The 72089-nt window shown below is 37.4% G+C and overlaps 2 protein-coding genes across 3 annotated transcripts in view; both read right to left on the reverse strand.

Moving 5' to 3' along the window:
* Positions 1 to 19130, reverse strand: part of zgc:77151 (uncharacterized protein LOC337153 homolog) — a 53542-nt gene extending 34412 nt beyond the window's left edge. The window contains exon 1 of the mRNA XM_055148578.1: positions 18748 to 19130. Coding sequence (XP_055004553.1) covers positions 18748 to 18768 — 21 coding nt within the window. The 5' untranslated portion in view covers positions 18769 to 19130. The remainder of the gene's footprint in view (positions 1 to 18747) is intronic.
* Positions 19131 to 29994: 10864 nt separating this feature from the next.
* gck (glucokinase (hexokinase 4)) lies at positions 29995 to 60065 on the reverse strand. Of its 2 annotated transcripts, none has more exons than XM_020920675.2 (11): positions 59926 to 60065; positions 54210 to 54275; positions 47566 to 47728; positions 46726 to 46874; positions 44918 to 45037; positions 44470 to 44565; positions 44295 to 44394; positions 42326 to 42509; positions 38614 to 38769; positions 34367 to 34600; positions 29995 to 31001 (listed from the first exon to the last, which is right to left on the reverse strand). In XM_020920675.2, the coding sequence occupies exons 2-11, from the start codon at positions 54273 to 54275 to the stop codon at positions 30830 to 30832; spliced, it is 1440 nt and encodes a 479-aa protein (XP_020776334.1). In that variant the 5' UTR covers positions 59926 to 60065; the 3' UTR covers positions 29995 to 30829. The 2 variants fall into 2 exon arrangements, with proteins under 2 accessions (XP_020776334.1, XP_055004330.1); XM_055148355.1 differs by lacking the exon at positions 59926 to 60065 and adding an exon at positions 55964 to 55988.
* Between the last annotated feature and the right edge of the window lie 12024 nt (positions 60066 to 72089).

The raw sequence follows: 72089 nt of genomic DNA on the forward strand, positions 1-72089 counted from the left end.
CGATTCTAGTGAAGGTGTAGGGAGCACCTGTATAACCTGTATTACAACATGACATCACAAGGTGGAACAGAGTGTTTTCTGTCCGAGAGAAAAACATGGTTTGTGTTTTAAAACATGTGTGAATTAAACAAAACACAACTCCAGGTACCCTATTTTTCAGACTTTTAAGTGGCTCTGGAGTATAAATTGCACCAGCCAAAAAATGCCTAATGAAAAAGAAAAAAAAAAACATATATAAGTCACACTTTTGAGGGGAAATTTATTTTATAAAATTAGAGAGCAGGACCCGACATTTCATCATGAAACTCAAGTTACAGTAACAACAATAGAACAGAGAACAACAGACTGTTAACGTTACATATGAACAGTTCTTCAGATAAACTATAACATAAACAACAGAACAGAACAAGTTTACCAAACTCTCCATCTCACTCCAAATCACTAAATCCATTCAATTCTTTATCCTCGGTGTCACTTCTGAGCAACTTCACGACCTCCAGAGGTAAATCATAGATCCATGAGGTAAACGGAGCTCTACTTTCTCCTCTGTGTAGCCGTCATCAGACTCAGCATCAGTTCCAGTTAGAATTATTCCGGCCTTTCTGAATCCCGACAGGATGGTTTCGGTGTCACTGAAGTCCAGGCTTTGTCGATCCATCCAGTGACTTCCAGGAAAGTTTCACGGTGCACCCTCCCAGTTACTGTGAATCTGTGTTCTCCATCTCCGCTTTCCACCAGTCCCTCACAAGTTTCTCTCTGCTGCTCGATTACCATTTTCAGCTGAATATTTCACTACTTGCAGACGGAGAGCTTCTTTTTCTGCAGGAGACATGTGCAGTAGAGTGAAATGACAGTGGTACAGGAGTAACAGGAGCAGCAGATACTGACACAAGACTAGAGCCTCTCGCGGCTTCAGTGTGAAAGTTTTAATATATAAGTCGCACAGGAGTATAAGTCGCAGGAAACACCCAAACCATGAAAAAAAGTGCGACATATAGTCCGAAAAATGATGAGGAAACAACATTATAACAGATCGGAAAACAGTGTAATATGAGCACTTTAAATGTTAAGAGTTAAAAAAATGTAGGTCTGGAATTATTATTGAAATTCTGACCCATTTTATTTTCACAATACATAATGTCAGTGAAATCAAGTTTTGGCATCAAGTAAGATTAATACATTCCTGTCACGAACCAGTTCCACCATTGTTAATTTTGATAACGAAGGCTCCATTGGCTTGTACTGGTGCCCTGTTCTCACCAATGACCGAGTTTCTTCACAGCACATAGGAGCCTGTTGCTAAGCTTTGTGCAAGAAGGATGTAGTTGTAGCTTTAAGTAAATGTTGTAATAATGGGGCTTTGAGAGGCCTTAAATAATCCTTAATCTGAGCAGCAGAGACAGGTCCAGAGTTCAAACGCACATTTTTCTACAAACTGCTGAGAAGAACAGGAAAAACAGACTAAATGTGAGAATAATCCAGAAGAACAGATGGGATTTTGATACAAATGAAATGTGGATATAAAAATCCTCATTTGGACATTAAAGGGCCCACATATACGCTATTTCCTGATCGATGGTATAATGTAGTTTCCTCATCACAAACATGTCATAACAATCTCTACGGAACTAAAGGAAAAATGGTGTCAACTTGAAAACGACCACTACGTTTTCAGGCTGACAGAACCATGCAGGTGCCGGTTCCCTCGTCTAATCTCGAAACGACTGATGTGTTCATGCCAAAAAAAAAAGAGTGTTTGAGAACTGAAAGATTTGTTTTTTCCAAGCAAATTATGACGACACAGTAGATGTCAGCAGGTTCAACCAGGTCGAGCGTGGTAAAATAAACAAACAAAGAAAATGTGTGTGTGGAATAAGGTGGAGAAATCAAGTGACAAGGAGATTGTGCGATGGTCTGCGGAAGAGACCAAATATTTGCCATGTCTGTGTTTGGAGTCACTGCCGCCTTCTCCACAGCAGCTCAGTAAATAATGATTTATTTATAAATAATGATTACAAATTAGGGGTGAAAAGATATCTAAGTCTCAAGATACGATATCCTCACGGTACGATATTTATTGCGATATTGTGGAAAAGCTCACGATATGGTGGGGAGGCTCACGATTAGGGATGTAACAATATCCACATCTCTTAGTAAGATATTTTCACGATGTACATCTCACAGTACAATATTACACGTACAAACACGCACGGAGCAGACAGTGACCGTGCAGCGAAAAACACCCGCAGACACACTCATCACTCCACGCCGACGAGGAACGGAGGGACGAACCGAAAGAGCGAATGCAATGTGCCACTCTTAGACACAACTGAACAACTGAGTCACTGCGAACACGCCGACAATCCAGTGGTCCCAGACAGCACCCTCCCTACACGCCACAACTGAACAAAGCCCAGAGTCACCGTGAACGCCACAAACAAACAAAACCACTCACCCATCCAACTGTTGTGTTTTGTTTAAAGTCCGGTGCGGTTTATTTGTGAAAAAAGTTCAAAAATGGACCATTCAATGACAGTGCGAATTATAATCCAGAGCGCACCTAATAGTGCAGAAAATACGGTACTTGCAGCTGGACAGTTGAGACATGCGCAGTAGAGCCAACTGACAGTGGTACAGGTGGTAAGTTGTCAGAAAATAACAGAGATAGTAACACAAAGAAACTCAGAAGGCAGAATTCAGGGTTTTTACTCGCAGCGAGGGACAGAGGCGCTACTACAGCTCTTAACTGCCGAAGAACACAAATTACAAGAATAAATGGGTGGTTACACTTTTCTATCACAGTAAAAAAACACAGAGAATAAAGATGTGTGTGTGTGTGTGTGTGTGTGTGCCAGCTGATGAGGTGTAAGGGAGGAATGTGCGTAGGGAGGACTGTCCTTGTGGAAGATAACAGTTAATAAGAAGTTGGTGTTCCCATGAGAAATACACTTTGAGAAATACCCTTTAATAAAATAAGACAAAGAATCATCTATACAAAATTTGAAAAACTCTTTAACATAAGTCACACCTGAGTATCAGTTGCAGGAAACGCCCAAACCATGAAAAAAGTGCGATTTATAGTCTGAAAAATACGGTACCAAGAAAAACAGGCATTCCGACTGTGAGCGAGGTTGCCTCTCCACACACCTGACCTGTAACTTGGTCCAGTTTGGTCTCCGTGAACATAGATTTAATGTCATATTGTGAAACATTCCAGGCAAAGCAATAACATGAAGAATGAAGAAAAACATTTGACAGACCTTCCACCAGAAAAGTTACACACACAAAAAAATTTTTTTTAGATGCATTGTCTAAATTGTGTTCACATTTTGGACAGACTCCCAGTGTGGCGCCATCAATATGAAACTGAACTAAAAAATAACTCTGCATTTCCTGTAATTTTCATCATGTTTCACCTTCTCTTCACAAATTGCTTCATGATTGGTTGAAAAAAACTATAATTTATATTTACAACATGCATTATCCCACTAAATTAAGTCATCAAAACTTGCTTAAATGCACATTAAACATTTCTATCTGTGTTTTTGTAAAGGTGCACTACGTAACTTGCCTGGAATGTTCCACAGTATGACTTTAAACAGCTCTACCTTACATTTATTCAATTACAAGTGGTTTTATAACTTAAAAATACCTATTAAAAACTGTGATTTTGACTGTGGCCAGGGGTCGTTTCTCCACAGATCTGACCTGTAGCTTGGTCCGGTTTGGTCTCCGTGAACATAGAAAGATTTAATGCCATAATGTGAAACATTCCAGGCAAAGCAATAACATGAAGAATGAAGAAAAGCATTTGACGGAACAGAAAACTTACACACACAAAAAAAAAAAAAAAAAAAAAAAACACATTATAGGTGCATTATGTAAATTGTGTTGAACTTTCGGACGGACTTCTCCCAGTGTGACGTCCTCAATGTGAAATTGAACAAAAAAAAAAATGCATTTACTGTAATTTTCAAGTGTTTCAACTTTTCTTCACAAATTGTTGAATTCTTAATTGGTGCAAAACTGTAATTTATATTTAAAACACGTATTATTCAATTAAATTAAGTCATCAAAACATGGCATACGCACATTAAACATTTCCATTAGTGCTTTTGTAAAGGTGTGCTACGTAACTTTTCTGGTGGAGGGTTCTTCTCCATGGAGATGTCATTGCTTTGCCTGGAATGTTCCACAGTATGACTTTAAACAGCTTTACCTCACATTTATTCAATTACAAGTGGTTTTATAACTTAAAAATACCTAAAAAAACATTAATTCTGACTGTGAGCGGGGGCGCCTCTCCACAAATCTGACCTATAACTTTGTCTAGAATAATTCACAGTACAGTATTAAACATTTATATCATCATGGAGACTAAACCAGACTGAGTTACAGGTCAGATCTGTGGAGAGGCGACCCCGCTCACAGCCAGAACGATTTTTTTTTTTTTGTATTTTTGCGCTCTAAAACCACTTGTAATTGAATAAATTTAAGGCATAGCTGTTTAAAGTCACACTGTGGAACATTCCGGAGCAATAGCACGAGGGATCCTCCATCAGAAAAGTCACACAAAGCCCCTTTAATCATGTGCAGCATTAAAACATCAATATTATCCTCCTCACATCCTGATTTATTAAAACAGGAAAGTCCCAGTGTAACTCGTTTATGGAGAAGACCCGCCCCCGCTGCAGAATGTGGTGATGTCATCTGAAACCTGCTATTATCCCGATGCCGTCTGTGTACTTTAAAATATAAAACACCCCCTACTTGAAATCAATGGAGATTATCTTGATTTAACGTCGTTCTAATTAAAGAAACATGTTTCAGAGTAAATGCTTGATGTTTGAGGACTTGTTTGAACTCTGAATTGTAGAGAAATTGGGTCAGATGTGATTCACGGACACATAATCCTTTGAGATGTGTCGTTTTGAGCTCAAGGCCAAAAAAAAAAGTTATACATTTACTGAAATATAAACCACAGCTGCAGCTAGTGTTTTATTAAAAGGTGCACTTTTATAACGTTTTGGGTGGAGGGTTTGCCATCTGCTTGTCTCCATGGTGATGTTATAGCTTTGTCTGGGATGTTCCACAGTATGGCATTAAGCAAATATATCTAGTATTTCAATTCAATTACTGGTGTTTTTATTTCTCAAAACTATTACAAAAACATGTATCATTACTGTGAGCAAGTCCACTTCTCCACAGATCTGACTAGTGCCCAATCGATATGGATTTTTAAAAATCTGATATGATACAGATAATAAAACAGGTGGATTTCTATTCAGAGCTCATTTACATATCAATGTGTATCCAGTAATGTGTGAACAGCCACTATAGGCAGTTTATACTAGGCCAATGTCAGAGAAAACAGGCTTAGCAATGAAAAAGAATGAAAAGTAGCTTTAAAACTGATACATTTGCAAAACTCACTGCTCACACAGGCTCCAAATCTCAAGTCTTCACAAATAAGTGTCCTTTTAATCCTGACTCAAAACAATCGTCTGTAAAAAGAATATAATCCAGCAGCTGCGTGTGTCCTATGGTCAGTCTTTTCTCCGTACGTCGCACTTTGATATAAATAAGCTGTAGTTTTGTTGCTGGTCTAAACTGCCCTGAAGTTAACTTTTATTTAGAGTAAGTATTGTGGATCAGACACAAGAGCATTTAAAGCAGTGTTTTGCACTGGTGTAAACAAGTGCACGCGAGTGCCGTGATGCAACTCTGGTGGTGCGTTCAGGTGCAGTACAGCGTCACAGACAAATTAATCTGTATATAAATACTGATGCAGCACTACATATTAGGACATTTATCTGTCTGTAAATTAGATTAAATGGACATAATATAGAGCATACATGTCAAACTCGGGGCCCAGGGGCCAAATTTGGCCCACAATATAATTATATTTGACCCGCAAGATCATATCAAATATGTATTAGAGCTGACCCGCCGGCTACAGATAAGACTATAGACACATTCTTTATTTAAAATTTTGTATATTATGCTTGTTCTGGATTCAGTGTTTAAGAAAAACTATCATTAAAACTTTTCTTATTAGAACAAAAGTTAACATTACATATCTCGAAAGAGAAAACATGCAGAGGTTGTTGAAATTTTTCAATAAATATTTAGTTTGGCCCACGACTTAGTCCCAGTTTTTAATTTTGGCCCTCTGTAAATTTGAGTTTGACATCTCTGATATAGAGCTTCTTGGCTTTAAAACGAGGTATAAAATGCCCAAAACACCTATAACTGAATAAATGTAAGATAGAGCTGTTTATTGTCACACTGCGGAACATTCGAGAGCAATGACATTTATAGAAACTAGCAAAAAGTTACACAGGGCACCTTTAAATATGAATTTCTACTCTATTAAAACGAAAACAAAACAGCCATACAGCACACAACACTGATAGCATCAATAGACAAAATAAACGTCTTGAGTGAAGCAAGTCACAACAGGGTCAAAAGTCTGGTGAAATTTCTCCATTAGTTTTAAGACAAAATGAAAACTGGCAGTGATATCTGAATGGAATATTGACTGAAAAATAAATCAAAACAGCAACAAATAAGCTCAGGACGAATGCCAAAAGCAACGTAGGAGGAGTAGAGCTGAATAATGCGGAAAATTATATTAGAAACATGAAAACAAGAAACTGGAACATGGAAAAAATATTCTCTGGCAAAAGTAAAAGTTTTTTGGGGGATTTGAATTAGAGCTGTTCACAAACAAAAATGAAAAAGGAAAGAAAAAGACAAAAAGAGGTGTATGTATGCGAGTATGCGTGTATGTATGTGTGTGTATGTGTGTAAGTATGTATCCATGCGTGCAAGTATGCATGTGTGTGGGTGTATATATGTGTGTATGTGCACATATGTGTATGTGTATGTATGTGTGTATGCGTGTATGTATGCGTGTATATGTGTGTGTGTATGTGTGTTTGTGTGTTTGCATGTATGTATTCATTTTTTTATGATGAATAAATGTAGGAGAGTTATATTTTATGTAATAATTATTTCTTTTTGGTCATTATTGCTATAATCTTTTTGTATTTTTATTTTATTTTTTTATTGTACGTATATGGTTTGTCTTACTGTTTAGACAATGTTTCTCTTAAAGCTTAAAAATAAAGCACAAAATTAAATTATATAATCACCAAATGTAACCTCTATTTTTATCTGTGCGCAGATCTCTGACGGAGCCTGTACGCTCTATAGCATGACAATATGGTTTGGTAATCACATACGTTAGGTTAAAGGGGGAGAGGAAGTCAAAATGGCTGCCATAGTAACGTCGCTGCAACTGCAAGACAAAAATGTGAAAAATGTCTTGTGCCCACAGGAGTTATATCAGTCACTGTAGCTTTTAAAAGGGCTCATATTACTCCATTTTCTGATTTACAATGCAGTTTCCTCATTAAAAACAAACCTGGAGTTGTGTTTTGTTTCATTTTACACATGTTTTAACACACAAAACCCTGCATATTTAGGCTTCTAGTTCTTATCTCAAAACAGTAAACACTCCAATTTGTGATAACACGTGGTAATACAGGAAGTGCTCCACTGTGATCGCAAAATTTGAAATACAAATATATAAAAACAAATCATAATACTGAAACTAATATATGCTACTGACATAATAACCAAAAAGCAGATTTAAACCACAAAAACGAGGAATGTAACTATATCCAAACCGCTCAGTACGATATTATCACGATACGATATTTATTGCGATATTTTGAAGAGGCTGATATAATTGTAAATAGGAAACTTTTTTGCTTTTAAAATACCTTGACAAGATTTTGGTGTGAATTATTTCTGTCATAATCCCAAGAAGTCAAGTAAAAAAACATGTTTCTTCATGTTGTCTGCGCTGAAATGAATCATGGGATATGTAGTTTCCGATGTTTATAAGATGTTGCTACTATAAAATCATGTATTTAAGCAAAGGAACTTTTACCACATGACATCACAAGGTGGAACGGAGCATTGTGAGCTAACTGAAATATCGTGATATCGTATCGTCAAAAGTCTCACAATAATACCGTGGGCAAGTTCTTTTAATTAAATGCATGGTTTTATATTAGCAGCAGCCTATAAACATCGCAAACTACATATCCCAAGATTAATTTCAGTGCAAAACAACATGAAGAAATGTGTTTTTTTCTTGATTTCTTGGGATTATGATGGAAATAATTCACATCAAAATCTTTTCAAGGTATTTTTAAAAGCAAAAAAGTTTCCTATCTACAACTATATCAGCCTCTCCAAAACATCGCAATAAATATCGTACAGAGAGATTTAGATATCGTTACATCCCTAGATTTAAACAAAAGAACTTGTAACTCGATATATTGTGACACCCCACGATATTATTGTGAGACTTTTGGCGATACGATATCACGATATTTCGGTTAGTGTTGTTACATCCCTAAAAAAAACCTATTCTAAATGTTAAATATTGTGAAAAAATAAGGAGCTGCAATAACTAAACAGCACAATGAGACAGTGCATAGTTTAATGAGTCATAGACCTTCTATCTTCTCAAATCTAACCAGAAAATAAACAGAAATTTCCCAATACTGCAAGGAAAAGTACACATGACAAATACTGACCGCCAAAGATATTGTTCCATCTGTCAGGTATTGAACGATAAGTGGATATAGTATTTGTTGTGACAGGCCTATTCCAAACACCTTCACTAGAAACATTTGCATAATTTCAGATCTGGAATTGCCAATCTCTACTGAACTAAAAAAGGTAAAAGTTGTAGCTGCTAACTTGAAAACTACCACTACATGACATCACAAAGTGGAACGGAGCATTTTGAGCTTTGAAGACGCAGACAGACTAATAGTAAAAGCACAAATCCAAGTATGTTTGCAACGAGGAAACGTTATAACATGACTTAAAGATCACAAAGAGTAGGGTTGCTCGATTATGAAAAAAAAAATCATTATCACGATCATTTTGGTCAGTACTGAAATCACGATTATTCAACCTCTAAAAAAACACTTTGTTATTGATAATTTAACTTTCAAACTGAAAATACAAGCTACAACTATGAACCTTAAAGCAGTTTTGCGATTAATAAAACATAAAATGAATAAAATATTGATTGAACATGAAGTAAGGCATAGAAAAACTATATCCAGCTGTTCTACAATCTCTATTTAAAAAACAAACTAGATATACTTAAAAAAAAATCCCTTAATAAACTTAAGCTTTAAATTGTTTGACACACAAAGCAAAATCGCAATCAAAATTCAAATAATTGTACAGACTTACACAAGAGTCAATGTTGTGTAATATAGGACATTTAAAAAGGAATTGATTATTACATTAGCTTCTTCACATTTATAAATCAGCTTTTTATGTATGAAAACAAAAATACATGCACACAATTCTTCGCCCCATGTTCAGATTACATGTTTCCGCTACTACCAATAATACTATTACCACTACCACGTTTTATAGACCTCCTCTGCAAATATTTATGGCCGTTACTAAAAATGCAAATGACCTGAACTGAATTGAAACTGACTCATCAAGTTACCGACGAGAATAAAAAATTATGAAAGCATTTTGCTGCATTTAGATATTCTTTTTCTCCTCTCCCTCTCGCTCATATCTTGAAAAATTTAAGTTCAACCATGTCACGTTTTCTATAGTGTGAAAGAAACGGTTTATGTAATCAGCAAACGTCAACAAACAAAATGGAGCTTGCACCAGTTATATAATGTCAGGTATGTATATATAAATGGAAAAAAAATTTAAAAGGCAGTACAGAAAACCAGTAGGGATCTTAATAAAATGTAAATAATAATATTTTAATGTTATGGCAATTAAAAGGTTTTATATTGCACAAAATTAACTATTGTGAGCTTTAAGTCGTGTTATAATGTTGTTTACTACGGAAGCCGAGAGGGGTCATAACAAACACAAGCGCTGCAACAAATACAAATGCGACAACACAACAAAAAGCCACAACACACCAAAAAAAACAGCCACAACACACCAAAAAAAAGCCATTAACACACCAAAAAAAGCCACAACGGAAATGACCGCTTGACTCTATTTTAATGCAAACGCCGCAACAAATACAAACACCACAACAAAAACGCAAATGCCGCAACACATTAAAAAGCCACAACGGAAATGACCGCGGGACTCTATTTTCCGACGGACCGATAAAGCGGCAAGTGAAGAAGAAGAACTACAAAGTGAAAAGTAAAGGAACAGAGAAGTTGGAAACGTAAGTAAAAGTAATTTATTGTTTTATTATTATTCGTTTCACGTTGCAGTTCCTCTTCTTCACTTGCCGCTTGATCGGTCCGTCGGAAAATAGAGTCCCGCGGTCACTTCCGTTGTGGCTTTTTGATGTGTTGTGGCATTTGCGTTTGTGTTGTGGCATTTGTATTTGTTAGGGCATTTGCATTAAAATAGAGTCCTGCCGTCATTTCCGTTGTGGCTTTTTTGGTGTGTTGTGGCTTTTTTTTGGTGTGTTGTTGCTTTTTTTGGTGTGTTGTGGCTTTTTTTGGTGTGTGTGGCTTTTTTTGGTGTGTTGTTGCATTTGCGTTTGTGTTGTGGCATTTGTATTTGTTGCGACATTTGCATTAAAATAGAGTCCCGCGGTAATTTCCGTTGTGGCTTTTTTTGTTTTGTTGTGGCTTTTTGTTTTGTTGTCACATTTGTATTTGTTGCGGCGTTTGCGTTTGTTGTGACCCCTTTCGGCTTCCGTAGTTTATTCCTCAAAAAACAGACCTTGAGTTGTGTTTTGTTTCATTCACACATGTTTATTATTTGTCGGTCTACATTTCCAAATCTCAAAATGCTCTGCTCCACCTTGTGATGTCATGGAGTGGTAGTTTTTAAGTTATCTAAAAGCTATTTTATCTTTAATTCAGCAAAAGTAGAAGTTAAATTATCCATTATCACGATTCTAGTGAAGGTGCATGGAGTTTAAAAACACAGTGGAGCACTTCCTGTCTTACCACATGACATCACAAGGTGGAACAGTGTGTTTTCTGTTTGAGGGTGCAGGGTTTGTGAGTTAAAAACGTGTGAATAAAACAAAAAAACAACTCCAGGTCTGTTTGTGATGAAAAAAATAAAGTAAAATGAGCCCTTTAATGTATTTTTCTCCTTTAATAATAGAAAAAATGTGCGTGTTTCAAAAATCGCTGTGATAATCTGAGGTTTTATTAATATTTTTTGATTATTGCTACCTCAATATTTTAGTCACTGCACAAAATGCGGCGAAGAAGAAATGCTCCAACGCTTCTGCCCATGAGGAGAAAGACATAAATGATTCATGATGCTAAAAATATACTCTGCTTTGATACAAATAAACGAAGACAATCGATTCGATAATGCAATAAAGGAATCTGTAAAAGAAAAAACATGTTGAAGGGATTTAGAAAAACGGTTTTAAAAATATTCAGATTTATTGCAGTTTGTAAGTAGCAATGTTGTGATAAAGCAGCTGGTATTCTGGACCATCAGGACTAAACCAGGACTGACTGAACCAGGACCAGGACCAAACCAGGACCAAACCAGGACCAAACCAGGACCGAACCAGGACCGAACCAGGACCGAACCAGGACCGAACCAGGACTAAGCCAAGACTAATCCAAGACTAATCCAAGACTAAACCAAGACTAAACCAAGACTAAACCAAGACTAAGTCAGGATCAAAACAAGAACAAACCAGGACTAAACCAGGACTAAACCAGGACTAAGCCAGGACTAAGCCAAGACTAAGCCAAGACTAAGCCAAGACTAAACCAGGACTAAGCCAAAACTAAGCCAAGACTAATCCAAGACTAAACCAAGACTAAACCAAGACTAAGTCAGGATCAAAACAAGAATAAACCAGGACTAAACCAGGACTAAACCAGGACTAAACCAGGATCAAAACAAGAATAAACCAGGCCTAAACCAGAACAACTGGATCTAAAATAGAACTAAAAGAGGAGAAGCCCAAATACACTGGCCTACAAATTTGAGAACCACCAGAATAAATAAACTGAAAGGTGCACAAACTTTCCACAGTACGGCATTAAACATAATATCTATGGTATTTAAAAACATTCACTTTAATCCAAGGAGTCTTGTGAAAGTCCTAGTGTATTAAAAATTAGAAGCAAACAATTCAATTCACTGTTTACATTTGATTTCATTCAGACACTATTTTGGTCTTGGATTTTATTATTGCACTGTATTAATTTGTATACAATAATCTGTAAAAAACTAGAATTGTCTTAATTTAATTCCAGGTTTATGTTATAATTTTTTTAGGAACAATACATGCTTTGTTGCTGAAAGTGGGCTCACATTTCCACAGATCTGACTTGTAACTTGGTGGAGTCACTTGCCGTTCAGAGCCACACTATGGAACATTCTAGGAAAAACAACGTCGCCATGGAGACAAGCATATGGCACTCCAAATAACAAAAGCCTCTTTTCCATTGGCACGTTCAGCGGGTCCGTTTGGTGTGGCTCCCTCCAACAGAGTTCTCTTTCCATAGTCCAGATCCAGGTCCGGGTTCAGGTTCAGGTAGAGTCCAGGTCCCAGTCCAGGTTTTCCAGTGCCCGTTGCATTATTCACTGTAAATGTATTTTTGATCTTGCCTAGGAATGTAACAATAACCGAAATATCATGATATCGTATCGTCAAAGTTCTCACAATAATATAGTGGACCATCACAATATATCGAATTACAAGTGTCTTTGTTTAAATTAAGAGTTATGGTGCAGCAATAGGTAAAAAGAGACAGAGAACTACATAGACCATGATCCTTTGCTCCATTTCAGTGCAGACTACAAGAAGAGATAACAGTTCTAATCACTTTTAAGTTTTAGTTCTTTGGATTAGGTCTTGTTAAAAAGGAAAAAGTAGCATATTAACAATTTTCGAGTACTAGCCTCCACAAAATATCACAATAAATATGGTATCGTGAGATGTATATTGTGAAAATATCGTACCGAGAGATTTGGATATTGTTACATCCCTAATTGTGAGCTTTCCCATGATATCGCAATAAATATCGTACTGTGAGGTCCATACCGTGACAATACCGTATCGTGAGACTTGGATATCGTTACACCCCTAATCTTGACGCAAGTGCCGCGCATCGATAAACAGGAACCTTTGTTTTGTGAAGGATCACCTCGACACAGAAGTCACATCGGCGGAAACTTTTATTCATCATGGCGATACAGCGCGTTCAGCCGCATGTGTTGGACCCGGAATCACACGAGGACTTTGAGGTGCACGAAGCTCAAGCACCGCGTCGACATCAGCTGAACATTACTGATTGGTAAAGTATTAATAAACGCTGGTAGATAAACTTATTATATCGTGTGCACTGCAGTGTAGAATAATGAGCTTATGCTGTTACTTTTGTTTAGGTGTTCATGTGGGAATTGTGAGTCGATGAGGGTTGGAGGGGGGGGGCGGAGGAGGTGGAGTGGGGGACGGGGTCGGGTGAAAAGCGTTTTCTGCTACGTCAAATGCGTCATAGGTGTAGCTGGCCGTGTCATCTTTGTAGCAGCTTTAGTTCGTTGTCACGTGGGAGGGTGACAGAAATACGCTGCAATTTGTTAAAAAAACGCCAAATCAATCTAAAAAAACACTTCGGCGATATATACAAGGCCCACACATCACTCTTAGAAGGTAGAAAGCTCTGAAAAGCTGATTTTGCATGAGATGGGGCCTTTAAGAAAGTTTTATTTTTGACGTCTTAATGATGATTGTTTATCTGAGAAACATCCCTGGCGCTGCTACCGGCGTCACTGTGATCCTTCAAGTACTGCGCGGAGTTTTTAGCGTGTTTAGCCCCACCCCCTGCGAGCCGGCCCCAGGTCCTAACCCTGTCAGACCAACTCGAAGAAACGACCCCTCAGATTCTAGAAAGTGACGAGGGCAGACTCACAGACGGGGGGGCAAGTGACAGTTTCCCTATCGATTACATTACACCTTAAAAAAAAAAAAAAAAGTAAAAAAATGTTGAACCTGGTCATTTCTGTTATTAATGAGACCCAACAACTCACTGTATTACCAGGAATTTTTTGCACTTTTTACCTCTGTATGAAATAATATTGACTTATAGAATGCTGCGATGTCATCTGAAACCCAAATAAAGACTAAAATAAATAAATAAATAAATAAACAGAGGTTGTTTAATTACAAATCCTTGCTAAAACATCGACTATTCCAGTAGTAAAGTCATTGCAGTTGCAGAATACAGAGTGGTTTTACAGCCATCTATAATTTATTATGTTTGAAAGGCAAGAGTCCAGGTTGCAAAAATCTCGACAGTTTCACCTCGTGTATAAAATATATCTGAGTACAATACAATACAGCGTCGAATACTGTATTAAACATATCCATAACTTAACATTAACAGGCTATAAAGGAAACACTGAGCAGGTTTAAGTTACTCCCAAAATACCCAGGGCCATCTCTACTGTCTGTCAAGTATTTATAATGTATAGTTTGAGGGGCGGGGACTTCCAAAAATAAGACTTTTCTAAACCCGTCCCAAGATATGAATGGAGCTGCGCTATTCTCACAGACCAATACAGTTTAATGAGCAACAACATGGAGCCAAAAGGAGCAGCCATTTTGCAAAACTTATGAAAGAAACAAATCAGCAGCTGCGTTTATTTGAGGAGAAATTGTACTTTTAAACATGTACTTAAAAGGTCAATACTTAGTAGTAGTTTTTCTTATGTAGAAAAAAGAAAAAAAAAAAAGAAAAAAAAACCCACACACACTTAATTATACTTTGCTGAATGAGAACCATAGGGAAGCCATTACCAAGGACAAACTCGATTTTATTAGAGAAATGTCTTTGGCCGAGAGCCACGTGGGAAACAACCGAGCATGGCTATTCAAGTACTACCACTAACTATTACTACTACAATTAATACTACTGCTAATCACTACTACTATTTCAATGCTACTACTAACCAGTACTACTATCTACTACTAATACTACTTTGGATGAGAGCCATGTGGAAATAACTGACTAGCTATTCAACTACTACTAACCATTACTACTACTACCAACAACAACTACTAACTACTACTACTGATGAGAGCCACGTGGAAACAACTAAACATGGCTATTCAAGAACTACTACTAACTATTACTACTGCTACTACAACTACTATTAATACTAGTACTATTATTAGTATTAATACCTATTATTAGTATTAAAACTACTAACAACTACTAACTACCCTTACTATTAATATTACTATTAATTACTATTACTACTAACACTACTACTATTAATACTACTAATAACTACTACTAACTACTTACTACTACCACTGCAACCTACTAACTACTACTACTTCGAAAGAATCATGTGGAAACAACTGACCTTGGCTATTCAAGTACTACTACTAACCATTACTACCACTACTACTATTACTAATATTACTACTACTACCACTATTACAACTAACTACTACTACTACTACTACTACTAACTACCCACTGCTAACTACTACTAATACTAACTACTAACACTACAACTATTAATACTACATCATATTATTACTTTTATTACTAGTAATACTATTACTACTTACTACTACCTACGGCTAGCACTACCACCCACTAACAACTACAACTGCTACAACAACTACTACTACCACCACCTAATACTACCTAATACTACTTCAAATGAGAGTCATGTGTAAACAATTGAGCTTGGCTATTTAAGTACTACTACTACTATTATTACTATTAATACTACTACTAAACACTACTAATATTAACTACAACTAACTACTTACTACAACTACCACCCACTAACTACTACTACAAACTTTTAATACTACTTTGTACTACTAGTAATTACTACCACCACCAACTACTTAATATTCCTAAGTCCTAATACTACTTCAGATGAGTCATGTGGAAAAAAACTGACCTACCTAACTAACAGCAACAACTACCACTACCATTTTCACTTTAGTCCTGGTTTAGTCTGTATTTAGTCTTGTTCTAGCCCTGGTGTTTTCATAATAATAATAATATTTTTGAAACCTGCCCTACTGCATCTACACTGAAACATAAATCACTTTTTTACGCTTGATATAATTCATTTATGTAACTAGTTCCACAACAAGTTACAAGGAAGTCATATAAAAAAAAAAAAAGTGTAATTTACCTTTAATTTAACTGTCAAAAATGTGACTCAAAACATTACTTATAGTGACAAAAGCAGTCATTTCAAAGCACAACAATAACAGCCACTTAAAGCCAGTATTTGCCTCACCGAGAGTAAAGGAATGTAGGAATCTATGTGAAATAACTGGAGCAGGATTTGGACAATGATTGTGATTGTTTGTAAAGCAGTCCTGTATAAGATTAAATGAATCATATTTGGTTGTGGAAAAAAACTATAAATAACACGATTAAGTTGCTGTTTTCACTCTCTCAGTACAGATTTTGGTGCGCAAATGATCATTTTAAGAGCTCTTTTTTTACACAATATCGTAATTTAACACAAAATAATACACAATTTGGGATTATATTTCATTTGTTTTGATCAAACTCAAAGTGAAAGTGCTTAGAAAGGTCACACTTGATCCGGTTTTGCTTTTTTAAGTACTGAGATCTGCTTAAATTAGTTTCAAGTTTCTATAGCAGTTTTAGTATCAGCTCTTATCTGATTTTCAATACTTTTCACAACCCTAAAACTTTATACTACCCAATAATAACTATATAAGACGACGTTGAGGAAACCAAAAAGATATAATACGTAGATCAGATTAGATCACAACATGTTACAAAACGAGCCATCTTTTCCATTTTGTGTTTTATTTTCAAAAACGGAGGAAAAAAAATAATTGAAAAGCAGCTCGCATACTGAAGACATTTGCAGCACAAAGCAGTAATTAAGTCAAAAGAATATGTTTAATACACTTCACGTGGTTCAGATTTAATCGTCTCATATTGACAGCTCTTTCGCAATCAGATGAAAAAATGTGTTACAAATTCGCATTCATTTCATTCAAAAATCAGATGTGTTAATTTTTTTATGTTATTATTTCCGGCTTATTTTGACATTTGACATAGATTTTTATTCCTGTTTGTAGCAACCCACTTTAAATAAGGAACCGACATTTTGAAAAGAATGCATTATTTTGGCCTGTATTGAATAACTGCAGGGGAAAGCCAAAAATAGCACAATATCAGGGGTCTAGAGATATTACTGTCATGGCAAAAAAAAAGCGCTACTTTCACGTAAACGCGTTGCCCGAATTGAGCAAAAAGCACCCACAACAGCGGAATGACGTTGTTAATGCGCAAAACGAGGAGTGAAATGTGAAAGATTAATCTAAAATGCTTTTGTAGCTTTGGAGAGAGGAGGGCCACATGTAGCAGGGCTCAGCCTAGCGGTGGAAACCAGGTACTGCACTTAAAGAAAAAAAAAAAAGAAAAAAGAAAAAGACACAGAATATAATATGAGCCTTGAGACAGCCCTCTGAGTCTAAAATGAACGTACACGGGTTTTTTTTAAAGATGGAAACCAGTAATTTTGAAGCGCACCACGTCGAGATTAATGCGTAAAAGATTTGTTTCGTAATTTTTTTTTTTTTTTATCTCGCTATCGAATTCTATAGGGAGGAGGAAGAGGGAGGGCTGAGGGGGAAGCGACGAATATTAATAATAAAATGTCCCCAGCTTGCACAATAAATAAATAAATTAACTCTAAACAGCCAGATTGACCTTGGCTGTATCCTGTTATTCAGATACTTTGAGCGAGGGAAATATAATGTTGCAAAAAAAAACTCGATATTGCGTAAATATACTTGGTGCATTTTTGATAAAAGCAGTTCCTACGCCTGATCAGGAAAAATGGCTGGTCAAATTAATAGTTGATTGGATTGATATGGAGTCCTCTGCCCTCGCTTGCGTCCTTACAATATTTCCAAACCACAAACTCTGCTATGCTGTCCAAAAATATTCAGCATTAAAATTACATTCTTGCTCAAATTGGTGCAATTACGCTGGAGACGAAATGGCGAGGTGGTGGGTAAAATAACAATATGTTTCTTATTAAAAATCCGCCGCTAATGTTGCTCCACCTCGTCCTTGTCGACAATTATTGCAATCTAAAATATGTGGCGTAAATACAAGACAATTTTGTGACTTTATCGTGTAGCAAGGCAAGCTAACCCCAGCCCTATTTTTGTCCAAATCCGTGTACGCGCTAAAGAAAAGTTTGCGGATATTTTAAAGCAGGCACGACGCCAGAAATGTAATTTTATTTGGCTAATGTTTTCACTCAGGGTGGGGGTTGGTAACCAAAGCTGGAGCGGAGAGACTGGCGACACGACACACAAAGAAATTAATCATTAACACTGCGAAAATATCCCCAATATTAAAGTGGATTTTAGCGTGGGACCGTGGGTTAGCCGAGCCACCGATCACACGAAGCTAAAGGCTGAATTTCGCCCATTAAAATCCCGATATGAGCCGCCTCTTTCCAGCAATGGGGGAGGAAAAGTTGCCTGAATAAAGTTGTAATTGCAGTGAGCTCAACTCTCTCTCGGCAAAACAATCAATACGACATGGGCAAAGTGAATGAAACCAAAGCACGAAACAGCTCCAAATTTAAGCGACAAGAGGCAGAAAATATTCACACATCGCTACGTTTAAAAATCCCCAAGAACCAGCTCAGAAAATGACATTTATTAGCCCGATATTATGGCTTTACCTGTATTGCATTGTGCTCCATTGCAGTCCTGCATTCCCTCTGTATAGGCCCTCTCCGGTTTCTCCACCGCCGGGACTCGCCGACACACAAACAAACGCACCACCGGGCGAAAAAACTGCTTTTTCACAGAATATAGGACAGGATCTAGGTGTGGCCAAAGTTTGCCACACAGCGAAACTTAACCTTAATATTGAAAAATGATTTCCTTTTTATGCAGCGAACGAGCGACGCATTCGGCACAAATCCATATCAAATAAGTCCAAATAAATTAGCCAAATCAGTGCGAGGGGTAAACGCCGTGGTCTCGAGGAAAAAGCGCTCGGACAAGTCAAAATTTGGCGTTGCATTCACAAATCAAAATAGTTGAGCTGATCCCGGAGCGGTGTGTGTTATAGATGTGTACGTAAACGGCGCATGCGCGAACACAGACGCATGGCGATAGAAAGCAAAGAAAAGCCTCATGAGCCGGATCAAATCCCAAATTTGAGTCCGTGCGGGCTAAAAAATGATATTAACATGAGATAATGCGGTATACGGGGCATCTGGTTTAAATCGGGCGCGCATCCATGCATTCTGCCCATTTATCATCACTATTTTATTCTATATATTGAAGCTTAAATATTTGGGAGGTGCTTTAGTCTGCACAGCTTGGGTTAAAAATACAGGGGAGAGCCACATCAGCCTGTAATGACAGCGTTCAAACACTAGGACTAAAAATATGTGCTTTTAATATATTCTATAGCAGCCATATTGAGAACAAAGACGTGTACCATTTTAATGTCTTTACTCTGCCGCAGAAAAGCAGATCTAGTTTCAGATGCGCACACAGGCAGCCTTATCTGCAACATGCAGTGAAAAAGTAAACAGTTTCATTATTTCACAAACATTTTAATGTATTCACACAGAAAACAAAAGAAAATTAGAACATGAATCATAATGAATTCTATATTACAGTGTCGTGTATCTGCCTCAGAACAATCACTGAGCTGTTCATCTCTCACATTTAATTGGTGTATTTTATGTAAAAGCCTCTGTTTGTGGTGAGGTCTGCACAGACAACAATGAGCACACGGGGCAGACAGAGACTTCTCTAAGCAGTCAAGGCTCTTCTCACATTTTGAGCATTATTCACCCCTCTTTTATTCTCAGTCATTGAGAGTTTTGTTGCCGTAGTTGACACAGGGCAGAGTGACAGAAGCATGACTGACAATCTGACAAGCACAGTCACTGAAACTCACACAAAACACGTTTAAGTGTCTTACCAAAGAGCGTCATGACATAGCACAGTGAGTGTTGGAACTGATCCAACAACTGTAAAAACATTCAAACAGAACCTGCCGAACTTTGAACTCAAAGGTCTAAAATATTTGAAAGCATTTGAAGTATTTTAGTTATCATTTAATTTTAAAAAGTCATGTACAAAATGCAAAAAATGTGTTTTATTTGTCTGCCTGATGCATCTCAATGAGCCTCTGATTATGATCATTATTAAGACTGAACATTCTGAACCCAAGAAATTAATCTACCAAAGAAGACAAAATGAACGATTTTGGATTATTCTTATTTGGGCACATGGTGGTTTAAAACTGCAGATGCCATTTTGAGAAGCCCATGATCATCATTAACCATTATTCAGAACACAGACTTAAATGTGACCATAATGTTCAGATTTACACCTGATGCTCCTCCCTACAGTTTGCCTTGATCATCTTGTATAATCTGCATAATTTCTCTCTTCTAAATGAGCCTGTCACTGAAGGCAACAGAGGCTCCAGCTGCGCAGACAGAGAAGTGATACATCTGCACAGACAGAGGAGTGATACATCTGCGCAGACAGAGGAGTGTTACATCTGCGCAGACAGAGGAGTGTTACATCTGCGCAGACAGAGGAGTGATACATCTGCGCAGACAGAGAAGTGATACATCTGCACAGACAGAGAAGTGATACATCTGCACAGACAGAGGAGTGTTACATCTGCGCAGACAGAGGAGTGTTACATCTGCGCAGACAGAGGAGTGATACATCTGCGCAGACAGAGGAGCGATACATCTGCGCAGACAGAGGAGTGATACATCTGCGCAGACAGAGGAGCGATACATCTGCGCAGACAGAGGAGCGATACATCTGCGCAGACAGAGTTGTGATACAGCTGCGCAGACAGAGGAGTGATACATCTGCGCAGACAGAGTTGTGATACAGCTGCGCAGACAGAAGAGTGATATGGCTGCACTGACAGAGGACTGACTTAGACAAACTTTATTGATCCATAAGGGAAATTATTTGGACAGTGCAACTCACCCATCACAATAATAACAAAGAGAAAAAATATAAATGGTAATAATAAATTCTAAATATGTGTACAAGTAAAAGGCAAAAGGAGAAATTCTAATTTGTCAGCTGGACAAAGGTTTACTCAATGCACTCAGTTTAAGTTCAATAGGCAGAAACCGTAAACAAGAAGATGTGTTAGTTTCAGAGTAGTTTCATTGTAGTTAGCTCATCCCTTCAGGCAGATACAAGGCAGTGTCCAGCAGCATTTTGTCCAGAATTGAAGAAGCAGCTTGGATGAACTGCAAAATATATTTGACCAAATTAAACCGTTGTCCAGCTGACAAATTAAATTTGTCCTTCTGCCACAGATTCTACGTGGACGACTGAGGGATTTTTCACACATCTTGTGAACAAGTAAAAATTAATTAAAATAAAACTAAGAAATAAAAATATCACAGTTATATACAAGAGGTCGTAAGAAAAACAAGTGCAAAAATGATAGATAGATTGATTGACAGGACATAGGGTTAGGGTGCAGCTGTAGAAAGGGTGAGTTGGTGTACAGTTGTAGGGAGTATTATGTTACATATGGGTGAGTTGTACAGTTGTAGGGAGTATTATCTGTTACATAAGAGTGAGTTGTTATACAGTTGTAGGGAGTATTATCTGCAACATAAGGGTAAGTTGTCGTGCAGTTGTAGGGAGTATTATCTGTTACATAAGGGTGAGTTGTTGTACAGTTGTAGGGAGTATTATCTGTTACATGCGAGTGAGTTGTTGTACAGTTGTAGGGAGTATTATCTGTTACATGAGAGTGAGTTGTTGTACAGTTGTAGGGAGTATTATCTGTTACATGAGAGTGAGTTGTTGTGCAGTTGTAGGGAGTATTATCTCTTACATAAGAGTGAGTTGTTGTGCAGTTGTAGGGAGTATTATCTCTTACATAAGAGTGAGTTGTTGTACAGTTGTAGGGAGTATTATCTGTTACATGAGAGTGAGTTGTTGTGCAGTTGTAGGGAGTATTATCTCTTACATAAGAGTGAGTTGTTGTACAGTTGTAGGGAGTATTATCTGTTACATGAGAGTGAGTTGTTGTGCAGTTGTAGGGAGTATTATCTCTTACATAAGAGTGAGTTGTTGTGCAGTTGTAGGGAGTATTATCTCTTACATAAGAGTGAGTTGTTGTGCAGTTGTATGAAGTATGCTGTGAATGTAGTCCTGCTGAACTCACAAATCGGGGGAAGAGCCGCCAGTGTTCCTGTGTCAAAAGTCCTAACAGGAAATACACAAATATTCAACCTGATAATGAAAATCTCGTCCACCCAAACACTTTAACACAAGAAATTAGGTTGAAACATCTACAGCGTTTAGTGACAGCAACACAAAATTTGATTATTTACAATACAGTCATCTTGATGTAACATTTTATTTCCTATAGTTTCTACACCATTTTCTTTTTACAGTTTACACAGATGGATGAAATGTTCCAAATCCAATATTTTGCCTGTGGACATCTGCATCTTTAAGGGCTGTGGTGGTCGCATGAATAAATGATGAGTTGCTGATTATTTTTATTCTGTGGCTCAAGGAAACCCCAAAGTATGGCTGCAGAGATCGCAAAAACAAGCTACAATTAGGCTTTTTTATATAATACTCAAAGGTCCTATATTATGCAAAATTGACTCTTGTGAGCTTTATATATGTAATAAACTCCTTAAAAACATACCTTTGGTGCACATAATAGTATACCAGTATCAAAAAATGGGTCAGATGCAAAGAAAATGTTTTAAGGACAAAAATGAAGGCTATAACTTACCTCGAAACGTACATAAAATTGTGTTCTTACAAGGTTTTTTATTACGCAAAATTGACCCTTGTGAGAGTTAAGTCATCTTAAAATGTTGTTTCCTCTTCAAAAACAAACCTAGATTTCTGTTTTTTTTCATTCACACATGTTTGAGCAACACTTTTATTATTATTCTGCCTATATCTCCAAAGCTCAAAATGATTGATTGATTGATTGATTGCATTTATATAGCGCCTTTCAAGATACCCAAAGCACTTTACAGTTCATTATTCAGTCACTCCACATTCAGTGGTGGTAAACTACTATTGTAGCCACAGCTGCCCTGGAGCAGACTGACGGAAGCGAGGCTGCCAATCTGCGCCATCGGCCCTTCCGACCACCACCATCACACCTCTTTCATACTAGGCAATGTGGGTGCAGTGTCTTGCCTAAGGACATAACAACAGTTTTTTTTGCCACTGGTGCCCCACTGTTGCTCTGTTCCACCTTGTGATGTCACGTAGTGGTCGCTTTCAAGTTAACAGCTACAACTTTTAACTTTAGTTCAGTAGAGATTGGCAATTCCAGGTCTGAAATTAAGGTGTATGGAGTTTAAAAACACAATGGAGCACATTCTGTATCACCACATGACATCACAAGGTGGAACAGAGTGTTTCTTGTGAGAAGAACTCAGCCTAAATACACAGGGTTTTGTGTGAATGAAACAAAATACAGCTCTAAAAAATAAAACATAATAAAACACACACACACACAAAATATATTATTATTATTATTATTGTTGTTATTATTATATATAAAATAATAATAATCATTATTATTATTATATTAAATAATAAATAAATAAATAAATAAATAAATAAATAATGGGACTATGTTTTTAATGTTTTTTTTTGTTTGTTTTTTTAATAGCGTATTTAGCATTTTCCCCCCTCCCTTCAGGTCACGCTGCTTATTCGATTACATTATTGATTTCCTATTGGTCATCAGGGTGTTTTAGTGCAGACCAGTGTAACAAAAGCGTCCAAACAACAGGGCTTAATGTGTATACCATAACATTATCATTCATATATATATACATAAATACTAATTACCCTTGATTTTATTGTATTTTTATTGATGAATAATTGTAATAAAATTATCTGCAGGGGAGTCAGATGAGTCGCAATGACAAATTTCGACCACTAGGGCCAGAAATATCAGATAATGTATTCTATGTGAGCATTATCAAGAACAAAGGCACGGATTAGAGTATTTATTTTAGCCCTCTATACAATATTATAGCAAGTTATGAAAATACACACACATAACAATGCTGCTGCTTCATAAAATTAAAATAAATATGGCTCAAAATAAAGCTGTATTTATTCACAATTTTATTTCAAGCTAAAAAATATAAATAAAAGATGTGGTTCAAAAGAAAGCAAATTATTCATGCAATTATTTCAACACATCTAAAATTATATATTCATTATTTATCCCATGTGTTTTAAGATTGCGAGTGGATTTCCCATTTTAGTTGATATTCCAGGTTTACTCCGGATTACGTTTTGTTTCTTGTTTTATCGATGCACGGACGGACGCACGGATGGACGCACGGATGGAGCAGGTCTATCACCATGACAACACTGTCTTTCTCTCAGATCAGCTTAAAAGAACAAAACACTATTGTGGTTAAATAATGTGACATAATAAAGCTTTATGAGACCAGACGCAGCCACACTTTGTAATGATACCTCCTCATACTGTATTGATTGATTGGCTATATTTATAAAACAATATTGACTGGTAAAATTGACATAAAAATGCAATTGTTTTTATATTACGGATACAAGATTTGACATTTGGGGATTTTATTTTTACATCAGGTACTCTTCAAGACAACTCATTCGGTTTATTTGAGTGTTTTTCAGATAATGTGATGACATCAGAAGAGCACAGAAGACAGTTTTCTCGACCGAATACACTGAACCTTTGTAAGAAATACTCTGTATAAAAGGAAAAGTACACAAATGTTTACTGCGTTGATGGTAAATAGTCAAATTTTTAGACAGCGCTTTCCACCGTCAAGGCTCACAAAGCGCTTTACATCAAGGAACCACTCGGCCATTCATATAAATTCATACACTAGTGTACGCAGACACTGAGGGCGAGGTAGGTTAAGTGTCTTGCTCAAGGACACGACAACATTATTCATCTGTTGGTCAGTCGACAAATGGTTTATCAAGTGCGCTACTGTCATTAAGGATTTGCCAATACGATACATACCTCGATACATAGGCCTCGATACGATACATACCTTGATGCAAAAGTCACGATATGATATATATCTTGATACACAGGCCACGATACGATACATAGGCCACGATACGATACATACCTTGATACAGTGATCTTTCGATTCTATACGAAATATTTCAAGTCGATTCGGTATGGTTCAATAAAAAATAAAGGTTAAATCGTGGCTGTGATGCTAAAAGTCTTTGTTAAACCACGCCTTGTGCAAAGTTCATATGAAACACACCAATTTTAATCCTCAAAACAAAGAAAATGTCAAAAGCGTTGCATAAACAAATTTCCAAGCAGCAAAACTGTAGCTCTCAACAAAATAATTTTGTCAAATATACCAAAAAATACTCTTGGTGATATATAAATTCAGCAACCCACGATATCGATACTGTACCATCACATGAAATGATACGATATATTGATATTTTGATATTTTTGCACACCTCTAACTGTCATCATATTAGTGACTAGACTAGGGGTGGGCAAACTACATTTCAATAAATAGTAAATGCTGAGGGAGTTGAAAGACAGATATTTTGTTGTAATGCTTTGTTATGATTTTCACTTATGGGATATTTCAATAACATGGGAGATGTTTTCTACATATCCCATGTTATTTTTTCTCTTATGAGGTGGATTACCAAAAAACTCTGCTCCCGTTCCAGCCCTTGCCTCAAATTTTAGAACCCTTTGTGGCCCACAAGTCAAAAAGTTTGCCCACCCTTGGACTGGACCTTGTATTTTACTGCAACTATTTACATTTTAAGTATATTAATTTTAGGTTTCTGCTGTTTGTATTAAATATTATTGGTTTAAGATCAGGTAAATGAAATGTAAAACAAAAAATGCAAGTGATTTTTTAATGGTTTCCATTTTATGCAAAATTGTTGTTATAATGTTGTTACCTTCTCAAAAACAGACCTGGAGACACTTTATTATTAGTCTGTCTACATCTCCAAAGCTCAAAATGCTCTACTCCACCTTGTGATGTCATGAAGCGGTAGTTTTTGAGTTAACAGCTCTTTTTACTTTAACATAGATCAGAAAATAATGTAATATGGGCTCTTTAAATACTCTTATAACTCTAAAAAGTTTGATATTAATCTGATTTTGAGTGCACAGTTCTCATAAGATGTTTCCAAACTTTGATGATGATTCACCCGTTTGTGTTTGAGATCCACAAATTACAAATGTTGAACCTGGTTCCTCTAACTTTCCAGATTAATCTTGTTTTTATTTTCTATTTTTTCAGCTGACAGCCGTTGTGTTTTGAGTAATGTGATGAACAATGGCCCCACTTGAAGCTGCAGTGATCAGCAGTGATGGAAGAAGTAACTTTTCTCCTGGAGGGTCCATCAAATGCTTTTCTTCATGGAGATGTTGGAATGTTTCACAGTATGGCATTAAATTTAAACCTTTCCATCTTCACAGAGACCAAACCAGACCAAGTTACAGGTCAGATCTGTGTAGATGTGACCCCAATCACAGTCAGAATGTCTGTTTTTCTAGGTATTTTTGAGCCATAAAACCACCTGTAACTGAATAAATGTAAGGTAGAGCTGTTTAAAGTCATACTGTGGAACATTCCAGGCAGAGCAATTACATCTCCACAGAAAAAAACAGGTAACGGACCCTCCACCAGAAAGCTTTGTGTACCTTTAAGTAAAAGTACAGATGTAAGAGCAAAAGAATAGTCAGGTAAAAATAAAAGTATCACATGAACAAAACTGCTTAAGTATAAGTATTAAAGTACCTGTTTAAAAATGTACTTAAAGAGTAAAAAGTAAAAGTATTTTGAGCTAATAAAGCTTCAAATGCAGTGATTTTGATAAAACATAGTGCTGATTTGACAGAAACTATTCATTTTTCTTTTTTTTTCTAGCTATTTTTCTTTGTATATTAGGCTGCGTCATTCGCCCCAATGTCAGAAATTCAACTTGTACCCAATTTTAAAATGCGACAAACCTAAATAAAAAAAAAAATCTGTGGAATATTTGCTCCATTGAGTAATATCTACTGGGTCCACCGAGCCTCTTAAGTTCCATCCTAACGGCGTCCATAAGGCTCTGGCAGAAAAATCATCTAACAAACTTACAACTATCAAATAACTTCAAAAATAATCCATTTAGGGTCATGGTGGCAATGAAAGTTGAATATAAATGTTGCTGTTGTGCATCTTTTGGTACCAATTTTATATCTCTATCTTCATAACTTTCTAAGATATAACAACTTTGTCAAGATTTTGAGTGTTTTTTTCATAATTATCCAAAATCCACAAAGTCCAAAGATAAAACGAGAGACTTAAAGTTTGTTCTTTCTGTAGTGATCATAGAGTGTATAAAAAAAAAAAGTGGAGTAAGCGAGTGTGACGTCACCCAGAGCGTTACCAGCCAGAGAGTTTCCAGAAAGGATAAGGATTCTTGTTTGGTTAAACTATGGTCTCAAACAATAATAAAAACACTTTTACTTTTCAGTTCTGTTCTCAAAAATGTAGTGGAGTAGAAAGTAAAGATACCTGCTCTCAAATGTAAAGTAAAAGTAAAAAGTATCCACTGTAAAATTGTACTAAAGTAAAGTACAGATACCTGAGATTTATATTTCAGTACACTACTTTACTACTTTTATTTTGTTACGTTCCACCATCGTAATCAGTATTTCAGTATAAAGTGAAAAAAAAAAGTATTTATTTCTTCTAAAATTTAAGCGTTTTTGTTTCATGTGGACAGACGCAAAAAATTACAGAGACATTGACCACGAATCAGGTCATTTAGATCAACAATCTGACGGTTAAACAGAAAATTCCACCATAAAATTCAGACTTCCAGCTCAGTTTTATAGAAATTCCGTTGTGAAGTCACTCGAACGCAACACAACAATAGTTTTGGTCGAAAGTGCATTGTGCAACTTTTCTGGTCAAACGGTTTTCTCCATGGAAATGTCATCGCTTTGTCTGGAATGTTTCACAGTGCAGCATTAAACCTTTTTATTTATTATGAAGACCAAATCAGACCAAGCAAAGTTACAGGTCAGATCTGTGGAAAGGCGACGCTGCTTACAGTCACAATGCTGTTTTTTTTTTAAAGCTATTAAAAAAAAAAATAGTAAAAAAAATTAAAAACATGTAATTGAATAAATGTAAAGTAGAGCTATTTAATGTCACACTGCGGAACATTCCAGGCAGAGCAATGACGTATCCATAGAAACAAGCACAAAAATTTGCGCAGAGCATCTTTAAATATTTTTCTAAACAAATATTTCTACTTCCAAACTCTCCCTCGTGGAATTGTAGCGTGTTTAATGAGTGTTGCAGTTGCGGCGTGTGTCCAGCAGAGGGCGTGTGCACGTGCCTCCTCCTCGCGCTCACAGCCCGGGGCACGCGGTTCATGTGGAGACAGGCCTCGCGCACCTCCTCTCTTTGTTTTCTTTCTTTGGGCTCAGTTCTTCCGTTCAGCACGAAACACGGATTTATTTCGTTGGCAGAGAGAAAAGAGTTCAGGATTCTTATTTTTGTTTTGTTTAAAAATGTGGAAAAATTAGAAAAATATTGTTTGGTTTGAATTAAAATATTGTTAAAAAGAATAAATACGATCATGTTGATGTGCAATTATAAAACTTGTTAGTCCTGCTCCGTCATAATAGTAGTAGTAGTAGTAGTAGGCTAGTACTAGAAGTAAGATAGTAGTTGTAATAGAAGTATTGTTTGGTCTTGTAGTAGTAGTAGTGGTGGTGCCAGTAGTTGTAGTCGTAGTAGTAGTAGAAGTGATAGTAGTAGTTGAAGTAGTAGGCTATATAGGCCTCGTACCTGTAGTAATATAATGGTAATAGTAGTTACAGTACTAAGTTTCAGTACTACTAGTAGCAGTAATAGTAATAGGCCTTGTTTGTAGTAGTAGTAGTAGTAGTAGTAGTAGCAGTGGTGGTGGTGGTAGTAGTTATAGTAGAAGTTGTAGTAGTAGTAGTAGTGGCCTTGTATTAGTAGGTAGTAGTAGTAGTAGTACTTGTAGCAGCAGCAGTAGTAGTAGTAGTAATAGTAGTATCAGGAGTAGTAGTTGTAGTAGTACTAATAGTAGTGGTAGCACTAAAAGTAATAGTAGTAGCAGTAGTAGAAATAGTACTAGTAGTAGCAGCAGCAGTAGTAGTAGTAGTAGTAGTAATAGTAGCAGCAGTTGTAGTTGTAGTAGTAGTAGTAATAATAGTAGCAGTACTGGTAGTAGTAGTAATAGCAGTAGTAGTAGTAGTAGGAGGAGTAGTAGTATCAGTAGTAGTACTAGTAGTAATAGTAGTATCAGTAGCAGTAGTAATAGTAGTAGTATCAGTAGCAGTAGTAATAGTAGTAGTATCCGTAGTAGTAGTAATAGTAGTAGTAGTTGTAGTAGTACTAGTAGTAATCGTAGTAGTAGTAGTAGTAGTAGTATAGTAGTATCAGTAGTAGTAATAGTAATAGTAGTATCAGTAGTAGTAGTAATAGTAGTATCAGTAGTAGTAGTAGTATAATAGTAGTATCAGTAGTAGTAGTTGTAGTAGTACTAGCAGTAATAGTAGTAGAAGTAGTAGTAGCAGTAATAGTAGTAATAGACCTAGGAGTGGCTGTAGACAAAGATATTTCAAGTATTTTATAAAATACAAATAACATGCCCTTAAATGTAGTGTGACTAAACCAGGTCTAAACCAGATCTAAACCAGGACTAAACCAGATCTAAACCAGGACTAAACCAGGTCTAACCCAAACCAAGAGTTAACAGAAGTCAGCACAAAAACAAGGACCACGTGCTCGTATCAGCTCAGACTCTCACCTTGGGCTCAGTGAAATCTTACGCCAGTGTTGAGCGCCATCTTGTGGATTACGAGTGAAATGACTTAAGGGAAAATGAACCGCACGTGGTCACAGAAGGAAGAATTTTTGTTTTATTTCCTGTTTTTCTCACCGCACCGTTTGAGCTGAAGACAGAACAGCCACGGCCACAAGGTTTATAAACTGAATTAAACATGTAATTAAATGAGATGTAATTATTATTTGTTTAAGAGGCCAGTTTATTACAATTTTACATTTTTGCAATAAAACATAGTCATTATAAACAATTTAAAACTAAATATATTCTGAATATACTGAATATATGATAAAAACGCACATATTTCCTTTAGTGGATACATAAATCTTATTTCTTTTTTATTTACAAATATTTAACAATATTCTGACAGAATATTTCAACATTTGCATAACATTTTTTTTTTTCTTCAATAAATTAGGAAAAAAACTCCAGGACAAGTTTTGTTTAAACCCAAACTAAATAAATAAGTAACATGTCAATGAGAACTAGAGACAAGTCAAGACTAAACCAGGACTAAAAGGGGACTAAACCAAGACTAAACTAGAACTAAACCAGGACTAGACCAGAACTAAAATAGGACTAAACCAGGACTAAACCTGAACTTAAACCAGGACTAAAAATCAGGGCTAAAACTGGACTAAATCAGGATTAAAATATGACTAAACAAAGACTAAACCAGAACTAAACCAGGACTAAAATAGGACTAAACCAGGACTTAACATTATATAAATTTGGACTTTATAACACCTGGACTAAACAGTAACACAAAATAATAAAATAAAGTTTATTTTCCTCCACTTCCACTGGAAACTCTCACTTTTACAGTTACATCCGTGAGAGAAAAAGCCGGTGAAGTGTCTTGCCTAAGGACACAAAACCCACGTTTGATCAGTCGTCTTCTTCGTCACTGTCGTCGATCAGGTGCGACTGGGCGGCGATTCTCTGGGCCACCGCCGTTACCATGGCAGCACCTTTACCGCTGCCGTCCTCCGAAACCACGAACTTGAGCGAGCACTGAGGGGCGAGCTCTTTGACCACGGACTGGAGCTTAGCGCTGAAGCTACAGAAAAACACAAGACGAAGAAATTACACACACCGACGTAATAACTCATAACTCTGTCACTGTTGCCTAGCAACCGCAATGTTAAAGGTAAATTAAAAAAGAAATTGAAATACTGGGCCCGGTCAAGCAGAAGTAAACAGCAAGGCCAAAAATTCAAGTTAATGCATCTGATATAAAAATGTATTCAACAGATACATATGTACTCTAGTTTATGAAACTGTTCACCTTTTTTCTGTACCATTTTTGGTTCTAAAGTTACATACGTTTTAACCAGACCATGTATGAAACATGGAACAAAAATTATTTCCCAAATTTCAAAGACCTGCAAATCATGTAAATAAATGGATGTATTTCATCATATCTTATGTTAGTCGATCTTTGAACTGTTGATGAAGGTATATGATTTTTCAACAAAAAAATATATTTAAAATGATAAAAATTTGCTTGGAAGGACTGACATATTTATAGAAAGAGTTTCCTTTCATTTTGAAGTAATATTAAAGTATTTGGAAGAAAAAAGTTGACAAATGATGTAAAATCACACACCTTCTACTTGCACAATTTTCCCTCCGTTACTTTTCCCTCCGTTACCATGACCTTTTTTAATAAAAAATCTCATTACTCAAAAAGTAAGAGGTTTTTCAACCTAATCTTGTACCATATGGTAGAAAACTATATGAAGCAAATATTCAAACCAGTTTGTTAAGGATATGTAAGTGAGAACCAAGAGTTATCACTGTTTGTATTTATTGTCCAAAAAGTGCTGCATATTTCATTCCCTCCGTTACCGACATGAGTTTTTAAATTTTTTGTCAACAACTTGAAAGAATATCACAGGTTTAACTTTACCTTGTTGGAGTGTTAACTCTTTCCTACATTCTGATACTTTACTTATTTCAATAGTCCCTTTGGTTTCTGAATAAGAGACATTTGAATGTCAAAAATCTGAGAACTGTAAACCCAAATCTTTTACTTTTCGTACGTCCTCAAATAACAACTGTAATGATGAAGGGATCATTTGTTTTATTTTATTTAGTGATCATAATCTTTTGGCTCATATTTATTGTTTATTGATACTCTGCAGTGACATCACGCTGGGGGAGGTCTACATGTATGTGTATTGATGAAATATTCAATGCACACACATTCACAAACACTGGCAAAAAAAAAAGTTAGGTGTTTGAATTTCAACAGAAAGATTTAATTCTGATTAAAAAATAGTTCCGCTTTAAAAAGACCATGTAAACGCTTCCTAATAAAAATGATTATTCAGAATTAAACTTTATTCTGAAGTAAGTGGGTGATTTATTCCGATTTCAAAGCCCATTTAATTTATTCCTCGATCATGTAAACCAGACATGTCAAACTCAGGCCAAATTTTGCCTGCGAGATCATATCAAATATATTTTAGAGTTGACCTGCATTATTATTCAATATTTTATTATTATTTTCTATTTTGCTTGTTCTGGATTCAGTGTTTAAGCAAAACTATGATTAAACATTTATTTAAATAAGAAAAGGTTTAACATTACATATCTCGAAAGAAGAGAAAACATGCAAACATTTTTCAGTAAATATTTAGTTTGGCCCATGACTTAGTCCCAGTTTTTACATTTTGGCCCTCTGTGAATTTGAGTTTGACACCCCTGATGTAAGCGTTTATTGTTTTTAATAATAAATAAATAATTCCGGTTGTTCACATGCTCGTTGGGTTGCGATTCTGACCTGATCCAGCTCCACCAGTCCTGGCTTCGGACTTTCATCCACGTCTCTTTGGATTTGCGAGCGGGATGCGGGAGTGGACTGAGGTAGAGTTTGTCTTCTTCCTCCTTTCTCCGACACTCTTCTCTTCTCGGATTCGTATTCATAATTCGAAATTAATTCAGATCGATTGCGGAAAAAGCTTGGATCATGTTTGTGTCCACGGCGTAACGACAAGACCGAGATGACAAAAAATCCGTTAGCAGCTGAAGTGTGTGTTTTCTTCTGGTCGATGTAAATAAGTTTGTGTCCCTGTCCAATCAGAACCCCTCCAGATGTTGAGTGGAATTAAACAAAGGCGATTTAATGTGTTTTCTACGATGGAGTATAAAATAAAATAAAAAAGCTGGTGCTACTAGAATAAAGTCGTAACATTTCGACATTAAAGTCATAATATTATGAGAATAAAGTCAAAGCCAGAAAATGTCTTAATTTTACGAGAATAAAGTCGTAATTTTACGAGAATAAAGTCGTAATTTTACGAGAATAAAGTCGAAGTTAAAATAAAGTCGTAATATTATGAGAATAAAGTTATAATATTACGAGAATGAAGTCATAATAAAATCAAAGTCAAAGTGAAAAATGCGGCAGAAGAAGAACCTTGTTTTTCAATATAAAACTAAAAATAAGAAAACAAACAACAATTTTCTTCATTATTTGCACCTCCGAACTGAACCAGGACTGAACTAGGACTGAACCAGGACTAAACCAGGACTAAACCAGGACTAAATGAGGTCCGAGACCAGACCAGGACTGAGACCAGAACTTAGACAAGAACTGAGTCAGGGACCAAGACTGAGACCGGGATCAGACAAGAACTGAAAACGGTTTAGTCCTGGTTCAGTCTTGGTTCAGTCTGTATGTGGCGCAATATTCCCGCATCGCATTTTAAAGTCACGTAAATGCCATTTCCCATTTCTGTGACTTAAACCAGGACTAAACTAGGACTAAACTGTTTTCAGTCCTGGTCTGGTCCCGGTCTCAATCCTGGTCTTTCTGGTTTGGTTCCAGACTTGATTTAGTCCTGATTCAGTCCTTGTTCAGTCGAATGAACGAATGATACACGGATTTTCTCCTTTAGAAAATGCTCCAAATTCTCCATTCTCCACTCTTCATACTTTCCGAGCAGTATTTTACTACTTTACTTTATTCTCATAAAATTACTACTTTATTCTTGTAAGTTTACGACTTTATTCTCGTAAAATTACGACTTTTTCTGGCTTCGACTTTATTCTCATAATATTACGACTTTAATGTCAAAATGTTACGACTTTATTCTCGTAGCGCCAGCATGTTTTTTTTTTTATCTGACCCTTATACTCCGTCGTAGTTTTCCATGTAAATCTCAATTCAGAATTATTATTTCTATGTAAACTCAAAGCACAATATTTTAATTCCAAACAATATAATTCAGAACAATTAATTCTGAATTAAAAAAACATCATGTAAACGTGGCGAGTGACCAGACTTGTTTATAGATAAATCAGTTCTTTCTGGTCGGATTGTGGTAAATTAAAATTTAAGATTAAATTCTAACAAAGCCTCAGACGGAGCAGTGCTTACAGTTAGCGCCACCCCGCAGAAATGAGTCGTTTCCTTACGCTGGATGTTTCCTGTAGACTGTCCCGTCCACGCCCACTGTGACGTCGAGATGGTCCAGGCCTCGGTTGGTGCGGATCTGGTTCGCGATGGCCGCTAACGCCGCCGCGCAGAGCCGAGCCGAACGGGACGAGACGGTGTCGCAAACCAAACGCACGGCTCTGAGGTCGGCGGCGCTCCACTGCAGACCCAGGTCAGACAGGATACGCTTGGTGTTGTCCTCGCCGCTGCCCTCCCTGAAAGAGACGGCCGGAGTTAGATCAAAGATGGAAATGGATTCAAGAGTCAATTCAAGAATCAAGATTTTATTGTCATTGTCACAGAAAACAACTAAGTCATGTTATAATTTACCATTTGCATTTTTTCCCCCCAATATATTAAGACAAAACTCTAGGACAAGTTTAATTTAAACCCAAAATAAATAAATAAACCATTTCTATAACAGAACTTCACAGGGACTAAATGAGAAAAACTAAACTATCTCAGTGAGAATCAGGACTAAACCAGGACTAAACCAGGACTAAACCAAGACTAAACCAGGACTAAACCAGGACTAAACCAGGACTAAACCAGGACTAAACCAAGACTAAACCAGGACTAAACCAGGACTAAACCAGGACTAAACCAAGACTAAACCAAGACTAAACCAGGACTGAACCAGAGCTAAACCAGGACTAAACCAGGACTGAACCAGAGCTAAACCAGAGCTAAACCAGGACTAAACCAGGTCTAAACCAAGACTAAACCAGGGCTAAACCAGGACTAAACCAGGGCTAAACCAAGACTAAACCAGGACTGAACCAGAGCTAAACCAGGACTAAACCAAGGACTAAAACCAGGACTAAACCAGGACTAAACCAGGAAGACTAAACCAAGACTAAACCAGGACTGAAAACCAGACTAAACCAGGACTAAACCAGAGACTAAACCAGACTAAACCAATAAACCAGACTAAACCAGGACTAAACAAGCTAAACAGGACTAAACCAAGACTAAACCAGGACTAAACCAGGACTAAACCAGGACTAAACCAGGACTAAACCAGGACTAAACCAGGACTAAACCAGGACTAAACCAAGACTAAACCAGGACTAAACCAGGACTAAACCAGGACTAAACCAAGACTAAACCAGGACTAAACCAGGACTAAACCAGACTAAACCAGGACTAAACCAGGACTAAACCAAGACTAAACCAAGGACTAAACCAGGACTAAACCAGGACTAAACCAGAGCTAAACCAGGACTAAACCAAGACTAAACCAGGACTAAACCAGGACTAAACCTAAACCAGGACTAAACCAAGACTGAACCAGGACTAAACCAGGACTAAACCAGAGCTAAACCAGGACTAAACCAAGACTAAACCAGGACTAAACCAGGTCTAAACCAAGACTAAACCAGGGCTAAACCATGACTAAACCAGGACTAAACCAGGACTAAACCAAGACTAAACCAAGACTAAACCAGGACTAAACCAGGACTAAACCAGGACTAAACCAGAGCTAAACCAGGACTAAACCAAGACTAAACCAGGACTAAACCAGGACTAAACCAGAGCTAAACCAGGACTAAACCAGACTAAACCAGACTAAACAGACTAAACCAGAGCTAAACCAGGACTAAACCAGGACTAAACCAGGTCTAAAAAGGACAGGACAGGATGTTTGGTGTTGTTCTCTCCCTCCCTGAGAGAGACGGATGGCAATGGAATCACAAGGAAGATTAAAGGTTCAGTTCAAGATTCATGAATTTATTTTTGTAGAAAACAACAAAATTATCTTTAGAGCATCAAAAACTACATGGGATTTAAACCGGGGGCAATAATATGGGATTACTTTTGTCTCATTAATATTCACAAATGCACAGAGGGTGATCTACAAGTAATCACTGGTTTGTACATGTGTTTTGATGCCCACAAACCCAAATTTCATATTTATAACTTGTATTTTGGTCTTTTGGTTCTGTAAAATTAGATTAGTGATTTCCATTTGTGGAACACCATTTACACAAATTCACAAATTTCCTCCGTATTTTTGAGACACTCTTTTTGAGAAATCCACAAACACATACACAGACATCCACTAGAGGGCAGTGTTGTTATAGGTGTTAAGTTAAGTTAGTAAGAGACTATAAGGTGTAGTTTAATAACAACACATCATAATTAATAATCAATAAGCAACTGACCTTGTAGATAATTCATTAAAGTTACATATCCTCATATACCATACATACACGTCTGTGTAATATTAATGAATTGTGAACAAGGTCAGTTCCTTTTTGATTATTAATTATGATGTGTTGTTATTAAATGATTATATTTGTTATCCAACCTCACAGTGTCTTGCTAATTTAACTTTATGTCTATAATAACACTGCCCTCTAGTGGATGTTTGTGTTTGTGAATCGGCTGTTTGTTTCCTCGGTTTGTGGATTTCTCGAGAAAAGAATCTCAAAAATATGTCATAGAGGAAATCTGTGAATTCATGTAATTGGTCCACAAATCCAAAAAATTTGCAAATCACATTTTACAAACAGAATTTTCAGTTTTACAAATGTATATATATAGATTTTTTTTGGCAAAAGAAAAAAGATACACTTATAAATACACGTCTCTTTGCAAAAACTAAAATACAAGTTACAAATATTCAGTTTGAATTTGGTCACATGTACAAACCAATGACACACTCTGCATTTGTCAGTAGTACCGTATTTTCTGCACTATTAGGCGCCCTGGATTATAAGGCGCACTGTCATTAAATGGTCTATTTGAGAACTTTTTTCACAAATAAACCGCACCGGACTTTAAACGAAACACAACAGTTGAATGGGTCAGTGGGACTTTGTTTGTTTGTTCACGGTGACTCTGGGCTTTGTTCAGTTGTGGCGTGTAGGGAGGGTGCTGTCTGGGACCGCTGGATTGTCGGCGTGTTCGCAGTGACTCAGTTATTCAGTTGTGTCTAGAAGTGGCACATTGCACTCGCTTTTTTTGGTTCGTTCCTCCGTTCTGTTCCTCGTCGGCGTGGAGTGATGAGTGTGGCTGTGGGTGTTTTTCGCTGTCTGCTCCGTGTGTGTTTGCGTGCTCTGTGGGTGGTGCGGCTTTGCAGTTTACTGAAGTTGCGCTGGGACACCCGAGTGGATACGTCTTTAGGGCATTCTGGATTGTTGGGCGTGCAGTTGTTTTTTGATGGTGTTGGAGGCTTAAGAGCGCGTCTAATAGCCCGGAAAACACGGTAATGAGACAAATTAACCCCACGGGCCACTATTCCTAGTTTTTGCTGTCTTAATTCATGAGTTAAAACAAGTATAGTAGTTCATTTAAAGTGTTTTAAAGTAATTCACCGCAATGAGTTTTTTAGTTTGGTTAAGATCAGAGCAGACGACTAGAATGACCGCTTCCCTTTAAACGTTTTGTGATGGGACAGTCGACTTTCATACACAACAACAAAAAACTAGAACACACTTCGAGTTGACCTTATCACTTGCTCTAACTCCCACACTTTCTCTCACGGGCTAAACCAGCAGCTTCTGAGCAGCAGGTGTGTCAACATCAGGCTTCTTCAACCGTGTAAACATTCAGACCGATTGTACTACAGATGTATTGTGTAGATGTAAACGTGTTTGACTCATGACATTTGTCCTCGATGGTCACGTTTTTCATGAATTGGATTTTAGAGATGAATAACTCTTATGAATTTTGTAAATGTACTTTAGAGGTTTTTGAGTATTTTTAGAAGATAATGAATTTGAAATCTTGTGTTTATGGGAATTAGAATGAATTAATTGATTGTTTTAAATGTTTAATGATTAATTGGATTGTTTTTTGTTTTTTTTAAGGAGACACTGAAATCTAGAAACCCTCAAAACCTGCTTTTACAATATATCTGTACTGTGGCAAGAAAAACAGGTACAGGCTTTTTAAACCCAGAACTAAGTCTGGACTAGACCAGGACTAATCTAGGATGTAAAACAGGACCAAAACAAGTCTAGATTAGAATTACCCCAAGAATAAATAAGTTTCAACATCCCCCTACAGATTCAACTTGGGCCAAAAAAGAAAAACTACACCAAAACTAAACTAGGACAGTGTCAAAATCCAGGATTAAATGAGAACTAAACCAGAACTAACCAGAGCCTCTTGGTAGATTTTAAAGGTTCTTCATCTACTGTCTTATATTTAGAAAAAAACGGTCTAAACCAGTATTGTATGAGAACTAAACCAGGACTAAACCAGGTCTCTGAGTACTCACTCTTCAATCTCGGAGATGAACTTTGTGAGAAAGGTGTCCGAGGTCTGCAGCTTTTCTGAGACTTTTCCATTGAACAGAATTTTGTCCTTAGTCATTTTCACCAGCAGGAGGCGCACTATCTCACCCAGGTACATGCCGCTGATCATCTTCTCAAATCTGAAAATGAAGATTTGCACTTTTTAGGACAAATCAGCGGAATAGAAAAATTACAGAAATATTACATAATTACATAAAGACACAGTGGACTTCCCCAAACCTAATTCCCTTATTCAGTGGTTCCCAAAGGACATTCTCACGCTACCACAAGTGAGTCACATGTTTGATTAATCATTTATTAGTTTGTCTACATCTCCAAAAGCTCAAAATGCTCTGTTCCACCTTGTGATGTCATGAAGCGGTAGTTTTTCATCTCCTTTTACTTTTTGTTCTGGAGAGATTTGGCAGTTCCAGGGCTGAAATTATCCAAATGATTCTAGTAAATGGGGTTTTGGAGGTTTTTTTTTCTGAAACTCAAACCTAAATATGCAGGTTTGTGTGTTAAACATGTGTGAATAAAAAAAAAAACAACACAATTCCAGGTCAGAAAATGGTGTAAAATGGGCCCTTTAAGTCATGTATAACCAAAGTGTTTCTGAGATTGACAAACAGGGACCTCACAAATCACTCATTCACACTTGTCTTGCCTTTGGACACAACAACAGCATCACTGTTGGGCGAGTTATTTCAAAACTGTAATGTGTTATTTATGACGTGTTACTGTCAATTCAAAGTGATTTGTTGCATTGCTGAATTTAAAATGTAAGGCATTACACGATTATTGCAGCACTTCAAGTTATTCTCACCAAAATAACTGTTTCTGATTTTCAAATAACAATCAGCGAGCGAAGATGCTGAACTTTTGTGCCATATACAGACTGAACCAGGACCAAACAAGGACTAATCTTGGACTAGGATTTTCAGCCTACGCGGGCACACCTGCGGGCCCGTCCCGACATTTAGAACTGTAACTTTGGCGTTCCACCGCTGCTGACATCGCGGTGATTTTAGCAAATTTGTATGAATTAAAACAAAAATCCACCACTTCAATCCAGGTTAAAAAAGCATTGTAACGTGTGTTATTGACATTTGTACCGAGTAAAATATTACCATTTTTTACCGTGTAATGCCATAACATTACTTCGTTACAGCAAAAAGCAACACATTACAGTAATTTGCTACTTTTATAACACGTTAATCCCAACACTGAACAGCATGCACTGGTCAGAGGTGAGACTGAACTAGCAACCTGAGCCATTCCTTCACTTTTGCCTTTACAGAATACTGAATACGTGCATTAAAATATATTTTGTAAAGTATTCTGATATATGGTTCAATCAGAGCACTGTTACTGAATACTTAGAACACTCTTACACGTCTTGCATTTAAATTATACCCTAAAAACACTACGCTGCACTGTTGGGCTGAACGATTTTAAGAAAAAAATGAAGTGCCATTTTTCTGGCAGATATTGTGATTTCGATTTCATCCACGCTTTTTTTTTTTCCAAATCAAGTTTCAGTGCACATGAACACAAACATCACAGAAACTTACTAGAGCCCGACCGATATGGATTTTGCTGTGGCCGATATGAAACCGATATAATGGCAGTTGGAGCTGCCGATAGCCGATATAATTGCCGATATATTTAGTGATGTAAAAATTCACTGTAAATGTTGAATTGTTTAAAAAACTTAGGTTTGGCTCTGGTGGATTTTAAATTGGGTTTATTTAGGCAACATTTATTGTTATTCTGCCTCTTTACATCATATTTACAGACAGTAGGTTGGCTTAATGGCATTTTTGCATCACATTCTAGACACTCGTGATGGGTATTCCAGTTCTTTTTAGAGAACCGGCTCTTTTGGCTCGGCTCACTAAAAGCTGCTGGTTCTTTTGGCTCCCAAGCAGCTCTTCAGATTGTTTTGTTGCAAGCAGGATTAAAGCACGTCTAAAGCAGGACTGAATCAGGACTGAACCAGGTCTAAACTAGGACTGAAAAAGGACTAAACCGGGACTTATTTATTTTATGCTAAACTACAGTCAAAAATGCTCGTTTTTTTTTTTATTTTTATTTTTTTTAATCCTACGTACACGCAAATTTCTCAAAGTTTCGTTTTCAGCCGCTGCCGCTGTCAAACCACGAATCTGCACGCGGCGTGAAGAGAAAAAAAGTGAGAGAAAGAGAAAACACGGCTCCCAATAAGGATCAGGCTCCCGTCGTTCCCTTCAAAGAGCCGGTTCTAAGAGTCATTTCGTTCGCGACGGACCCATAACTAGTAAAGAAAGTAGCGCTATTAGCCTTTAGCCGTAAATACGTGCGCGCCGCGGTAATTAATTATATGCGCAAATGTCATAATTCACACGTCTATTCACAGCTCATTTACATATCAGTGCAGGTCCAGTAGCAAATATACGGCCAATATAGTCACTTTAGAACAGACCAATAGAAAACAGTCTGTTTATGTGCGGGAGCTACAGCAGCTAACCCATAACAAATGACAAAAACTAGCTTCAGAGTCGACATATTTCCAACACTCACCGCTCACACAGGCTCCTCCTCACATCACAAATCTGCACTAATAAATGTCCTTTTAATCCAGACTCAAACCGATTGTCCGTAAAAAGAATATAATCTCAGTGTTTGGATCTGTGTCTGCAGGTGTAAACAAACACACGTGATTGACGCGACTCTGTGGTGTGTTCAGGGACAGTACGGACACACACAGACAAATGACTCCGTAGATAAATACTGATGTGGAGCCGCATATTAGGACATTTATCTGTCTGTAAATTGGATTAAATTAACAGAATGTAGAGAGTCTAAGCTTTATAACGAGGTATAACATGCCCACGTGAAATATCGGCCCCCTAGCCGATATGCCTAAAGTTGCCCATATCAGCCGATAATATCGGCCAACCGATATATCGGTCGGGCTCTAAAACTTACATCACACCAGAGTCCTGCACTGACGATTTGACGATGAACCGTGAAGTCCAATATACATAGACAATGAAGGCTCTACATCCGCTCTACAGACATTTCTTGTGCTCCGCTTTCCTTTCTTTCAGTATACATTGAGTAATAATGTGTTTAATGCAGCTTTGCCACATTTGTTTACGTTTTACAGAAACAAAACTAAATAAAAAACGACGACAAGGCAACAGCGGCAGTGTGTGCTGAGTCGACGCAAATCTATACTTCGTCCTTAAATTGGGCTTTAGGAGCACTGCAAAAAAATGCAGCTTTGACGCTCCCAAAATCGTGTTGTTTAAGATTGCGATTTTCAATCCAAAACAATAAATCATTCAGCCCTACGACATTGAATTGAAAAAGAGCTTCTTTTGTTGTTTCATTCTTTGTTCTGCAATTTTTTATCACTGATTAGAGAAATGGAAAATAAAAAAGGAGAAGGAAAAATCACACATGCCTCACCACAAGAGCTGTTTCAGATTGTTTCAAATTGTCTCACTCATTTTGTGCAGTTTGAAGTATAAATTGAGTGATCAAGCATCGCCGTGTATGCTTTGATTTTAGATAAGTAACTCTGAAAACCTCCAGATTAAAGAGCAACTGCACCAGAATACAGGTACTCTAAATTCTGAGCATCCTGAATATGTATTCTTGGTACATATATTCAGTTCCTTCCCAACACTGACTTTGTGTTTTTCTTACATGTGGACTCCGGGGTTGATGGACGAGCGATCCACTTCCCGGTCAAACTCGGTCTGAATGTCTTTCAGCGAACCGTCGTCCCCGAAGCCGCCCCACTCTGTGTTTATGCACATCCTGCCCGCCTCGCCCTCCACACGCTTCACATTACACATCTCCTCCATGTAACAGGCGTTTGTGCCCGTCCCTGCATAAAACATACACACATGTACAGGTGAAAAACACACACGCAAAACACAGACGTACAGGTGAAACATCTGTAAATGTCCACACCACAGACTGTATAAACAAGTGGAGTCATTGAGCGGTGATAGGGGCATATTTGAAGCTGAGGTCCATATTTGGATTTCCGAGTATCATTAAAAACACCAGGATCATGTACAGCACATTAATTTGAACATTTTAAGACATTAATGACTAACAGGTTAGCTCTGCTCATTTATGCAGTCTATGGTCCACACACATTACTCTCAATGTTCACAGATGCATATGTTTTGTTTGCAGTATCCATACTAGTGCAGGTATTACTGTATTTTTCGGACAATAAAGTGCACTGGATTATAAGGCGCATTAAGCAAAACAAACGGACGACACTTGAGACTGATCCTTAGCCCAGACGTCCACAATCCATTGGCAGATCATGGTGTAATTCACCTGGTGTTGCCTCCATGTCTTGGTGAATGTGTATTATAAATGTGAATGTGGGTGGATCATTTAAGTTTGTTTTTTAATTTTCTATGAGGAATTCTCCAATATACAGTTAGTAATAATGTGTTCAATGCAGCTTTGCACATTTGTTTACGTTTTACAGAAACTAAACATAAAACTACATGGCTAATTTGCATAAACTATAAGCTCTGAAAAAACAGCTCACTCCTTGTGCGCTGATGCGTCAGCTTCTGTTGGACTAAAGGACATGACTTACTTCACGAGGCTCCTGACTACGGTAGCCGTAATCCTCCAAAAATCCATTAAGTGGTGTGGCTTCATAGCTTATCAAAGTCATGCTAAAGCATTTTGACAGTTTTCTGAGCGCCGTGTACCACATAAAATCGGTTTGAGGTCAGTAAACACAGAACTAAGCACCAGAATTAAAACATGAGGTGCACCGGATTACAAGGTGCACTGTTGATTTTTGAGAAAATTTAAAATTGAATATGATTTTAAGTGTGCCTTATAGTCTGAAAAATTCGGTATGTTGATTTCTGTTAAAAACTCCTCACTGGTTTTAACAGACAAATTTTTAACACATTTTCTCTGTTTTACTTCCCTTTACTGACTGCCTGTGTGTTTTAGAATTGATTTGAAGATTTTACTGATCACTTTTAAAGCTCATTTAGGTCTTGAAGCAAGTTACATTTCAGAACTTTTAACCCTGTAAGAGCCTCCCGCAGCCGCAGAACCTCAGGCAGATCCCTGTGGCTGTTCCAAAGTCCAGGCTCCGGACGAAGGCGATTGAGCCTTTTCAGTCCGGGTGTCTCAGCTTTGGAACGACCTGCCTGAGGAGATAAGGCTCACACCATCAGTATCATCTTTTAAATCACTTCTTAAATTTGTAATCTTAATGTTTATTGGTTGGCCTTCCTTTAGCTGGTTTTAGCTTGATTTTATTCCTTAATTTTATTCTATTTTATTCATTTATTTTTTAAAGAATGAGAATATCGCACATCAGTTACTTGAGACGGTGTGTTGGAGGAGAGCGAGCAGCCCAAGAACATAGAGAAAAATCCCGCACACTGTCCTACTTGCAAAATGTGAGATTTATTAGGACATACAGTACAACATTTCGACACTAGGCCTTTCATTATTATTTTTTTATTATAATTGACTGAATTGTGTGTTTTTGTATGCTTTGTCTATGCTGTTTTTATGCTTTTTGTATTGTCCTTTGCTGTTTGTACAACGCTTTGTAAACCTCATGCTTTACAAATAAAGATTTACTATTAATATTTATTATAGTAGAGTATTTTACCTATAATCAGGCCGATTTCACAGCTTTGGTGTTTGTATCCGCAGCTCATCATCGTTCCCACGGTGTCGTTCACCATGGCGACAGAGCCAATCTCATAATCCTGACAGGACAGATTCATTTATTCAAACTCGATGTAGATCTGTTTATGACGTGAGCTCACAGACGGCACACTCACCCCTCGCCTTTTTACGGCATCTTTCAGCAGCTGCACCACGTCTTTGCCCTCCACCCCGGAGCAGTTAAAGCCTTTGGTCCAGCGGATCAGGATACTCTGCACACACAAACACCACCATATTTAACCACACATTTTAGATTCACATATTATGATCACTGTAAATGGAAAAAAATACTGGAAATATGGAGAATGTACAAATCATAAACTGTACAAAGAGGTGGACTAAGCGAGTGTGACGTCCAAAATGAGGAGCCTGGAAACGTTGTCTGTATTGAGACAACGTTTTCTCAATACAGAAGTGCCCCATGGTTTTTGTGCATTGTTCCAGATTTAATTCAGGCTCAGAGCTGGATTGTGGATGCTCCTTGTATGATGAGTGATCTGATTCTCGTGCGTATGATTCGTTAGTTACTGAGCAGATGTACGTGGTGTGTGCGTGTGTTCGTACCTTGTCGATCTCCTTCTGCTCACAGGGGAAGGAGAAGGTGAAGCCCACAGGCAGCACCTGATCTTTGAGGCCCTGATTCTCCAGGAAAGTCCCCAGACACGCCGCGATGTGGTCGAACAACTGCAACAGGTTTGAGGAGCAGAAGCTTACAATGCGAGTGAGGAACAGGACAGCGGGAGTAGTCATAGAAGTGGTACTGGTTAAGCCAAACTTATTTTAAAATAAAAATAGAGACAACGCAGACTGGTTAATTCTGAGATGAATTAAAATCCACTGGACCTTTATTCATCCTTAGATCCTCCAAAAGGACACACTACACAACCAGTCAAAAGTTTGGACACACCCACTCATTCAATATTTTTTTCTATGTTTACTACTTTCTACATTTCACACAGAAAGCATCAAATATCAAATCCTCAAACTACCTACTTTTGCTTTGTTAGAAAACATTTAGAGTTAACTTTTTTCCTTTACTAAATAATTCCATATATCTTGCTTCATATGTTTTCTGTGTATATAAAATGTAGAACGTGGTAAGAAAGAAAAAAAAACAAAAACAGTCAAGCACAAAAACGTTTGACTGGTAGTGTATATTTTATTGTGGCTTTATCAAGGTTGATTTTCCAAAACTTGCAGTAAAATGTGTTTATGGAAATATAGGCTAATTCATCTGGAAGCCTGAGGGTCACGACAAATTGGTATGAGGGCTGCATTTGGCCCCTGAGCCACAGTTTGGACAGGTCTGGGTTAAGTGTTTGTGATATCGACTGAAAACAGTGAGAGAGGTCTGTCACTAAAACAGCTCTGCAGAGGGTCTGTTGTGTTGGGGGAAGTTACTAAGCAGCAGAGGTGGGACCAAGTCGTTGTTTTGTTTTGTTTTCAAGTAAGTCTCAAGTCTTTGACCTCAAGTCCGAGTCAAGTCCCAAGTCAAATACAGGCAAGTCCAAGTCGAGTCTTGCGTCACTGACCCATAAGTCCAAGTCAAGTCCAAGTCGTCTGCTTTCATATTAAAGTCATTTCAAGTCTTTAAACCAAAGCTTAGATTTTATTTTTTAGTATTTATATAAGAGTTGTAGAAATGCAGCTTTTTCCTTTTTAAATGTTTTGACAAGATCTTAGTGTGAATCATTACGGTCAAAATAGAAAGAATTAAGATTTAAAAATGCAGTTATTTTGTCGTGTCGTCTGCACTGAATTGGAAGGATCATGTTCTATGTAGGTCCCTCTGTTTTACTGTATTGTACTGTATATTACTGTAGTACAATTGAGGATACTATATCACAGTACTTCAGTTACGCCCAAAGTAACAGAGAAGTGGAACTGAAAGTTTATTCCTGTAAAATTAAGCAATGCATGTATCAACTGTAAAGAGAAAAGTATTTTCTAAAAACATTTTTTTAGCGGAAGCATCAAGTTTCTCAAGTCACAGACCTCAAGTCCAAGTCAAGTCATGAGTCACTGAGCTTCAAGTCCAAGTCGAGTCATGAGTCACTGAGCTTCAAGTCCAAGTCGAGTCCCAGGTCTTAGTCTATTTTATCCAGTCTCTTTAATAAGTCAAGTCTCATGTCCTAAAATAGTGATTTAAGTCTGACTTGAGTCCAAGTCACGACCTGCAAATCCACACCTCTGATAGGTAGTATAAGTAGTATAAGTAGTATAAGTAGTAGTAGCAGCATTAGCAGTAACATTAGCAGTAACATTAGCAGTAGCAGTAGTAGTAGTAGTAGTAGTAGTAGTAGTAGTAGTAGTAGTAGTAGTAGTAGAATTAACATTAGTACTGGCATTAGCATTAGTGTCAGTGGTGTTACCTGTTCTCCAGTCCCTCTCATGATGTCCTGGGGGATGGCGCAGATCTCACTGTCCATCTTCAGCACGGCCTTTTCATCCTGCTTCACTCGAACATGAAGCACTCGGAAGTTTGTCCCGCCCAAGTCCAGGGCCAGGAAGTCGCCTTTTTCTGTTCGGGGTCAAAAAAAGAAGAATCGGGTTTGTACTACACTCAGGGTTCCCACTCTTTTTCACTGACAAAACTTCAAACATTTTCCATGACTTTTTCATGACCTTAAGTGAATTTTCCATGTGTAGAATTGATCAGACTTTTAGGACTAAATATAAAATGTTAACCCTTTCCACTCACCTTATGGTTTGGTATTATAGTTTTTTAACATTCAAAATACTGTCAGTGCATTTATTGTCGTCTCTTTTACACAAAAAGCCGCAGACGTTCAGAAATAATCAGAAGAGTCTAACGAGAACTTAACAGAACGATGCAGTTGCGTGAAAGAGACACTTTTCCAGGATTTCCATGACTATGGGAACCCTGTGCACTTCACAAACTTCTCAAAGCACTTTAGATTTCATAATTTCTCATTCATTCCTCATTCTCACTCTGGGGCGTTGATAAAGCTGCTTCTGTAGTTCTAGACCGGGATCATGTTCAACACTGATACAAGGCTGAAGGCGTCAAAAACAAACAAAACAATGGCCACTTGCATAAAAAAAGGGTAAAAACAACACAGAGGACTGAGGAACAGAGCAGATTTTCACAGAATCAACAATCGACGCACTAAACTATGACTTATCTCAGGTAAAATAAGTTATATATTTTGTTCTCGATGTTGAGAGACTTTTGTAGAGGAGAGTGTTACCTGTCCCGTCGGGCGTGGCTCTGACAAACGTGGGCAGCATCTTGACTGGGGCCCGGTGATGTGAGCGTCTGTCCAAACCCCTGATCATGTCCCGGGTCAAACGAGACGAAATGTCAGTCAGTGTGTCCGAAGACAGACGGAAGGACTCCAGGAAACGCTCCACCTGGACCAGAGGAAAGTTACACAGTGCACCTTTAAAGTCTGAACAGTTTGTGGATTTGAATTTCAATACATTTGTTTTTAAAAATGAATTGTCTAACTTTTCTGGTGAAGGATATGTCAAACTATTTTCTCCATGGAGATCTTTTATCTTTTTGCTTTGTCTGGAATGTTTCGCAGTATGGCATTAAACCTTTCTAACTTCATGGAGACCAAACCGGACCAAGTTACAGGTCAGACCTGTGGAGAGGCGACCCCGCTCACAGTCACAATGCCTGTTTTTCTAGAAATTTTTGAGCAATAAAACCACTTGTAACTGAATAAATTTAAGGTAGAGCTGTTTAAAGTCATATTGTAGAACATTCCAGACAGGGCAATGACGTAACCATAGAAACAAGCAGGTGACGGACCCCCAACCAAACCAAAAAGTTACACAGTGCAGCTTTGATTCAATGGATCTGAATATTAATTTAAGAGCACATAACTTATTAAAGTTTTCACAAACAGACCTGGAGTTGAGTTTTGTTTCACTCACACATGTAACTGAAAACACGCTTTTCCACCTTGTGATGTCATGTGGTGATACAGGAAGTGCTCCACTGTGTTTTTAAGATTATTATTATTTTAAATTTTTCGATTTTGTGTTTAAATCAATTATGGAAAAAATGGATAATGACCGTTTCCTGTTTTCGTGACTGTGATGTCAGACTTTTGTGCTGCATACGGACTGAAGTAGGACTGAACCAGGACTGAACCAGGACTAAAACAGGACTAAACCAGCTGTAAACCAGAATTGAACCAGGACTAAAACAGGACCGAACCTGGACTAAAACAGGCCTAAAACAGCTCTAAACCAGAATTGAACCAGGACTAAAACAGGACTAAAACAGGACTGAACCAGGACTAAAACAGGACTAAAACAAGACTGAACCAGGACTAAAACAGGACTAAACCAGGACTAAACCAGCTCTAAACCAGAATTGAACCAGGACTAAACCAGGTCTCAGTCCTGGTCTCGGTATGGTCCCAGTGTGGGCGCACGTCCGGGTCAGTCCGGACACTTTAGTCCTGGTTTAGTCCTGGTGTAGGACTGAGACACACCTTCCTTCACTAGAATCATTTGGATCATTTCAGCCCTGGATCATTTCCGATCTTTACTAAATCTTTACTAAACCAAAAGTAAAATGCATCTGTTAACTTGAAAACTACCACTTCATGACATCACAAGGTGGACCAGAGCATTTTGAGCTTTGGAAATGTAGACAAACTAATAATAAAGTGTTACTCAAGCACATGTGAATGAAACAAAACCCAACTCCAGGTCTATTTTTAAGGAGATCACATTTTACACATATCACATGTCAAAAATCTCACAAGATTCAACACATTTTATGTCAGTTACATAACGACGTATCGAGAGGAGAATAAATGTTGGTATTTATGAATGGCATGTATAAAGCATGTGGAGACAGGAGACAACAGACAGGCGTGACCAAGGACACAGGTCTGAACCCAGCCGGAGTCAAACAATCCCACTGGAAAACTACTGGGAATCAAGTACTACAAAAACCAAACCCACATATGACGCAGAATACTGTCAGAATTGAGCTTTTTTTATCGCACTATTACACGCGATGTTACTCAAGTTAGACTTTAATCTGCGCTTTATTTTTTTTTAAACACAGTTTGGAACTACAGGTGAGATGATTTGTGTTGTTACTAGAGTGACCAGACGTCCGTATTTACCCGGGACAGTCCCAGTTTTGAGCCCTGTGTCCCTTGTCCCAACATATTTATCCAAAACCAGTGATTTGTCCCGGTTTTATACAAGAAATGTGCCAGGTGTCCCTATTTTTGACCAATTTGACACCTGCCAACAGTAAAGAGGGGAATATATTGTCATTTGTTTAGGTAAACTATAGAAACCATGCTTAAAAAAAGGTCCCTCACATTATCACCCACAAGTGAGTCGAGAACGGACAATGTTACACACTTTTTTCACCATCAGAAAATCCGTGTATCATTCGTTCATTTGTTTTTCAATATAAAACCGAAAATAAGAAAATGAAAAAAACTACTATTTTCTTAATTATTTGTCTCCAAAACCAAAATTAAAAAATGATAAAAATAATTTTTCCATTTTGTGTTTAAATGAATAATGGGAAAAAAAGGATAACGTCCGTTTTCTGTTTTCATGACATAAACTGCGATGCCGGACTTTTGCGCCGCATACAGACTGAAACAGGACTAAACCAGGACTAAACCAGGACTAAAACAGGATTAAACCAGGACTAAAACAGGACTAAACCAGCTCTAAACCAGAATTGAACCAGGACTAAACAAGATCTCAGTCCTGGTCTCAGTCCCGGTCTGGTCCCGGTCTCAGTCACGGTCTCACTCCTGATCTCAGTCCTGGTCTGGTCCTGGTCTCAGTCCCGGTCTGGTCCCAATCTGGTCCCAGTTTCCTAATCACCCGACAGTCTACTAGGGTGCACGTCCGGGCCAGTCGTGTCACTCCTGAGACCGAGACCAGACCAGGACTGGGACTGAGCCCGGGACTGAAACTAGGACTGAGACTGGTTTAGACTTGGTTTAGACCTGGTTTAGTCCTATTTCAGTCCAGGTTCAGTCCAGTATCACAGTTTAAGTCACGGAAACAGGAAACAGGCGTTATCTGTTTTTTCCATTATTTATTTAAACACAAAATCGAAAAATGAAAAAACTGAATCATTATCTGTTTTTTCATTTTGGTTTTGGAGACAAAAAAAAATTTTTTTTTTTTCGTTTTCTTATTTTTGGTTTTATTTTGAAAAACGAATGAACGAATGACACATGGATTATCACAAACCCAGCGTGTCCCAGTTTTCGAATTCTGAAAATCTGGTCACCCGTGCTGTTAAACAAGACACTCTCAAATAAAATTACAGTCACAAGCAAATAAGCATTAGCCAGTAGTTTTTCAGTTACACAAACATCACAACATCACGCTGCATATGGATAGCTGCATCATAACAGCAAGTAGCAGATTTTTTTTTTTTCATTTAGATTGAATTTCATTTGGACGATTTCAACTCTGGAAATACCAGCCTCTCCTGAACTAAAGGTAAAAGGAGCTGAAGGTGGAACAGAGCATTTTGAGCTTTGGAGATGTCAACAGACTAATAATAAAGTGTTACTCAAACATGTGAATGAAACAAAAAACACAACTCCAGGTCTGATTTTGAGGAGGTAACAACAATAAAACACGACTTAAATGGGGCCGGTCAAGTGGTAACAGAGGGAAATGGGCAGATTTTTTACATTCAAATGTCTCTTATTCAGAAACTAGAGGGACTATTGAAATAAGTAAAGTATCAGAATGTAGGAAAGAGTTACACTCCAACAGGGTCAAGTTAAACCTGTGATATTCTTTCAAGTTGTTGACAAAAAATTAAAAACTCATGTCCGTAACGGAGGGAATGAAATATGCAGCACTTTTTGGACAATAAATCCAAACAGTGATAATTAGCGGTTCTCACTTACATATCCTTAACAAACTGGTTTGAATATTTGCTTCATATAGTTTTCTACCATATGGTACAAGATTAGGTTGAAAAACCTCTTACTTTTTGAGTAATGACATTTTTTATTAATAAAGGTCATGGTAACGGAGGGAAAAGTAACAGAGGGAAAAGTAACGGAGGGAAAATTGTGCAACAAGTAGAAGGTGCATGATTTTACATAATTTGTCAGCTTTTTTCTTCTGAATACTTTAATATTACTTCAAAATGAAAGGAAAATATTTCTATAAAATATGTCAGTCCTTCCAAGCAAATTTTTATCATTTAAAATAAAAAAATAAAAAATAAATAAATCATGTACCTTCATCAACAGTTCAAAGATGGAATAACACAAGATATGATGAAATACATCCATTTATTTACATGATTTGCAGGTCTTTGAAATTTGGGAAATAATTTTTGTTCCATGTTTCATACATGGTCTGTTTAAAATGTATGTAACTTTAGAACCAAAAATGATACAGAAAAAAGGTAAACAGTTTCATAAACTAGAGTACATATGTATCTGTTCAATACATTTTTATATCAGATGCATTAACTTGAATTTTTGGCCTTGCTCTTTACTTCTGCTTGATCGGGCCCAAATGCACGATTAAAACTCACAGTGTGTTGAAATGTGTCACTAAACTGCTGTAAACTTTGCAATGAACTTTATGCAATCAAGAGATCAGAAGAAACTGAGTAGAACATTAAGCAAGGATTAAGCAATAAACCCTCAACCAAAAAGGATTAAACTGTACATATTACACTATTTTCTGATCTGTTATAATGTTGTTTCTTCATCACAAACAGACCTGGAGTTTTGTTTTGTTTCATTCACACATGTTTAACACACAAATCCTGCTTAACTAACCAAAAACCTCGAAACTACAGCTTCGTGACATGATTTTTAGGGATGCAGTCTGATAATTAAAGGTTATGTTAACTCAAACATGTGTGAATGAAACAAAATATAACTCCAAATCTGTTTTTGAGGAGGTAACAGCATTCTAACAAGACTTAAAGCTCACAAGAGTCAATGTTGCGTAATATCAGACCTTTAAGCAAGAATGTAGCAACAAATCCTTGACCAAAAAGGATTTAATGGTCTGTGGTAGAGAGCTGTACTAAGAAGTCTACAGCGCACTCATTGGTATCGAATAGGGACAAACTGGGCACTGCTGCTGTAGGAGAAGTATACACGTCTTAAAGAACGTGTATTGTGCTTGTGTCTGCTCTGTAGTCAGTGTTGGGAAGGTTACTTTTAAAGAGTATTGCCCTACAGTTTACAGATTACATACCCCAAAATGTAATCCATTAAATTACTTAAAGTGAGTAACGTAATCTGAATACTTTGGATTACTTGATGTTGCTGTAGAGAAGCAAATACTAGGATGTCATAACATAAGATGTTTTGTCTGATAAAAGACAATAAAAAAGCCCAGACTTTACTAAACCATATTAAAAATATTATTGATAAAAGAGGAGGAGACACGGTCCGTGCAGCATGGTTTAGTCCTGTTAAATCCTGTTTTAGACATGGTTTAGACCTGGTTTTGACCTGGTTTTAGACCTGGTTTAGACCTTATTTAGACCTGGTTTTAGACCTGGTTTAGACCTGGTTTAGTGTCCGGCAATGAGTGGAATTATGGAAAAAGGAAAAGAAAAGGGGGATTTAGCCCAACATGTGAAAATAGGAAAATACCGTAGTGTAATCCACTTATTTCAACAAAGTAACTGTAATCCAATTACCACTCACTGAATCAGTAACTGTAACTGAATACAGTTACTCATAATTTGTACTCTGATTACATAACTCCGGTACATGTAATCTGTTACTCCCAACACTGTCTGTAGTTATAATCTATGACACCTGTGGAGCCATTTTAATACACAATAGTCATCTAAAACATCTTAATAAAATAAACACACCTGACACAGACCAGAAAGAGGTGACTTAGTTGGAACTACAGGTGAGCTGATTTGTGCTGTTAATAGAGTGATCAGACTTCCCTATTTACCCGGGACAGTCCCAGTTTTGAGTCCTGTGTTCCCTGTCCCAGCAGATTTATCCAAAACCAGTGATTTGTCCCAGTTTTATACAAGAAATGTCCCAGGTGTCCTGATTTGTGACCAATTTGATACCCACTAACAGTAAAGAGGGGAATATATTGTTAATTGTTTAGCTAAACTATAGAAATCATGCTTAAAAATGACCATGAGACAAAAAAACAGTCCCTCAGATTATGACTGACCCACAAGTGAGTCGAGAATGGACAATGTTACACGCTCTTTTAACAATTTTATTTATACCAACTATCGCAAAATCCTTGTATCATTCGTTCATTCGTTTTTCAATATAAAACCAAAAATAAGAAAATGAAAAATAACAGTTTTCTTCATTATTTGTCTCCAAAAGCAAAATGAAAAAAAAAAAAAAACGGATAAAGATTTGTTTTTTCATTTTTCGATTATGTCTTTAAATGAACGATTATGTCTTCAAATATCAGTTGGGTGGAAAAACTAGATCGCTAGAGAATATTTTTACCACAATACAGAATTTCAGTCTCGAGCTCAGGAGGGAAACAATTTTCTTATATCCACTGACTTTTGGGTTAAAAAACTCAAAAACTGCGGCGCCCAGTGGGAGCTGACGTCGCCGTAAACGTCATCACAACAAAAAGTCCTCCTCCTCCTGCACATCTTTTTTTTTTTTCGTTTGTGTTGCACCAAAATGACTACGTGACGCTCCCAACGTTGCCGGTGAAAACTTGAGATGAATGACAAATGACGTCTTTAAAGTAAATGCTTAAACATGACTCAGTGACTCAGATATGAATGAGTCTGTCAATTATGGGCCTGAGGCAGGTTGTGTTCTACTACAAAACTGACAAAAATGTATATTTTAAAAATAATTTCAAATAATTTCTGTGTGTTTGATTTTACCTTTGCCAGAGTCTCGTCTTCAGTCATTCTGTGATTCTGACCGTTCGTCTGCAGATCTGAGTTCATCTGAAACAAAAACACACGTTATGTCAAAGTGGAGAAATATTTAAACTACTACTACAACTACTACAACTACTACTACAACTACTACAGCTACTACTACAGCTACTGCTACTGCTACTGCTACTACTACTACTACTACTACTGCTACTACTACTACTACTACTACTATTATTACTACTACTGCTACTACTACTACTACTACTACTACAGCTACTCCTACTGCTACTGCTACTATTACTACTGCTACTACTACAACTACAGCTACTACTACTACTACTACTACTACTACTACTACTACTACTACTACTACTACTACTACTACTACTACTACTACTACTACTACTACTACTACTACTACTACTACTACTACTACTGCTACTACTGCTACTACTACTACTACTACTACTACTACTACTACTACTACTACTACTACTACTACTACTACAACTACTACTTCTACTCCTACTACTGCTACTTCTGCTGCTACTACTACTGCTACTACTACTACTACTATTACTACTACTACTGCTGCTGCTGCTGCTGCTGCTGCTACTGCTGCTGCTACTACTACAAGTACTACAACAACAACAACTACTACTACTACTACTACTACTACTACTACTATTACTACTACTACTACTCGTACTACTACTACTACAACAACTACAACAGCAATTACTACTACTGCTGTTACTACTACTACTTGCTGTTACTACTACTGATAATACAACTACTACTACTACTACTGCTTCTACTACTATTACTCCTGCTGCGACCACTATTACTACTACTACTACTATTACTACTACTACTACTACTATTACTACTACTACTACTACTACTCGTACTACTCCTACTACTACAATTACTACTACTACTACTCGTACTACTGCTACTACAACTACTACAAAAACAATTACTACTACTGCTGCTACCATTATTACTACTACTACTGTTACTACTACTAATATTACTACAAAACACATTATGTCACCGTAGTGCAATATTAAACTACTACTACTACAACTACTACTTACTGTTACTACTGCTGTTACTACTACCTTAGTCCTAGACCTGGTTAAATCCTGGTTTACTTCTCTGGTCTTTCATATAATGTGACCTGAAGTGGGCGGAGTTACAGGCACAGGTTTTTCAAGTATAAACTGACCCTGAAATATTAGTCCAGTGTCTTAAAAGGTTTTCCCTGTGGAGCTCAACAGTGACGCTCCAGCTCCAGAAGTAAAATAAATAAAAAATATTAAAAGTACAAAGACATGGCAGAGGCCAACCAGCTAAATTACATCTATAACGTGGTTGTTTTAAGTCCAAAATTTAGGTTTTAAATGCAAGATTTGGCTTCATAAACAGATTTGAAATGAAATGATTGATTGATGATTAGATTCGTTTTCAAATTTTTTATATTCTTCTTTTGAAGGTTTAAAGGAAAAAATAAAGAGAAATTTTGTCCCAGAATAATTTTAAGGATTTTAAAGGTGCACTGCGCAACTTTTCTGGCGTAGGATCCATCGCCTGCTTGTTTCCATGGAGATGTCATTGCTTTGCCTGGAATGTCCCATGATATGACATCAAACACATTTATTTACAACAGCGTTTATTCATCACGGGCGTTTCTGTTGCTCAAAATGCAATAATTCTCTCTGTGTATAGGGTTGCCTCTCCACAGATCTGACCTGTAATGCAGGCTATAGTTGTCTCCCTTGAGATGGACGGGTTTAATTTCTGCCATGGAACGTTCTAGACAAAAAAAATAACACGTCCATGATTATAGATATGACGGGATCAGCTCTATGTTCCCTCATTTCTAAGATTTTTCTCAAAATGAAACTCAAATTCAAGTCATTTTTATTTTTATACCACATTTAAAGGGATGATTCAGAGTCATTTCAACCTAAGATCCTTCAACCTGGGAACCTTAACGTCTACATAACTGCTGCTGGATAATAGGTTGGGTGTAATTGACGGCCACATTGGGAGAAAAGGGGATAAAATCTGAAATGTGGGTCAAATTTTGGGAAAAAACAAACCAACCAACAAACAAAAACTTAAAAATAAGGCTGAGGGAACATAGGCACGCTCCCACAGATGACGAAACCCTTAACCAGAGTTACATGTTTTTCTTTTTTATTCTGACTTGTTTTGATGAGCTTGTACCTGCGGTCAATATTTATCACAGTTTTACATCATGTGGAGAAGAAAGAGTTGAGAAGAAAAGTATTAAAACACAGGAAGTCTTAAAATGTTCCTGCTGTTTTTATGTCGCTGTTTTGTCCATAAATAAATTCCTATTCATAAAACTCACTCCAATTTCGCTTTTATACTGTTACTGCAAGCCTCGATGAGCTTCATTTGACTGGAACCGAGCGATGTGGGCGACGTGACTCTCCCTTAGATCACGGTTCCCAAAGAGTCGCAAGAGATTTTTTTGGGTCGCCTAAAAATGTTGAAACGTTGACATCTAAACTTTTTGTAATTATTTTATTGACTATTTTGTTCCAATATTGCTGGATCAATTGAATGTTGAAAAGAAAAAGAAATGGGCTACGTTTCATGTCCAAATAGGCGACTTGTGAATCCTTTTATTGCTGCTTCAATTACTGTTTTTCATTGTTTAAAACTTGAGTAAAACTAACTGTTCAAAGAGACACGATCACTCAATCAACAATACAATATATTAATGTTCAATAATGGTCAAATCCACCTTTATTTTGTGATTTACGAAGTAACGTCTGTTGACTTGGATTGCGACTTTAAAAATATGGGTCCCCAGACAAAAGGTTTGGGAAACACTCTTTATACAGTCTGATCTAGTCCTAACTTTGGCCAAACTGGGTCACGACCTCGGTCAATATCTCATGACTTAAAATGGTTAATTCCTCATTTTAGAAAAAAAAACATCCTCATTCAGAAAAAAAACAATGATACAGCAACTCTTCTCTTTTAATCTTAAAGCTGCATTGTGTAATTTTCTGGTGAAGTGTCTTTCAAAAGCTTTTCTCCATGGATGCTTCACAGTGTGGCATTAAACCTTTCTGTCTTCATGGATTCCAAACTAGACCAAGTTACAGGTCAAATCTGTGGAGAGGCGACCCCGCTCACAGTCAGAAGTTTTTCAAGTTTTTTTTTTTTAGCTATAAAACCAAAATTGCGCTATTTATTGTCATACTGTGGAACATTCCAGACAGAGCAATGGCGTATCCATAGAAAGAAGCAGAAAAGTTACACAACACACCTTTAATTTTATGAAGATTTTTTATGTTTTGGTTTGTTTGTTGTGATTTGCCTGTAAAGCCATTTGTATTACTTTGTGTACACATTCTTCTATACAAATAATCTTGCCTTGTGTAATAGTAGAGCTGGGTATCATTCAGAAGTTGCTGATACGATACATATCTCGATACATAGACCACGATACGATACATACTTTGATACATAGACCACGATATGATACATATCTTGATACATAGGCCATGATATGATACATAGGCCACGGTACGATACATATCTCGATACATAGGCCACGATACGATACATATCTTGATACATAAGCCACGATACGATACATATCTCGACACATAGGCCACGATACGATACATACTTCGATACATAGGCCACAAAACGATACATATCTTGATACATAGGCCACAATACGATACATATCTCGATACAATGAGCTTACAATTCGATACAATTCAATACGATATATTTCAAATTGATTCGATATGGTTCAGTTAAAAAAAAATAAAATAAATTTAATCATCAAAACAGTGAAAATATCAAATGTGTCATATAAATAAGTCGCCTTCCACTAAACAAGCAACAAAACTGTAGTGCTGTAACAAAATAATTTACTAAAATATACCGAAAAATACTCCTGGTGATAAATCGATACAGCAGCCCAAGATATTAATACTGTATCATCACATTAAATGATACGATATATCGATATTTCAATATTTTTGCACACCCCTAGGTAATAGTAGGTGCCTTATTAACCCTATTACAAATGTATGTTACAAGTGTGAAATTCCTAAATGTCTGTAGTAGTATTTGTAGTTGTGGTGTAATTAAAATTGTTGGGTGAATAGTCAAACCGTGGAATCTATAAACTATGAAAAGGGAATTTAATGAGGTACAGTTAATGTGGTAATGAAGTACAATAGTAGAAGTTCCTTGTGAACTCACATCATGCATTTCAAAATACCAGATTGTTTAGTCATTGCGTATATAAAAATTGCCCCATAGCACTTGTCACATACAGGTTTTTGTTTGGCCTGGTGTCTAGGAAAAGTGCCCCATGATCAGAGAAATTATTTTACTCACAACACGCCCAAAATGAACAATAAAACTAACAAAAAAAAAAACTAAAGATGACAGAGAAGAATCAGTCTGGACATGCCCGTGCACTCAGATGAGTTATACTATTTATACAGTTTCCAGATCTGAAAAAAGCCGTGGAATATTCCGTAGCGTGGTATTAAACCTTTCTATCTTCATGGAGACCAGACCAGACCAAGTTACAGGTCAGATCTGTGGAGAGGCGACCCCGCTCAGAGTCAGAATACATGTTTTTCTAGATATTTTTGAGCAATAAAACCACCTGTAGTGCAATAAATGTAAAGTAGAGCTGTTTAAAGTCATACTGTGGAACATTTCAGGCAGAGCAATGACATCTCCATAGAAACAAGAAGATAACGGACCCCCAACTAAAAAGTTATAGTGAACCTTTATTAAAAATGAACTGTGTAACTTGTGCTGTCACCTATTCCGCAGTAAGGCCATAAATGTCTTGCAGGCCAAATTACAAGTCAGATCTGTGGAGAGGTGGCCCCACTCACATTAAAAATTTATATTATTAAAGATATTTTTGAGCAATAAATCACACTTGTAGCTGAATACACGCAAGACGAAGTTTAGTTTAATGCCATACTGTGGACAATTTAAACCAAAGAATGAACAGGTTGCGGGCCCTCTCCAGAAAAGTTACACAGTGCACCTTTAAATAGGACTAGGACATTCTTAAATAGACAGGTACAGGCCTAACTTCTTAATTTGATTTGTACTTTTGTTCATGAGGGGTTTACACTTTACAGATTGGGAAAACAAAACTACAGTTCAATGTTTTGTTTTGTTTTTCAGATTAAAATCTTCTATTCACGTTTAGTTTTATTACCATATTACGTTATGTTTTTTCTTTAGGTACTCTAATGAAAAAATAAAAATAAATAAAAACCGTGTGGCGTACGTTTCATTCAAAAGAAACATACGTAAATCCACTGTGGACTTTTGTCTTGAATCTATATAAAAGCCCGAGGCGAAAGGAACACACCAAACCTGTTGGTCCACGAGCGCACGCCACGGACAGACGCGTAAACTATGTCAAAACTTTACGTCTCGTGATTAAAGGGAGAGTATGAGGTTCCTCCAAGAGCAAAAGTGTAAAAACATGGGTCAAAAATAGAGGTTTAAATTAGTAATACTATACACAACTGCAGTTTTTGTACAATAAGAGTAGTTTGTCTACACCAGAAGTCGGATTAAGTTTGTTTTTTCTTGTCTATTTTACGCTTTTCGGCTCTTTTCTCTCAAAACTGTCGCTGTTCACGTTTTTCATCAATGAATAGAAAAACTTTACCTTGAAGTCGTGCGCTGCTCCGTTCAACGTGTCTCTTCCGTGATGCTCACCGGCTCTGTCATTTTGGAAATAGGTTCACGCCCACTTGATCAGAGGCAGTGCAGGAGGATGCGCGCGTCCGGAGGCGTAGCGCGGTGTTTCAATGCGCCTTTACGCACCGGCAACAGTGCGCTATTACGCAACAGACGAAACAGTAACAAAGCGTAATAAAGCGATAACTCCGTGTGTTATTTCTGCCAATGAAGTTGTCGCGATTGTTCGTCTGTGCGTAAAAGTGAAAGTGCAAAATTAGCTCACACCTGCTAAAAGATAGAAACGATTTAAAAAGCATTTGCGCAAAAATGGTGCGTATGCGTAATCTTAATGGAAAACAATAATATATTTTGACCATGCCCTTGGAGTTAAATGGCGAAGAAACCAAAAATTTAGGCTAATTTTTAAGTCATGTTCAGATTTGTCGTGGTTGATGACCAGTGTTGGGAAGGTGACTTTTAAAATGTATTCCCCTACAGATTACAGATTACATACCCCAAAATGTAGTTTGTAATGTAATCCATGAAATTATGTAGGATGAGTAAAGTAATCTGAATACTTTGGATTACTTGATTTGCTGTAGAGAAGCAAAGACCAGGATATCATAACATAAGATGTTTTGTATGATAAAAGAAAATAAAAAGCCCAGATTTTATTTAACCGTATTAAAAATATTATTGATAGAAGAGGAGACACGTCCACGCAGCATGATTTAGTCCAGTTAAATCCTGTTTTAGTCCTGTTTTAATCTGAGTTTAGTCCTAGTTTAGTCCTGGTTTTAGTCCTGGTTTAGTGGGGGTTTAGTCCTGTTTTAGTCCTGTTTTAGTCCGGGTTTAGTCCTAGTTTAGTCCTGTTTTAGTCCTGGTTTAGTCCAGTTTTAGTCCTGGTTTAGTCCTGGTTTAGTGCAGGTTTAGTCCTGGTTAAGACCTGGTTAAGACCTGGTTTAGACCTGGTTTAGACCTGGTTTTAGTCCTGGTTTTAGTCCTGGTTTAGTCCTGGTTTAGTGCGAGTTTAGTCCTGGTTTTAATCCTGGTTTTAGTCCTGGTTTAGACCTGGTTTAGACCTGGTTTAGATCTAGTTTAGACCTGTGTAGTTTCTGGCAATAAGGGGGGGGATATAGCCCAAAATGTGAAAATAGAAAAACAGGAAAATACCACTGTGTAATCCATTTATTTCAACAAAGTAACTGTAATCCAATTACCACTCACTGAAACAGTAACTGTAACTGAATACAGTTACTCATAATTTGTACTCTGATTACATAACTCCAGTACATGTAATCTGTTTCTCCCCAACACAGTTGATAACGCATAAATGCCCCAAGAGTCTTGGAAGTTTCTCTAATGACAAAATTTGGGTGCATATGACAGGTTAGACTCCCCGTTTGGCTGAACACAGTTAACATCACTATTTTATCTACAAATCGTGCCTAGTTCTAGTTCTTGTTTGATTTTAGGAGGATCTTTTACCTAGAGACCATACAGTTTACACAGGCCCAAACGAGTCTAAATTACACAATAGTTATGATTAAACTAATGACAAAAATGGCCACACCTTTTTGTTAAACATTTGGTTAAACAAATGTATAAACTGTCAAAAAAAAAAAAAGTCATCCTTGTGCTTAAACTGTCTCTGCATATGTAAAGATCTGTGCTAAAATAATATGAGAATAATGAAATTTGTAGTACTGGCCCATAAAGTCCTGGTTCAGAACTGGTTTAGCTGGTTTAGTTAAAGGTCCTAAATTACACTAAATGGATTCTCAAGAGCTTTAAGCCTCCTGAAAAAAACAGACTTGGAGTTGTGTTTTGTTTCTTTCACACATGTTTGAGCGATCTGTTATTATTTTTATTAGTTTGTCTTCATCTCCAAAGTTCAAAATGCTCTGTTCCACCTTGTGATGTCATGAAGTGGCAGCTAAACAGCTCCTTTTACCTTTAGTTTAGTAAAGTTTGGCATTTCCAGGGCTGAAATTATCCAAATGATTCTAGTGAAAGTGTATGGAGTTATGTTTGAGAGAAGAACTCAGCCTAAATATGCAGGGTTTGTGTGTTAAACATGTGTGAACGAAACAAAACACAACTCCAGGCAGTGTTGGGGAGTAACAGATTACATGTACCAGAGTTACATATTCAGAGTACAAATTATGAGTAACTGTATTCAGTTACAGTTACTGTTTCAGTGAGTGGTAATTGGATTACAGTTACTTGGTTGAAATAAATGGATTACACAGAGGTATTTTTTTATTTATTTATTTATTTTTTTTATTAAAGACAGCAGAACATAACATTCAAAAAAACAAAACAAACATCAACGTTTAACAATTACACAGAGGTATTTTCCTGTTTTCACATTTTGGGCTAAATCTCTGTTTATTTGTTTGTTTGGGTTTTTCGGTAATTCCACTCATTGCCGGACACTAAACCAGGTCTAAACCAGGTCTAAAACCAGGTCTAAAACCAGGACTAAAACCAGGACTAAACCAGGTATAAAACCAGGTCTAAAACCAGGTCTAAACCAGGTCTAAACCAGGTCTAAAACCAGGTCTAAAACCAGGTATAAACCAGGTCTAAATCAGGTCTAAAACCAGGTCTAAACCAGGACTAAACCAGATCTAAACCAGGACTAAACCAGGTCTAAAACCAGGTATAAAAACCAGGTCTAAATCAGGTCTAAAACCAGGTCTAAACCAGGTCTAAACCAGATCTAAACCAGGTATAAAACCAGGTCTAAAACCAGGTCTAAACCAGGTCTAAAACCAGGTCTAAACCAGGACTAAACCAGGTCTAAACCAGGACTAAACCAGGTCTAAAACCAGGTTTAAAACAATGTCTAAACCAGGTCTAAAACCAGGTCTAAAACCAGGTCTAAACCAGGTCTAAACCAGGTCTAAACCAGGTCTAAATCAGGTCTAAAACCAGGTCTAAACCAGGTCTAAAATCAGGTCTAAAACCAGGTCTAAAACCAGGTCTAAACCAGGTCTAAAACCAGGTCTAAACCAGGTCTAAACCAGATCTAAACCAGGACTAAACCAGATCTAAACCAGTTCTAAACCAGGTCTAAAACCAGGTCTAAACCAGATCTAAACCAGGACTAAACCAGATCTAAACCAGGTCTAAAACCAGGTCTAAAACCAGGTCTAAAACCAGATCTAAACCAAGACTAACCCAGGACTAAACCAGGACTAAACCATGCAAGTTATAGGTGTATGGGCCTGATTGTGTTTGTATATAAATGCTTTTGTTTTTTGTTTTTTTCCAAATGTGAGTAAGTTCGGGTGTTGAGTTGTGCTCTGATTTCGGTACTGTTTTATATGTTATTTAGCACCATATGATTTGTGTTCTTGACGCCTAATAGCATGTGCACATTATGATCACGTGAGGCGAAAAATTATGTGTGAATAAAGTGAAGAAAAGTATGCCCGTGGGGGAATGCGGTGATCACACAAAAAAGTATAAACGTGTGAACTGTGTCTTAATGGTCATGTTAAACTCTGTGTAGAGGGGATCCTGCTTACAAAACTTTGATAACTTTTTGGTTGGGGGGTCTGTCACCTGCTCGTTTCTATGGAGATGTTCCACAGTGTGACATTAAACGGCTCTACTTTACATTTATTCATTTACAGGTGGTTTTATAGCTCAAAAATGCCTAGGAATTCTGGTCTGGTCTTGTTTCCATGAAGATAAAAAGGTGAAACATTCCAGAGAACGCAAAAACATCTCCATGGAGAAAAGCTTTAGACGGACCCTCCAGCGGAAAAGTTACACGATGCACCTTGAAGACTATTTTGCACTTGTGTTTGTACGATTATTGTACTGTTCATGTTTAGTCCCTGAGCGATTGACCTGCAGACCCGACCTGAGTGATGAAGTTCAGAGCAGCTCGACAGGACTGACTTGAACAACTTTCCCGAGGCATTCAAAACAAACAAGCTGCTTTTGGGTTGACCTTGTTAAGAGCTTCTAAATGCAACGTGAGCAGGCAAAAGTTTGGGCGCACCTTTTCATTCAAGGGACGGACGGAACAATATGTGACGGGAAAAGGTCTCAGAGCTTTAATTATAGTCCTTTTTTGACTATAAAATGTTGAATGTTTGAAAACGTGAAGATGAAAATGAAAAATCCTGTAGTGCTCAGTCAGATATTTTCACGGTATACATCTCACGGTACGATATTTATTGCGATATTTTGTGAAGGCGAACAAAACTGGGATCATGGTCTATCCAATTCCCTCTGTTTTTTAACAATTGCTGCACCATAAATATTAATTTAAACCTTGTAATTGTAATTTGATATATTGTGATGGTCCACGATATTACTGTGAGACTTTTGATGATACAAAATCACGATTTTCGGTTATTGTTACATGCCTGCAAAGTATTGGATCTTGTATCAGCTCTGGAAAACGATTGATGGTTAGGCCTATTAGTAATTTATTAGAAGACTATTATAGTGTAAAATACCAAATAATAGCTGAGTTTCAATTAACCGCTGGGTGGAGGTGTATATTTAATAAAAAAAGCTGGTTCCAAATAAACATCGAGTCTAATTTATTACTCGGAATGGACAGGCTTTATTATCTGTGCTGTGTCCGATCAGCCTCAGAGGTGGAACAGATGACGTCGCTGTGACATCCCTATTTTAAAGTGACGTAAAAAAAGAAAGACAGCGAAACATAGAGGGCAGGAAATGGAAGCAGTTTTTAGAAGTTTTGGTAATATTACTTCAGTTTGGCAGCAGCATCGCCATAGCTGCTTTGGCCTAAGAGGAAAGTTGTGGCAAGGGGACGAGGCAGAAGAAATCGTGCCAACAAGGAAAACAAAGTAGTCGCCAGGCCATCTTATAACTGAGGCGTGCCATTAAAACTGTAAATTATAATCATACTGGTTAAAAGAATTTGAGTACCATATTTTCCTAGTTTTGTTGAGCAAGATTTTTGTGAGGAAGGAATTAATCTCCTGCCCCAAATCACTGCCTGGTCTCAAATAAAGGCCTGGTTGATTGAAACAAATAAACTTGGTTATTACTTGGTATTTTACAGTAGCCATAGTCATTACAGATTAGGGGGGGTGCAAAAATATCGATATATCATATTGTTTAATGTAATGATACAGCATTGATATCGTGGGCTGCTGTATCGATATATCGCCAAGAGTATTTTTTGGTATATTTACAAAATTATTTTGTTACAGCGCTACAGTTTTGTTGCTCGTTTAGAGGAAGGAAACTCATTTTTTGCGACACATTTGACATTTTCACTGTTTTGAGGATTAAAATGTTTGTGTTTCATATGAACTTTGCACAAGAAGTGGTTTAACAAAGACTTTTAGTATCACAGTCATGATTTAGCCTTTATTTTTTATTGAACTGTATCGAATTGATTGAAATATATCGTATCGAGATATGTATCGTATCGTGGCCTATGTACTGAGATGTGTATCGTATCGGCAACTTCTGAATGATACCCAGCTCTACTATTACACAAGGCAAGATTATTTGTATAGAAGAATGTGTACACAAAATAATTCAAAGTACTTTACAGGCAAATCACAACAAACAAACCAAAACATAAATCATCTTCATAAAATTAAAGGTGTGTTGTGTAACTTTTCTGCTTGTTTCTATGGATACATCATTGCTCTGTCTGGAATCTTCCACAGTATGACAATAAATAGCGCAATTTTGGTTTTATAGCTAAAAAAAACAAAAAACTTGAAAAACAGGCATTCTGACTGTGAGCGGGGTCGCCTCTCCACAGATCTGACCTGTAACTTGGCCTGGTTTGGTCTCCGTGAAGACAGAAAGGTTTAATGCCATACTATGAAACATTCCAGACCAAGCTGTCAAATGTATCCATGGAGATAAGCCATCAGAAAAGTTACATGATGCAGCTTTAACATTAAAAGAGAAGAGAGAAGAGTCACTATATCATTGAGTTTGTTCTAAATGAGGATGTTTATTTCTATAAGGAGGAATTAACCACATTTAAGTCATACGTTATTGACAGAGGCTGTGACCCGGTGACCTCAGAATTACAGAAATGCTTTAATTTGATAAACTGTTTCACTTTAAGATTTGGTCAAAGTTAGGACTAGATCACAGACTCTATAAAGAGTGTTTCCCAAACTTTTTTCTGGGGATATTTTAAAAGTCATGACCCAAGTCAATAGACGTTATTTGTAATTCACAAACTAAAGGTGTATTTGATCATTATTGAACATTAATATATTTTATTGTTGACTGAGTGATCATGTCTCTTTGAACAGTTAGTTTTACTCAAGTTTTAAACAATGAAAAACAGTAAATGAAACAGCAATAAAAGGATCCACAAGTATGCGTATCGTGGCCTATGTATCGAGGTATGTATCGTATAGTGGTCTATTTATCGAAGTATGTGTCATATTGTGGCCTATGTAGTCCGGTTCCTTATATACTTTTGTGGGAATTTTTTTGGGGGATTTACTAACCTATATATGTTTGGAAAGGTTATAGTATATGGAGTCAGAAAATCAATGTTTGCATTTGCCCAGATGTCTATATGGCGGCCATATTGAATTGAAAAAAAAAAAAAGGCTGCCAAAAAACTCTTATTGAAAGATCTCAGCCTTTGAATAAGTTGAAATGTTGATTTTAACTGCTAAACCCACATTTTCAGGGTCAGGGAATCAAATGGTGCTAGTTACAAAGCTATAAGACCTACCCACATTAACCCTTAGACAGTGTTGGGAGTAACAGATTACATGTACTGGAGTTATGTAATCAGAGTACAAATTATGAGTAACTGTATTCAGTTACAGTTACTGTTTCAATGAGTGGTAATTAGATTACAGTTACTTTGTTGAAATAAATGGATTACACAGAAGTATTTTCCTGTTTTTGGTAATTCCACTCATTGCCGGAAACGAAACCAGGTCTAAACTAGATCTTAACCAGGTCTAAACCAGGACTAAACTAGATCTAAACCAGGTCTAAAAAAGGTCTAAAACAGGTCTAAAACCAGGTTTAAATCCAGGTCTAAAACCAGGTCTAAACCAGGTCTAAAACAGGTCTAAAACCAGGTCTAAACTAGATTTAAAACAGGTCTAAAACAGGTCTAAAACCAGGTCTAAAACCAGGTCTAAACCAGGTCTAAACCAGGACTAAACTAGATCTAAACCAGGTCTAAAAAAGGTCTAAAACAGGTCTAAAACCAGGTTTAAATCCAGGTCTAAAACCAGGTCTAAAACCAGGTCTAAAACCAGGTCTAAAACCAGGTCTAAACCAGGTCTAAACCAGGACTAAACCAGGATCTAACAGGATTTAACAGGACTAAACAGAACTAAATCATGTTGCGCGGACGTGTCTCCTCCTCTTCTATCAATAATATTTTTAACACGGTTAAGTAAAGTCTGGGCTTTTTATTTCCTTTTAGCAAACAAAACATATTATGTGAAGATTTCCTCGTCTTTGCTTCTCTACAGAAAATCAAGTAATCCAAAGTATTCAGATTACGTTACTCACCTTAAGTAACTTAATTGATTAGGTTACAAACTACATTTTGGGGTATGTAATCTGTAATCTGTAGGGGAATACATTTTAAAAGTAACCTTCCCAACACTGCCCTTAGATGCATAAGTGGGTCAAAAATGTCCTGGTTTGGTAGTCTTCTTGCCATTTCATTGTAATATTTGCATGTAATACTCCATGTTCCTCCAAAAACATCCGACTCCATATACTATAACCTTTCCAAACATATATAGTTTAGCAAATCCCCCAAAAATTCCCACTAAGGTAAAAAAAAATGAATATAAGGAACCGGACTAATGTATCGAGGTATGTATCAGCAACTTCTTAATGATACCCAGCTCTTCTACAGACAGTTAACAAAAAAAAAGCATATCTGGAGTCAGTTATATCTTTGTAATATCTGTGTGGTGTCAGTGTTAGCAGAAACCTATCGCTTAGAAGTCACTGTCAGTATCAGAACACAGAATCTGGATCGTAGAGTCTCTTTGTTTCGTTTTGTTTTGACGTTCACTTTTTATCAAACATTAGTCACATATCTAAAGTATGAAGCAGTGAAACCGGTTTGATACACAAGACAAGCCAACAAGTGTCACCAAGTGATACCGCATTGACCTGATCTGTATGTGTGCGTGTGGAATGTTCAACGGTTACCATAGTGACATGATATTCACATTAGCAAACACTGACAAAAAAAAAAAAGAAGTTTGAAAATAGTCTGAAACGCAAACAAAAAATGAAAGGAATAACTACAAAATGGTTTTTCAGGAGCCTGCGATCAGTCCGAGAGCGTTCATAGTCGTGTTTAGGAGTTTGATTTTCAACAAAAAAGTGAGAGCGACTAACTGAAAAAACAAACTGCTGACTAATGCCAGCTAGCTTGTGACTGTCATTTTATGTGAGAGGGATTTGTTTAAGTACATAAATCAGCTCGCCTGTTGAAGTTCCAACTCAGTCACTTCTTTTCAAAACAAAGCTCATCAACAGTCTAGTCCACGGGTCAGCAAACTTTTCTCTCTGGGGTTCACCTTATCGCTCCTGACCGTGATGGGGTCGGGGTTGGGTCGGGCCCCTTAACAGAATTGTTTGACCCTGACGACGCAGATTATATTCTTGAAAACCACCACACTTTCTTTACGTATCTGACAAACTGCACGGTTTTTACACTGAACAAAAAAATAATCGGTCGTCCATTGTTCTTTGAAAACTCTGTCAAGTTTTCGTACTTTAACACGAGCCATTTTGCCGTCCTTAACTGCACTACAGAACTCTGCATGTGCGTCGACTGCCACTGTTTGATCTCAAGTTTGTCAGGTGATGAAAATTCAGTGGCAAATGTAAATACCTCACATAATTATTTCAATATACACTACCGTTCAAAAGTTTGGGGTAGAAAATATAGTCAAGACATTGACAAGATTAGAAATAATAATTTGTATTTGAAATAATATTTTTTTCCTTCACACTTTGCTTTCGTCAAAGAATCCTCCATTTGCACCATTTTCAGCACTGTAGATCTCTGGCATTTTAGCTGTTAATTTGTTGAGATAATCTGGAGAAATTTCACCCCACGTTTCTAGAAGGCCATCCCACAAGTTGGATTGGCTGGATGGGCACTTCTTGCTGCTCCCACAACAGCTCAATGGGGTTTAGATCTGGGGCCTCATTTATAAATCTTGCTTACGCAAAAATCCGTGCGTGCGCGCTTCCTACGCCAATCGCGGTATTTATAAAACTCGCCGAAGGCGTGGCTCTTTGCTTAACTCTACACCAACGCGGGACCTCCTGTAAGCTCTACGCAAAGTCTGGAGACACGGGGAAAAGGCGACACTCGTGGAGAGAAGCAGAAGTGAACAGAGTTTGAAGAAGAGTTTGATTAGAAAATCCACGTATATAGAAGAATTACCTTCAGATTTGCGCATTTAAATGTTTGGTTCGCCAAAACACGGAGAATCATTATTCTCCACAATATTATACATTTGAAACTCGTGCACGAGCGCGGCCATGTTCCCGGACCCGGTGTAGCGCAGAGTCCCACAGTCCACACCGCGACCACAGACTTCTACAAAACACAGTCTGTGACCAACACAGAGGACTAAATAATGAAACGACCTGAGAGAAAACTCTTCCCTTGGACGCAGCAGGAGCCAGGCTTTGATTTAATGAACGCAACTTTAACACTTTTACTTTAGTCTTTACACACCGAGCGCCAGAGTGACCCGAGTCTGCGGACAACACGAAGCCTACTGCCCGAACCTGACCCCAACCAAAATCTTCCCTACATTTTTGTGTAATGGGGAACTCTTGCACATGAGAGCTGCTCTCTGACTGTATGAAGAACAGAATAATGCCTGTGCCCGTCCCGACCCAGACCCACACTCACAGGTTCAGCAGTTTGGATGTTTCGTGTGAACTTTAATTGGCAGAATAACATCTGTAAATGATGTGTTTCATGCTAAATCTGTGTCCTCGTGTCCCTCCCTCGCTCCTTTCCCTCTCCAGGGAAGGGCATCTGAATCTCTCGCACGTGCTCATAATTTGACCATTCAGATCAGCGCGTGCACGTATCTACGTGTATATGCATAAATATACAGGGCCAGTCCACACACACTTCATAGACAGACTTAAAAATATAGCGATAAAACTCTTGAAACAGCAAAAAAAAAAACAAAAAAAAAAAAAAAAAAATGCTGCCTAAATATTATGAAATATGATTAAATCAACAGATGAGTCGTTGTTGTTACTTTTAGTTTTGTATTTATTTATTAAACCTTGTTTAATAAAGTCTTTGTGGTGATCACGTGGTGCTGCGTGGAGCGTCCTCCTCCCTCTGTCCCGCGTGTCTCGGTCAAACCCACTGATTATCGGCTCATGTTTAGGGAAATCTCATTCACGAGTCACTTTACATGCTCCTTTTATGGTGAGGTGGAGGTGTGGAGAGGGCGTGACGTGACGTGGGTTTACGTGCGCAAATTGTAGTTGCAGGTGGGATTTATAAAGCAAAGATTGTGTGGTTTGGTGCGTGCGGTGGGTGTTCTAAATATGGAGTTTGCGTGGCGCACGCCTACGCACGAACTTACGACAACTCCTGCGCAGTTTTTTATAAATGAGGCCCCTGGAGACTGCGCTGGCTACTCCATTACAGATAGAACACCAGCTGCCTGCTTCTTCTCTAAATAGTTCTTGCACAATTTGGAGGTGTGCTTTGGGTCAGTCTTAGTTGTAGGATGAAATTGGCTCCAATCAAGCACTGTCCACAGGGTATGGCATGGCGTTGCAAAATGGAGTGATAGCCTTCCTTATTCAAAATCCCTTTTACCCTGAACAAATCTCCCACCTTACCAGCACCAAAGCAACCCCAGACCATCACATTACCCTCACCATGTTTGACAGACAGGCACTCTTCCAGCATCTTTTCAGTTGTTCTGTCTCACAAATGTTCTTCTGTGTGATCCAGACACCTCAAACTTTGATTTGTCCATCTATAACACTTTTTTCCAATCTTGCTCTGTCTGTTCTTTTTCCCATACTATTTTTTTTCTTTTATTGGCCAGTCTCAGATATGACTTTTTCTTTGCCACTCTGCATTGAAGGCCAGCATCCCGGAGTCGCCTCTTTACTGTAGGTGTTGACACTGGCATTTTGCAGGTACTATTTAATGAAGCTGCCAATTGAGGACCTGTGAGGCGTCTATTTCTCAAACTACAGACTCTAATGTACTGATCTTCTTGCTCAGTTGTGCAGCGGGGCCTCCCACTTCTCTTTCTACTCTGGTTAGAGCCTGTTTGTGCTGTTCTAAGAAGGGAGTAGCACACACCTTTGTAGGAAAGGTAATTTCTCACATGGAATAGCCTTCATTTCTAAGAACAAGAATAGACTGTCGAGTTTCACATGAAAGTTCTCTTTTTCTGGCCATTTTTAGCGTTTAATCAACCCCACAAATGGGATGCTCCAGATACACAACCCGCTCAAAGGAAGGTCAGTTTTATATCTTTTCTAACCAGCTAAATTGTTTTCAGCTGTCCTAACATGATTGCACAAGGGTTTTCTAATCATCCATTAGCCTTCTGACACAACAAGCAAACACATTGTACCATTAAAACACTGGAGTGACAGTTGCTGGAAATGGGCCCCTATACACCTGTGTAGATATTGCACCAAAAACCAGACATTTGCAGCTAGAATAGTCATTTACCACATTAAGCTAATCAGAAATACACTCTATACATTGCTTAAGTTATCTTCATTGAAAAAAATAGTGCTTTTCTTTCAAAAATAAGGAAATTTCTAAGCAACCCCAAACTTTTGAACGGTAGTATAAATATAAATACGTCATGTAAATATAATTTTTTAATTGAAAAAAAAAATCAACAAAATACAAGATGTAGACGTGTTATTATTTGCCAAAAATGTAATAAAAAAAAACAGGCCATGAACTTTTAAGGATTGCCTCGCAGGGCCAGTTCAAGTAGTGAGGAGCAGAGGGGCTGGGGGGCCGGTCAAAGGGGCGTAGAGGACCAGAGTTAGTCCGCAGGCCTTAGTTTGATGACCCCTGATCTCGTCTAACAAGTCTAATAGAGGTTCTGACAGGGCAGTGCCTACAGTTAGCGCCACACCCCAGGGAATGTT

This window comes from Boleophthalmus pectinirostris, unplaced genomic scaffold, assembly GCF_026225935.1.
Source record: "Boleophthalmus pectinirostris isolate CB_2022bp ecotype Guang Dong unplaced genomic scaffold, ASM2622593v1 HiC_scaffold_12, whole genome shotgun sequence".
NCBI lineage: Eukaryota > Metazoa > Chordata > Actinopteri > Gobiiformes > Gobiidae > Boleophthalmus > Boleophthalmus pectinirostris.

Coding starts and splice junctions, on each gene's coding strand:
- gck (XM_020920675.2), bottom strand. CDS start 54,275: ATGAACTCAGATCTGCAGACGAACGGTCAGAATCACAGAATGACTGAA. Junction 47,729..54,209: donor AAGACGAGACTCTGGCAAAG/GTAAAATCAAAC, acceptor CCTCTGGTCCAG/GTGGAGCGTTTCCTGGAGTC. Junction 34,601..38,613: donor TTCATCTCCGAGATTGAAGA/GTGAGTACTCAG, acceptor CGTCTCTTTCAG/GGAGGGCAGCGGCGAGGACA.